Source organism: Nomascus leucogenys, chromosome 1a (assembly GCF_006542625.1).
Source record: "Nomascus leucogenys isolate Asia chromosome 1a, Asia_NLE_v1, whole genome shotgun sequence".
NCBI lineage: Eukaryota > Metazoa > Chordata > Mammalia > Primates > Hylobatidae > Nomascus > Nomascus leucogenys.
This window is the reverse complement of record NC_044381.1, coordinates 36,615,525-36,687,613: the sequence shown is the minus strand read 5'-3', so window position 1 is coordinate 36,687,613 and position 72,089 is coordinate 36,615,525. Positions and strand designations below refer to the sequence as shown.

Genomic DNA, 72,089 nt, shown 5'->3' with positions numbered 1-72,089 from the left:
GCTTTAGAAAGAAACTGGAATTTTAACTTCATTTTGTATCTTGCTTAAGTAGCAGGCTCACTAAAATTAGAGAAAGTCCAATAACTCTCCCCCTTTCCCTTGAGAAATCTTTAAATTTCGATTCTGGAGCAAAAACTTTCAGCATTAAATATTTCAGAGGCTCCATTCACAGCTTTCAGATAAATAGGAGTGTTCAGATGGACTGTTTTAATAAAAATCTTTGAGCAAGTGAGTTATGGCAAGAGAAACTCAGCCTCTTTCTGTATAAACTTAATAGGGAAGGGCCGGGGTGTGAAAAAGAAGACTGTATGCAAACCATTGGTAATTTTTATTTTTTATTTTGGGGACTGTACTATCCTGTTCAGGAAGACGTGTGAACTTGGTTCAGTCCAAATGGGGATTTGTATAAATCAGTGCTCTCCATTAGAAATATGGTGCAAGCCACATATGTAATTTTAAATTTTCTAGTAGCCACATTAATAAAGTAAAAAGAAACAGGTGAGGTTAATTTGAATGATAACCCAACGTATCAAAAATATTATGATTTCAACATATAATCAATGTAAAAATTGAGATGTTTTACTCTCCTTTCACATGAAGGCTTTACAATTTGGAGTGTGTTTTACACTTACAGCTTCTCTAAATGTGGACTAGTCACCTGCTAGGTCTTCAGTAGCAACACTGTATTGCGCAGTGCAGGTCTAGGTGCTGGCCCTTCCTGGCTTTGGTGGTGGTACCTGGAAGCACTTGAGGGCTGACCCTGCCACCCGTGGGCCCAAATTCCAGACCCAGCCTTGTGACCTTGGAAGAGTGAAGGTATTGGGCCGCCCTCCTCTCCCTAAGAATCTTTGCAAGTATGGAGTTCAAGTGTTCTCCTCTATTCAGCTAGACAAGCTGGCTGTCCCAGGTGCAGAGATCAGGATGACTTGCCTGGTTGGGAAGAATGGGAAAGTAAGAGTCCTCCACCCAGGAGTTTTGTTCTGGGCTGCGGAAGAGCCCAGGCGCAGGACTGGGGCTGGAGAAGGCTGGTTTTTGCACCTAGTTATGCCAGAGTTGAGGTTTTCCCTGTTTCCTAATTAGCAAGTCCAGTGCCTTGACAGCACCATTAATCTTAAGCCAGTCCCTTCTCCTCTCGGGTCGTCATTTGTGAAATGGGAATTTGTGACTGCTACCTCAGATAATTTTCCTGAAGTTAAACGAGAGGAGAGGTGAAAGGCGCTTTGTGAACTGTAAAGCGCAGGCGATAGCAGGGCTGAAAGGCTTTAAATAAGCGCTGCCTTGTAACAAAGCCTCCTGGAGTGTCGCGATAAAGCCCCGGGAAGGAGAAAGACAGGGTGGGAAAGAGCGGGCGTTTTCGTCCCCCATTCTACTTGTTAACTTGCGGGACAGGTAAGATTGTGCCAAAGGCGAGGGTCAGGACCAGGAGAGAGAGGAGGCTGCGGGGAGGGACCTGGGTGTGTGCTTCAGGAGACCCAAGGGACACGGAGACCCGCGAGGGGTGGGATCAAGGCATTGAAGACAGAGCGACAGCCCTTCTCGGCGTCCTGCCGGCCGACGACACCAAGAGCTCGCGCACCGCCCGGGCCGGGTGGGAATGGGCGCCGCGCAGGGGAGCGAGTACCTCGGAAACAGTGCGCGCCGCCCGGGGCCTCACCCACAGCGGGGTCGCAGGCGGCCCCCTTAGCCCGCGTGACTGTGGGATCCTGAGAACATTCCGCTGTATGTCTTGGAACCTTCTAACCCTAGGAATTTGCAAACCCCTCCCAGCCCCTCATCTGGGGACTGGAGGTGCCTTTCTTTTTTACTTTTTTCTTCTTCATTTTATGAACACAGAAAAATCGTTTGTCCCTCTCCGGGCCCTGCACCCGCCAGCGTCGTGTGCAGGCGTCCCCAGGCTGTGGATAATTAGACGCTTTCTTCCCTAATTGCCCAAGGCTCGTTAGAATTCGCCCTAGAGCTGTGTCGTGTATTTTCTTTCAAATTAACTTTGCTTGCAATTAAGCTTAGGGAACCAGCAACAAAAGCAGACTTGGCCCGAGGTCGTTCACCGCGAAAATGGATTAGAGAACCTTCTTCCCAGATTTAAGGGGAAAGATTCCTGCGGCCAACGCTTTGGGAGAAGTGCTCCGACCGCAGAGGCGACGACGGGGGAGCAGGAAGCTGCTCACGGTAGTCGGCGTTGGCGGCAGCGGTAGCCTTCCTCATCTGGGCGATGTGGGCTCTGAGAAGAGTAAGGATAACGTCCTCGAAATGACTTCCGTACAGTTTGAGCCCAACTGCACACCCATGACTTGGAGCTGCCCTGTGGAGTTAAAATTTACCAAACACATTCATGGACATAATCTCATTTACTAAGAACTTTGTGAGAATTTTCTTTTACTAAATTTTTTCTTATTACAAAATCAGTACGTGTTCATTGTTTTAAAAGAAATAACAGGTAAGAAAATAAAGAGGGAGGGAAATAACAGCAAAAAAAAAAAAAAGGCTGTGGGGGGGGACCCATAAAGAATGCGCAGTTAACGCTTAAGTTTATATCTTTTCTGGAGTTTGTTTTTGCTTTTGTCTTTTCCCCTATACAGGAGGCCTGAGTCTTGACTTTGTCACTAAATTGCTCTGAGGTCTTGAACAAATTCCTTCTGGCATGGAGTGGGCCTGTTTCTCCACCTATAAAACTGGGTGCAGGTCCCCTTTTACCCTTTCACATTTTCTAACACCTCTTCTTTTGGTCACTTGAATACAAGATGCACTTCTGCAAGGGCCAGGAGCAAGGCCTGGGGGCAAAGGGCGGCAAGCCCTCCCTGTTGGTTTACACAAGAGATGGAGGTCAGCTGCAAGGACATTCCCTGGGAGCTTGCTAGAAATACTGGTTGTTTGGCCTCACCCCAGACCTCCTAGACCAGAACCTGCCTTTCTATAAGACCCTTAGGTGATTCCTATGCCCTGGGCAAAGAGGAAGAACTTTGAAAAAAATGTGTTATTGAGATTAGAGATGCCCGAATAACTTCTAGAAGCCTCCTGTTTCTGGCCCGGAACCCCAGCTAGCACTCCAGTACTGTCTTGTGGCTCTGACTGCAGACAGCAGAGAGGGCAGGGTGGCAAGGGGACAGAGCTGGGGTGAAGTGCTTCATCTCCTCCTTTGAGTACTTTCTGAGTCTTGGAATCCTAGCCCTTAGACTGCACCTCATCTCCTGTTTCCAGCTGTATAGGTGACTGTGACAATGACATTCAACAAGAGTATATCTGAAAACATCTTGAAAGCTGGGGTGACAGAGCCAGGGCAGGAAGCCACGTCCTGACTCCGGGCTGAGGCACTGTAGGGACCTTGGGTTCGAGCTCTATACCCTCCCTTAGCAACAGTCAATTGCCTGAGTATAGAATAAACTTTGCCTCTGACCCCTCAGCTCCAGCCCCAAGTCTGAGGTAGTTAAGGGTCTAGGAGAAAAATTAAGCTTTCTGTTCAGAACACAATGGCCAACTGGAAGGGGTCCCTGTCTCCAAGTCAGTCTGGGCCGAGGGATCCTCTAGTGGAAAGCCTAAGGTCCTCAGTGCCCTAAGGAACCCTCCCCTGCCTCGAACACATATGAGCTTGGCTTTCTGTGTGTGCTCAGCCTATTCCTGAGGGTAGACATGACAAGATAGCTGGGGGAATATGTCCCTGATGAAAAGCAGTTCAGACAGGGGCATGTACCATGAAGGATGGGGCAGGGGCCCAGATTGGGAAAGCATGAAAGCATGTTCCTAGGATCACATGGCACCACACGGGGAGAACCAGGACTTTCATCTCATTGCTTGTGTAAGTTCCCAATAGGAATAAATAGGAATATTGTGTGTGTGTGTGGAGCCTCCATAGAGCCAAAGAAGGGGCATGTGACTTGCCCAAGATATGACAGCTGTTAAGTGTCCAAGCTGGACTAGAACCTATGCCTCCCCCAATGGAGACTGCATTTGATTATTATCTTAATGAAGGTAATATGGAAGTAAAAGTAATCTGGTGAGGATGTGAAGGTAGGGGCTAAGGAATGGGGATGGACTGCAACTTGAGGAATGGACTTACCTGTTAAATAAGTAGCTTAGAACTACCTCGAGAGAAAGTAGTGCAGTTAGTGCTCCTCAGGCCAAACTAAGCAGTGAACAAAATTTTAAATGGGATGGACAGGCAGAGTAGGGGTGAGATGGAATGCCCTTAATGAGTTCTGCTCTCCTGCCCCTGCCCTCTCTTCAGCATCTCCTCTCCCTGACTGAGGCCAAAGCCAGCCTTTGCAGGGCTCCTGGCATGGTCCTCAATGCTTGGCCTCAAAAGAGGAATGCTGTCTGCTCTCTGTGGAGTTCCCGAACCCCTCTGCTAGCCCCACACTCTCTAAGAGCGGAAGCTCGGATTTCCAGCTCAGCCCAGAAGGGTTAACCAGGAAGCACCTAGTCAGAGACCCAGGGAACAGCTGTCAGCCCCTCCCAGGGTGAGGAAGAGATTGGGAAGCCAGAATCAGGGTGGATCTCAGCCATGGGGCAGAGCACCGGTTTATCTCGCTATCTGAGAACCTGGAGAAGCTTCTCAAGTGGGGGTGGTCAGGGCAGAGCCCCAGTCATGGTTTCTCAGGCATGGAGGTGCTCTGCAACCAGACCATAAATTTTGAGAGCCACCACCTCCCAGGACTCAACTCCCGCCTCTGCTCACGGCCCTGGCCCCAGCAGCCAGCCAGGGCCTCCCAAGAGTACTCCTGCCTCCATTCTGTCCCTGCTGCCAGCTTACCTCCCTGAAGCTGAGCTCCAGTCCTGTGGAGAAGGCTCCCTGCTGTCTGCAGTAGAATGCTTCAGCGCCTCACCTGGCACTAGGGACCCTCGGTCATCCTTATGTCAACCTTCTTGCCAGCCACATCTCCCATAGCTGCCTTCCCACACCCCCAGTCTGCAGCCAACACACCATTTGCTGTTCCCTGACACTCCCATGTGTTCCTGTCATCATGAATTTGCCCTGACCATTCCCTCTCCAGGAACCACCTAACCCCATGCCACACCTCCACGGCCGCCAGCCCTGTAGGACCCTATTATCTCTCCCGGATCACAGTGCCAGCCCCTAACAGGACCCCCTGCTTCCTCCCCTGCTCCCTTGGCAGTTTTCTCTACAGCAGCCAATGTGTGACCCAGCTCAAAGCCCAGCCAGACCATGTCACTCTCTCACGGAGGCCCAGACCTCAGGACCAGGGAGTGCAATTAGGAACATGGCGTTTCCACGAGCAGTCCTGTGAAGGGTTTCTCACAGTATGAAAAAAACTACATTTAATATGAATGTTTTCAAAAATTTCCACTCCCACATCATAACACATTCTTTTTTTTTTTTTTTTTTTTTTTTTTTTTTGAGATGGAGTTTTACTCTTGTTGCCCAGGTTGGAGTGCAATGGCACGATCTCGGCTCACTGCAACCTCCGCCTCCCAGGTTCAAGCAATTCTCCTGCCTCAGCCTCCCGAGTAGCTGAGATTACAGGCATGCACCACTATGCCTGGCTAATTTTCTATTTTTAGTAGAGACGGGGTTTCTCCATGTTGAGGCTGGTCTCGAACTCCTGACCTCAGGTGATCTGCCCACCTCAGCCTCCCAAAGTTCTAGGATTACAGGCGTGAGCCACCGCGCCTGGCCAACACATTCTTTTATCCCAAATTTTTATCAAAACCTCAAACAACTATTCAACCTTGTGTGAAGTGGGGTCTGCCTTCATTTTCCCTGCACCGATGCTCATAAAGAAAGGTGTCCTCTCCTGGGGACTGTGCTCAGGGCTTTTGATGGCAAGGCTGCGGGTGGACGATGTTGAGGACAACTGTCCAGCGGGGAACTCCAGACAAGCATAAAACAATCCACCCTCTTTCTGGCATATAAATATCGGCTTATTTTGAGAAGAAAGTGTGCCAGACACTGCTAGTTTTCTACCCACCCATTTTCTTCGCTTCTTCTTTTCTCACAAGACCCTGATTTTGTTCAGGTTTCAGTTGGTTGTGTCTTATCCCTTGGCGGTGAATCTTGACTTGCATAAGGTAAGCGCAGTCACTATCCTATCACTCTTGTCAGAGATTGATTTGGCAACAGGTACAGGATACTTTCTGGGCCAATGAGATGTTCAGGAAAGTCTGCTGTGGACTTCTGGAACACATTTATTTGGTCTTAACAAAAAATAGGGGAGGGCATGGTGGTGCATGCCTGTAATCCCAGCTACTCAGGAGGCTGAGGCAGGAGAATCACCTAAACCCGGGAGGCAGAGGTTGCCGTAAGCCGAGATCGTACCACTGCACTCCAGCCTGGGCGACAGAGCCAGACTCTGTCTCAAAAACAACAATGACAATAACAACAACAACAACAACAAACAAATGTATCCTAACTGATACAGAAAGTGACCATGACAGGGCAGGGGAAAACTGATTCTTGATGTATTCCCTTTGAGACTTCTCTTGGCTTCTTATAAATAAATGTGCACCTAACAGACTATCTAGCCCTACCCCTTGTTTTATGGAAGAGAAACCAGAGAAAGTAACTTTCCATGGTAACAGTGAGTTATCATTGTAGACCCTAGTTCAGGGCCCTTCCACAGCTCCAGGGGCTCAGCAGGAACAAAACTAATAATAATCCCAACATTTTCTAAAAGCCACTTTGTTCAGGGAGTACCAGCCATTTTCACAGGTGTTAGCTCTTTGGATCCTCACAGTTCCCCTGGGAAGCAGCAGGTTTCAAATGCACCCTTTTCAGGAAAGGAAACTAAGGTCCAAGAAAAGGGGGTACTGAGCTCAAGTCATGTGACCGTTGCACACAGGAGGGACCAACCCTCAACCCCGGTGTAACAAGTCCTCAGTAAAATGAACCAGAAATCTGAGGCCCCTTCCTCCCTGGATGTGGGAATCAGGAGGCTGGGAGAATCACCTGTTAGTGTTGACTGGAGCTTGGGAATCCTCTGGCTTCGAGCCTCTGAGTAGGGTGAATTCTCCATATGCCCCTGGCTTATCTCCATAGGGCATGTAAGGCTTAAAGATAGTGTCTTTGAGTGTGTGGGTCCAGTTGCTTCGGATCCAACAAAGTAGGATGGTTAGTGATCAAGCTGAAGGGAACTGGCATTTGCTAAAAACAAGCCCTGCCATTGTGGGACTCCTGTCACCCCACCCAGAACCCTCCCAGCTTCAGCCAGGGTTGGTTCCACCAAGGTGAAAGCTGCAGGAGCAGGCCTGTAGTTTACAGAACACCTGGGAGAGGCTGTGGGTAGCTGGGTAATTTCCAAATTAATTGCAGGAGAAAACTAACAAAACAATCTGCAGGCTAAGCATCCTGGGAGCTCACCCATGAGACTGACAGCCTGGAATCCAGCAAGTACAATGCCGCCGACCACAGACAGGAGGGCCCTTCCTCCTTTGGGGGAGGAGGGCTGACTTCCAACAAGGACCCGTCTGGGCCTGCAGCTGGGCCAAGAGGAAAGCAAAACTCTAGAACCAAAACAGCCTTTCCACCCAAAACCAAACTACAATAAACATAAGCAGCTTTCCCGGAACTGCAAGTTTGGCTAGACCAGAGAATGATCCCCTGATGGAAGACTTGTTTTCTCAGCAAGGGACTTTTGGGCCTCATTTTGAAAATTTCTTCCTAAATTCAGCCTCAGGAAACTAAGGCTGCTCCCACTGACCCCTGCAGACTACACACAGGCATGAAATGAGCCTGAAGCCTCTGCTGTACTCTTTTATTTTTTGAGATGGAGTCTCACACTATGGTCCAGGCTGGAGTGCAGTGGTGTGACCTAGGCTCACTGCAACCTACACCTTCTGAGTTCAAGCGATTCTCCTGTCTCAGCTTCCTAAGTAGCTGGGATTACAAGCGCCCACAGTTACACTTGGCTAATTTTTGTATTTTTAGTAGAGATGGGGTTTTGCCATGTTGGCCAGGCTGATCTTGAACTCCTGACCTCAGGTGATCTGCCCACCTCAGCCTCTCAAAGTGCTGGGATTACAGGCATGAGCCATGGCCTGCTGTACTCTTCATAACCGTCAAATCTTACCTTTGTTGATACTTTGCAGCTTCCCAAGAGGCTGTCTGCCTTCATGAGAAAAGCACTGGTTTAAGTCCTGGCTTTGATATCTGAGAAGTCTTAGTGCCCCCGAAAATCCCCTACGGAGGTAGTGACTATGGACTAGGAAACAGTGGGAGCAGAGTTGAAGCCAGGCAGTCTGGGTCCAGAGCTTCTTAGTAGGCGCTTGCCACTGTGCCCAGCTCTATATTTAATCTTTTGAGAAACCACCAAACTTTCCCATAGTGACTGCACCATTTTGCATTCTTGCCAACAATGCACGAGGATTCCAGTTTCTCCACATTCTTACCAGCACTTGTTATTTTCTGGGGTTTTGTTTGTTTGTTTCTGTTTTCTTATAACCATCCTGGTAAGTGTGCAGAGGTATCTCATTGTGGTTATGATTTGCATTTCCCTAGTGACTAATAATGTTGAGCATTTTTTCATGTGCTTAGTGGCCATTTGTATATTTTCTTTGGAAAAATGTCTATTCAAGTCCTTTGCCCATTTTTGAATTAGGTTGTTTTATTATTACTGAGTTTTAGATGCTCTTTATGTATTTTGAATATTAATTCCTTATCAGGTATATGCTTTACAAATATTTTCTCTCATTTACTAGGTCATCTTTTTCACTTTTTGATAGTATTCTTTGATGCACAGAAGTTCTTAACCTTGGTAAAGTTCAATTTTTCTTTTTTGTTTGTTTTCTACTCTTTTACTGTTATACCCATGAAGTCATTGTCAAATCCAATGTCATGAAGATTTTCCCAAATTTTTCATCTAAAAGTCTTATAGCTTTAGCTCTTCAGTTTAGGTCTTTGATTCATTTTGGGTTCTTTTTTGTATATGGTGTAAAGGACCAAGTTCATTCTTCCACATGATATATCTGCTTGTCTCAACACCATTTACTGAAAACATTGTCCTTTCCCTTATGGCATCCTTGAGCAAATCAATTAACTATATACATGAAGGTTTATTTCTGGGATCTTTGTCCTATTTTACTGGTGTATATGTCTGTCCTTATGCCAGTACTGTTTTTTTTTTTTTCCTTTTCTTACAGACAGGGTCTTGCTCTATTTCCCAGGCTGCAGTGTGGTGGCACAATCATAGTTCACTGCAGCCTCAAACTCCTGAGCTCAAGGGATCTTCCTGCCACGGGCTCCTGAGTAGCTAGGACTACAGGTACACACCACCATACCCATTTTTTGTTGTTGTTTTTGTCTTCTATTTTTGTAGAGATAGGGTCTCACTATATTGAAAGATCAGGCTGGTCTCAAACTCCTGGCTTCAAGTGATCCTCCCACATCAGCCTTCCAAAATCCTTGAATTACAGACTTGAGCCACCACGCCTGGACTGCCAGTATTGTTTTAATTGCTGTAGCATTGTAGTAAGTTTCAAAGTTGGGTAGTGTGAAGCTTTCAAGTTTATTTCTCTTTTTCAAGATTTGTTTTGGCTATTCAAAATGCAGTTTCATGTGGATGTAAGGATCGCCTTTTCTGGTTCTGTTGGAATTTTTATTGCATGAATCTGTAGATCACTTTGGGTAGAATAGACATCTTAACAATATTGTCTTTCTATCCATGATCAGGGATGTTTTTCCATTTATTTGTGCCTTTAATTTTTTTCAGCAATGTTTCAGTCTATGTCTTTCACTTCCTTGGTTAGATGTATTCCTATTCTTTCATTCGTTTAGCTGCTAATGTATTTCATTCTTTTAGCTGCTATTGTAGATGGAATTACTTTTCTAATTTCCTTCTTACAGCTGATTTTCTGTGTTGATATTGTATTTTGCAACTTTGTTGAATTTGTTTAATAGCTCTAGTAACCTTGTGGATTCTTTGGGATTTTCTACATATAAGATCATGTCATCTGTGAATAGAGATAGTTTTACCTCTTCCTTTCCAATTTGGGTGCCTTTTATTTCTTTTTCTTTTCTGATAGCTCTGGCTAGAATTTCCAGTACAATGTTGGACAGCATAAAGCAAGCATTCTTCTCTTGTTCCTGTTATTAGGAAGAAAGCTTTCAGTTTTTCACCACTGAGTATGATGTTAACTGTGAACTTTTAAATAAATACCTCTTATCATTTCGAGGAATTTTCTCTCTATTCCTAGTTTTCTGAGAGTTTTTCATCATGAAAGGATGTTGGATTTTGTCAAATAATGCAACATCCTTTTCTGCATTGAGATGATCATGCAGTTTCTTCCCCTCTTCATTGTATAAAAGTGATGAATTGATTAACGGATTGATTTTCTTATGTTGAACCATCCTTGCATTCCTGAGATAAATCTCACTTGGTCATGTTGAAAATCCTTTTACTTTGCTCTAGGATTTTATCTATTAATATTTTGTTGAGAATTTTTGCATCTATATTCAAAAGGAATATTTGTAATTTTCTTGTAATGTCTATATAGCTTTGGTATCAGAGAAATATTGCCCTCATGGAATGAATTAGGAAGTGTTCCCTCTTCTTCAATTTTATGGAAGAGTTTGGTAAGAATTGGTTTTAATTCTTCTTTAAATAGTTGATAGAATTCACCAGTGAAGCCATCTGATACCAGACTTATCTTTGTTGGGAGGTTTTTAATCACTGATTCAATCTCTTTACTTGTTAGAGATCTGTTGAGATTTTTCTATTTCTTCCTGAGTCAGTTTAAGTAATTTGTGTATTTCAAGAAGTTTGTCCATTTCTTCTAGGTTGTCTAATGCATTGGCATACAACTGCTCATAGTATTCTCTTATAATCTTTTTTTTAATCTCTGTGAGGTTGGTGGTAATGTCTCCACTTTCATTTCTGCATTTAGTTATTTATGGACCATCTTTATTTTCTCTTTGTCAGTCTAGCTAAAGGTTTGTTCATTATGTTGATCTTTTTAAAGATCCAACTTTTGGTTACATTGATTTTTCTCTACTGTTTTACTATTCTCTATTTTTTAACCTCCACTTTAACCTTGATTATTTCCTTTCTTCTACTAGTTTTGGGTTTAGTTTGCTCTACTTTTAGTGAAAGTAAAATTTGGGCTGGGCATGGTGGCTCACGCCTGTAGTCCAGCACTTTGGGAGGCCGAGGCATGTGGATCATCTGAGGTCAGGAGTTCAAGACCAGCCTGGCCGACATGATGAAACCCCATCTCTACTAAAAATAAAAAAAATTAGCTGGGCATGGTGGTGGGCACCTGTAATTCAAGCTGCTCAGGAGGCTGAGGCAGGAGAATTGCTTGAACCCAGGAGGTAGAGGTTGCAGTAAGCCAAGATCACACCATTACATTCCAGCCTGGGTGACAAGAGCAAAACTCCATCAAAAAGAAAGAAAGAAAGAAAGAAAGAAAGAAAGAAAGAAAGAAAGAAAGAAAGAAAGAAAGAAAGAAAGAAAGAAAGGAAGGAAGGAAGGAAGGAAGGAAGGAAGGAAGGAAGGAAGGAAGGAAGGAAGGAAGGAAAGAAAAAAAAAGAAAAGTAAAATTTGGTGGAAAATTAGGTTAGTGACTTGGGCTCTTTCTCTTTAATGCAGTCACTTACAGATATAATTTTTCCTTCTAAGCACTGTTTTCACTGCATTCCATAAGTTTGGGTATGCTGTATATTCATTTTCATTTGTCTCCAAGTATTTTCTAATATCCCTAATACCTAAATAAGTGATTTCTTTTTTGACCCATTGGTTAAGAATGAGTTTTTAAATTTCTACAGATTCATGAATTTTCTGTGGGTTTTTTTGGAGGGTTTGTTTGTTTGTTTGTTTTGAGACAGGGTCTCACTCTGTCAGCCAGGCTGGAGTGCAGTGGTGTGATCTCAACTCACTGCAACCTCCACCTCCTGGGCTCAACTAATGCTCATGCCTCAGCCTTCCAACTGGCTGGGATTACAGGGTTGGGCCACCATGTCTGGCTAATTTTTGTATTGTTAGTAGAGATGGGGTTTCACCATGTTGACCAGGCTGGTCTTGAACTCCTGACCTCAAGTGATCCACCCACCTTGATCTCCCAAAGTGCTCGGATTACAGGCACGAGCCACAATGCCCAGCCCTGGTTTTCTTTTATTGATTTCTAACTTCATCCTGTTTTGGTCAGAGCAGATACTTTGTATGATATCTATTTGTTAAAATCTATTAAGACTTGTTTTGTGGTCTAATATATGGTCTATCCCAGAGAATGTGCCATGTGCACCTGAGAAAAATATGTATTTTACTGTTAGGAAGAGTTATGTGTATATGCCTGTTAGGACTAGTAAATTAATTTTTGTATATGGTATGAGGTAGGGGTTCAAATTCATTCTTTTGCATGTGGATATCCATTGTCATGGCACAATTTGTTGAGGAGACTGTTTTTCCCATGGAATGCTCTTGGTACCCTTGTCAAAAATCAATTAGTCATAGGTGTATGGGTTTATTTCTGGACTCTCTATTCTATTCCATTGATCTATATATCTATCCTTATGCCAGTGTCACTTCAGTAAAGTTTTCAAGTTTTCTTAAAAAAAAAACAACAGCAAATTCAACCCACTTTCTTCTGGCCTTTAAGTCCAACATTATAACTAGAATAAACTGCTCCCAAAAGGATGTGAATAACACACCTTACAACCTGGACTGAGGTTTTCATCATTACACTCATGACTTCTGCTCCAATATGTGTTTGAACACTGTTTGAGTGAAAGGCAGTGTTTCTTAACATTCCCTTCTTCTGCATATCCAGAACAAATAATACAAAGGGAATCTAGAAACTACCTAACCCCATAGCCAGATCATTCTGACAATGCTATAGAAAAATTAGGTAGGATATGCCATATTATAAAGTAGGGCCATGAGTTCAAAAAACAAATGACACATGGACTAGCTGGGGAAGCCACAATAGGTAACAGCATGTGTTTAAAAGGCTTAGCCAATGCTAAGCTCTCTGTGAGTCAGGAATGTCATGAGGCTTCCATAATAATAAACTTCATTTGTAGCAGCATTAAAAGAAATAGAGTGCCCAGAGTGAGGAGGCAATGGTCATACCTGACTTTGCCCTGCTCAGGGTGTCTGAATTGCCCATGAGCTTCACACTTTTTGATGGGCATTGATTAACTGGACTATGTCATAGAAGACAAACGGAATGGGGCAGTGGCTGCAACCTGTGTCCCAGGAGGAGGAATTAGGTGAATTAGGCTTGTGTAGCCTGAAGAAAGCCAGTCTGGGGTACATTTCCGTTTCTTGAAGTGTCTAAGGAATTTCCAGAGTGGAGAAGGCAGGAGAGGGAGCATAGATAGGATCAATGCTGTGTAGCATCAGATTTCAGCTAATAAAAGGAAGAAGTTTCAGATAATTGGAGGCAGCCAAGGGTGAAGCTAGCTGCCTCAGGCAGTAACAAGCTCTTCATTCTGGAGTGGTGTCCAAACAGAGTTGAAAAAGCAGTCAGTGGGGATGTTGTAAGGGAATTCATTCGCTGGGTGGGGGTTGGGTCCAAATGACTTTTTTTTTTTTTTTTTTTTTTTTGCAAGGGTCTTGCTCTGTCCCCCAGGCTGGAGTGTGATTCTCCTGTCTCAGTCTCCCAAGTAACTGAGATTACAGGCACGCACCGCCACACTTGGCTAATCTTTGTATTTTTAGTAGAGACAGGGTTTCACCATTTGGCCAGGCTGGTCTCGAACTCCTGACCTCAAGTGATCCACCCACCTCGGCCTCCCAAAGTGCCAGGATTACAGGCGTGAGCCACCGCGCTCAGCCCCCAAATGACTTTTGAAGACTCTTACAGCCCCAAGTCTCTAGGATAACAGGCACCCACTGAAGACTCATTCACATACCCATTTCTTAATTCTACACCCATCCTCTAACAGGCATTCAAGTGGCACTCCAAAGGAAAAAGGCATTGCAGGCTTTCTACAGCACTATCAATCAGGGTTCTTTGGTTGCAAGTAAAAAAAAAAAAAATACAACTCTGAATAATTAAACAGTAATAGGAACATATTAGAAGGCATGAGACAGTTCACAAAACTCAAGGGAGAGCCGAAAAATCAGGCCTTAAAGAGGACACAATCCAAAACAGTAGCTAATACATAGGCTCCAGGAACTAATAGATGAGTTGTGAGTCCACTGTCAAGGTGAAGTTGTCACTTACTGAGCCACTGAGCTCACAATTCAGCTTCCAGGGACACCATGGGGAGTATGTGATATCTCCAATATCACATACTTCCGTTGACTAGTAGCGGATGAAGCACATTGACCAACAGACAGTTCAATCATGACCAAATCCAATAAAGAAGTCTTCCAGAAAGCAAATGCAAATCAGGAAGATGTAGAAGAAAGGGATCCTGGGCTGGCACCATAAAGGATTTGCGCCTTGCTTTTTTCAGGTTAAGACAGCAGGGACTTGCCAAGGAGACTCTAAAGTCTGTTCCTCCAACCTTTCCCATTGCAGTGAGAGCAATAATTTCCCTGACCCTATAAAAGGCATGCAAAGTGTATCCAGGTCAAGAGCTTGGGTAACATCGACACTTTGAAATGTGGGGACAGGTATCTTGGTGGAAAAAGCACTGAGACTTCTGTTTCCATCAGCAAAGAAGACTAAACACCAAGGGAAACAACTAAAATATCTGAATAAAATATCCCTTAAAATGCATTGCTGAGTAGGCAATTTTTTTAAATTTTTTTAAAATCCACAGAGGCCCAAAATGAAATGAAATCAGGAATTCTTAGAAATGAGCAAGCTGTAATTGCCCTCAGGGTAGCTGCCAATCCTGGAGGCTCAGCACTGTTTTGCAGGCTTTTTGAGGTACAATAGACAAGAAATACGCATCGAGGGCCAGTTCAAGGTAGAGAACACACAAGAAGACTATACAAAACTTGGGATTTCCAAAGGTCTACATACTCAGAGTAGGGGCGAATGAATATAAGCATATTTTCTTTTTGCCTTGTATATCCCAGACTTGGAGGTGAAAATGACCCAAAAATGCCACAGGGGACAAAACAAATTGCCCCCAAAAGCCTCCTCTAGCCAAATAAGCAGAACAGGAGAAGCCTAGCAAGATGGAAAACTTTTAGACAATAACTGCTCCCCTCTAGCCAAACACCACAGAAAACTGTGACCCCACGTGTAACCACACCAAAAAGGTCAAGTAAGGAGCCTAGGTGCAACTTCATGCCACTGTGATAGGCTGAATGATGGTCCTCAAAGATATCCAGGCTCTCTGAGACTATAAAAATTCTAGAAGATAACACTGGAAAAACCCTTCTAGACATTGGCTTAGGTAAGGATTTCATGACCAAGAATCCAAAAGCAAATGCAATAAAAACAAAGATAAATAGGTGAGACTTAATTAAACTAAAGAGCTTTTGCACAGCAATAGGAACAGTCAGCAGAGTAAACAGACAACCCACAGAGTGGAAGAAATCTTCACAATCTGTACATCTGACAAAGGACTAGTATCCAAAACATACAACAAATTCAAACAAATTAGCAAGAAGAAAACAAACAATCTCATCAAAAAGTGGGCTAAAGACATGAATAGATAATTCTCAAAAGAAGACTGCAAATGGCCAACAAACATATAAAAATTCTCAACATTACTAATGATCAGGGAAATGCAAATCAAAACCGCAATGCAATACCACCTTACTCCCACAAGAATGACCACACTCAAAAAATAATAGATGTTGGTGTAGATAGAGTGAAAAGGGAAAATATACTTCTGCACTGCTGGTGGGAATGTAAACTAGAACAATCACTATGGAAAACAGTGTGGAGATTCCTTAAAGAACTAAAAGTAGAACTACTATTTCATTCAGCTATTCCACTGTTGGGTATAAACCCAGAGGAAAAGAAGTCACTATACAAAAAAGATACTTGCACATGCATGTTTATAGCAGCACAATTTGCAATTGCAAAAATGTGGAACCAGCCCAAATGCCCATCAATCAACAAGTGGATAAAGAAACTGTGATATATATATATATATATATATATATATTCCATACGATGGAATATATATATATATATTTTTTCCATACGATGGAATATATATATATATTTTTTTCCATACGATGGAATATATATATATTTTTTTCATACGATGGAATATATATATATTTTTTTTTCATACGATGGAATATATATATATATATTTCTTCCATACGGTGGAATATATATATATATATTTCTTCCATACGGTGGAATATATATATATATATTTCTTCCATACGGTGGAATATATATATATATTTCTTCCATACGTGGAATATATATATATATTTCTTCCATACGTGGAATATATATATATATATTTCTTCCATACGATGGAATATATATATATATATATTTCTTCCATACGATGGAATATATATATATATATATTTCTTCCATACGATGGAATATATATATATATTTTTTTCCATACGTGGAATATATATATATTTTTTTTCCATACGATGGAATATATATATATATTTTTTTTCCATACGATGGAATATATATATATATTTTTTTCCATACGATGGAATATATATATATATAAAATATATATATATATTTTTTCCATACGATGGAATATATATATATATATAATATATATATATATTTTTTCCATACGATGGAATATATATATATATATTTTTTTATAATATATATTATATATTTTTTTCCATACGATGGAATATATATATATATATTTTTTCCATACGATGGAATATATATATATTTTTTTTTTTTATTATTTTTTTCCATACGATGGAATATATATATATATTTTTTCCATACGATGGAATATATATATATATATTTTTTCCATACGATGGAATATATATATATATATTTTTTCCATACGATGGAATATATATATATATATTTATATGATGGAATATATATATATATTTTTTCCATACGATGGAATATATATATATATTTTTTTTTCCATACGATGGAATATATATATATTATTTTTTCCATACGATGGAATATATATATATGTATTTTTTTCCATATGATGGAATATATATATATGTATTTTTTCCATATGATGGAATATATATATGTATTTTTTCCATATGATGGAATATATATATATGTATTTTTTCCATATGATGGAACATATATATATGTATTTTTTCCATATGATGGAACATATATATATATATGTTCCATATGATGGAACATATATATATATATGTTCCATATGATGGAACATATATATATATATGTTCCATATGATGGAATATATATATATATGTTCCATATGATGGAATATATATATATGTTCCATATGATGGAACATATATATATATATGATGGAATACTACTCAGCCATAAAAAGGAATGAATTAATTAATTTTCCATATGATGGAATATATATATATACATTTTCCATATGATGGAATATATATACATAATTCCATATGATGGAATATATATATATATATATGATGGAATACTACTCAGCCATAAAAAGGAATGAATTAATGGCATTTGCAGCAACCTTGATGGGATTGGAGACTATTGTTCTAAGTGAAGCAACTCAGAAATGGAAAACCAAACATCATATGTTCTCACTCATAAGTGGGAGCTAAGCTATGAGGATGTAAAGGCATACGAATGATACAATGGACTTTGGGGACTCTGGGGGAAAGAATGGAAAGGAGGTGAGGGATAAACGACTACACATTAGGTTCAGTGTATACTGCTCGGGTGGTGGATGCACCAAAGTCTCACAAATCACCACTAAAGAACTTACGCATATAACCAAATACCACCTGTTCCCCAAAAACCTATAGAAATAAAAAATGAAAAACAAACACAACTGAATGCTCCTCCACCAAAAATAAAATGAAATTTAAAATATGGAGCCATGCCAAAAAAAAAAAAAAAAAAAAAAGGTTTCCAGGTCCTAATCCCTGGAACCTGTGAATGTTACTTTGTGGCAAAAGGGCCTTAACAAATGTGATTGAGAATTTTTTAATGGAGAGATTACACTGGATTATTTAGGTAGACATTAATGTCATCACAAATGTTCTTATAAGAGGAAAGTGGAGGCCAGGCACATGTCCATAATCCCAGCATTTTGGAAAGCCAAGGAGGGAGGATCAGTTGAAGCCAGGAGTTCGAGACCAGCCTAAGCAACAAAGCAAGACCCTGTCTCTATTTAAAAAAACAACTTTTTTTAATTGGCCAGGTGTGGTGGTGCATGGCTGTAGTCCCAGCTACTTGGGAGGCTGAGGTAGAAGGATTTCTTGAGCCCAGGATTTCGAGGCTGCAGTGCTCAATGATTGAGCCACTGCACTCCAGCCCAGGCAACAGAACAAGACCTGTCTCTAAAATTTAAAAAATAATAATAATTTAAAAAGAAAGAAGCAGAAGATTTAATACCCCCAAAATCAAAATGTCATGATGAAAGCAAGAGATTGCAGTGATGTGGCCGTGAACAAAGGAAAATTTACAACCTCTGGAAGATGGAAGAGACAAGGAACAGATTCTCCCCTGGGACTTCCAGAATGGCAAGAACTAACCTTTCTGACACCTTGATTTTAGCCCAGTGAAACTGATTTTGTGCTTCTGACCTCCAGAACTACGAGAGAATAAATATGTGAGGGGTTTTTGTTTTTGTGTTTGTTTGTTTGTTTTTGAGACAGGGTCTCACTGTTACCCAGGCTGGAGTACAGTGGCTCAGTCATGGCTCACTGCAGCCTCAGTCTCCTGGACCCAAGCAGTCTTTCCACCTCAGCTTTCTGAGAAGCTGGGACCAGAGGCAAGTGCCACTACACCCGGCTATTTAAAAAAAAAAAAAATAGAGACAGGGTCACCCTATGTTGCCCAGGCTGGTTTCAAACTCCTGGCCACAAGCGATTTCCTCACCCTGGCCTCCCAAAGTGCTGTGGTTACAGGTGTGAGCCACTGTACCCAGCCAATGTGTTGTTTTAAGCCACCAAGTTTGTGGTAATTTGTTTTAGCAGATATAGAAAACTAATATAGATATCCATAAGAAACTCACTTCAAATGTAACAATATAAGCAAGTTGAAAATAAAATATGTACAATGCAAACATTAATTGAAAGAAAACAGGAGGGCTATATTAATATCTAATAAAGTAGACTTCAGAAGTAAAGAAAATAACAGGAACAGAGAGAGACGTTACATAATGTTAAAAGGGTAAACTAACCAAGAACACATAGCAACCCTAAATGTGTATGCACCAAAAAGCAGCTACAAAATATGTAAGGCAAAAATTGATAGAACTGAAAGGAGAAAAAGACAAACTCGCAATAGTAATTGGAGACTTGAACACCCATCTGTCAACAATTGATAGAACAACTAGAAAGAAAATCAGCAAGGATATAGAACTCAACAGTAGTAACAACAAGATCTAACCAACATTTATAGAACACTCCACCTAAAAGCAGAATACATATGCTTTTCAAGTGCCTATGAAACAAGTATCAGGATAGACCATATCCTGGTCCATTAAAAGAAAATCAAAGGGAATTGAAATCTTACAGAGTGAGTTCTCCAAAGTCTTCAGAACTTCTCTGAGACAGATAACAAGAACATCTCTACACACTTAGAAATTTCTAATTAATCCATGGGTCAAAGAGAAAGTTTCAGAAATATTAGAAAGGGAAAAGCATGAAAGTGAATGAAAATAAAGATATATCAAAATTTACAGGACATAGCTAAAGCAGTCTTGAGCGGGAAATTTGTAGCATTAAAGGCATACGTCAGAAAAGAAGAAAAATCTCAAATCAATAACCTAAACTCCCGCTTTGACTTAGTCCGTTTTGTGCTGCTGTAACAGAATACCTGAGACTGGGTTATTTATAATGAACAGAAATTTATTAGCTCATGGTTCTGGAAGCTGTGAAGTCCAAGATTGAGGGGCCAGCATGGGTGAGGGCATCCGTGCTGTGTCATCTCATGGTAGAAGGGCAAAGAGAGAGCAAGAGTGGGCTGAACTCATCCTTTTATAAGGAACCCATTCCCGAGATAACAGCATGAATGATCATAAGGGCAGTGGCTTGACCCAAACACTTCCCATTAGGCCCTACCTTTTAGAACGGCTGCACTGGGGATCAAGTTTTCAATACATGAACTTTATGGGACACATTTAAACCATAACACACCTCAAGAAGGTGGAAAAAGAAAAAAAAATCCCAAGGCAAATAGAAGGAAAGAAATAATCAAAAGCAGAAATCAATGTAACTGAAAAAAGGAAAACAATACAGAAAATACAATATTTCTTCCTTTCCAATCTATATGCTCTTATTTCCTTTTCTTGTCTTTTTGCACTGGCTAGATCATTCAGCACTATGTCAAATAAGTGCGGTGAGAGTGGATATCCTTGCCTAGATCTTGATCTTACTGGAAAACATTCAGTCTTTCACCATTAAGTATAATGTTAGCTGGAGGTTTTTGGTGGATATTCTTTTTTTAATTTTTTAAATTAATTTTTAAATTTAATTTTTAATTTTAAATTAATTTTTTAATTCTAGTACCTTTAATTCTTGCCTTTACATAAATTTTATAATAATCTTTTCTACGTTAACAAAAGTTATTGTTGGGATTTTAATAGAAATTATGTTAAACCTTGTATATCAATTTGGGCACTTTATAGTTTTCAGCATACATTTCCTGGTACAAGTTTTGTTAGATTTATACCTAAGGATTTTTTTATTTGAGTGATTACAAATGGTATTATATTTTTAATTTTGATGTCCACATATCCATTGCGAATATATATACATATAATCAATTTTAATGTTTATGTTGTATTCTATGACCTTCCTGGACTCCCTTATTAATTCTAGAAGTTCTAGGCATTATTTGCCCAATTTCAAGACTTGTTTTATAAATAGCTGCAGTAATAAAGACTGTGGTATCAGACAAAAACATAGATCACTAAAACAGAATAAAGAACCCAAAAACTGACTCACACAAATATACCCAACTGATTTGGAAAAGATGCAAAATCACCTCAATGGAGGAAAGATAGCATTTTCCACAAATGGTGCTAAACAATTATACATCCACAGGTTAAAAAAAAAACTCAAAAAATTTTAACTAAGTCTCACACTTTATATAAAAATTAACTTAAATGGATCATGAACTTAAATGTAAAATGTAAGATTATAAAGCTGTTAGAAAAAAATAGAAGAACACCTTTGGGATGTAAGGATAGGCAAAGAGTTCTTAAACTTAGCACCAAAAGTGCAATCCATAAAAGGAAAAGTTGCTAAATTTGACTTCAGTAAATTTTAAAACATTCGTCTTTGAAAAATCATTTTAAGAGAAAGAAAAGACATGCTACAGACTGACAAAGAATATTTGCAAACCACACATTTGACAAAAGATTTATATCTTGAATATGCAGACAACTCTCGAAACTGAACAGTCAGAAAACAAACAATCCAAGTAGAAAATGGACAAAAAACACAGAGACATTTCACCAAACAGGATATACAGATGACAAATAAGCACATAAAAAGATGTTCAACATCATTAGCCATTAAGGATGGGCAAATTAAAACCACAATGAGATATCACTGAACACCTATAAGAATGGCTAAAATAAAAAATACTGGCAAAGAATCAGAAAAACTCGATCACTCATACACTCTGGTAAACAAGGTAGCAGTTTCATCTTTCCTTCCTTCCTTCCTTCCTTCCTTCCTTCCTTCCTTCCTTCCTTCCTTCTCTCTCTCTCTCTCTCTCTCTCTTTCTTTGTGAGTCAGTATCTCACTCTGTCATCCAGGGTGAAGGCAATCATAGCTCACTGCAACCTTGAACTCCCAGGCTCAAGAGATCCTCTCCCCTCCGTCTCCTGAGTAGCTGGGACTACAAGCACCTGCCACCACATCCAGCTTAATTTTTTTTTTTTTTGAGAGATGAGGTCTCACTGTGTTGCCCTAATTTTCTTTTTGTTTTTGTGGAGACAGGGTCTTTCTATGTTGCCCAGCCTGGTTGTCAACGCCTGGACTCAAGTGATCCTCTTGCCTCAGACTCAAGAGTTACTGGGATTACAGGTGTAAGCTAGCACACTGGGCTGACAGTTCCTTCTAAAGCAAAACATGCAACGACCATACAATTCATTAGTTGCACACTTGAGCATTTATTCCAGAGAAATGAAGACTTATGTTCACACTAAACTTGTACATGAATGTTTATAGAAGCTTTATTTACATAGCAACAAATAATACTGGGAATAAACAGATGTCCTTCAACAGGTTAAATATGGAACATCAGTGGTTAAACTGTGGTACATCCATATCATGAAATACTACTCAGCAATTAAAAGGAATGAATTGTTGATATATACAAGACTTACCTGTAATCTTCAGGGAATTATGCTGAGTGGAAAAAGCCTATTTCAATATATAACATTTATATATCATTGGTGAAATGAAAAAATTATAGAAATGGAGAACAACTTAGTGATTGCCCAGAGTTAAGGAGTCGGTGTGGGTGGGAGGGAAGTGGCTGTGAACATAAAAAGGCAATATGAGTGGTGCTGGACATGTTCCAATATTGATCTATGTAAGTATATCCTGGTTGTGATACTATACTATTGTTTTACAAGATGCTACCCTTGGGTGAAACCAGGTAAAGGATACACAGGATCTCCATGTATTATTTCTTACAATGCATGTGAATCTCTGAGCATAAAAAAGAAAATCACTGAATACATGCCTTATGATCTCATTCATTAAAAATGCAAAATGGATAAAACTAAATCAAATCTTTCTTGTTTAGGGATTCATACCTCTAGGAGTGATGTTAGAAATACTTTCAACTAGTTTGAAAGATTCGTCATCCAACGCTCCCTAACAGCAATTAGGTTTACTTCTCTTTGAGGGGGGAATAATCCAGGAGTTATTAAGAAATTATTCTAGGCAGACAGACAGTAAGGGTAAAGGTTCTCGGTGGAAATTTTCCTGTAATAAGAAACAACCCCCAAACCATCTATTTTCTAACAGAAAAGGTGGCTAGAAGGGCCCGGCAGGCAAGCTTTGATATGCAAATGTTGGCCATTAGAAACTGGGTTCACTCAGTTATGGCGATTCCTGCCATCTTCTCCTTGTCGCCACCTGTGCCAAGTGTGATGGCCACCTCCAGATAACACCATGTGTTCAGAACATCATGGCGACCCATATTTGCATATTAAAGGGCTAAGGTGGGAAGGCCAGGTTGTTCATGGGCTACATGAATGACACACCTGGTCAAACCAATCCCCTGGGCCCTATGCAAACCAGACACTGCCTCCTCCAGCCTCCCTATATAATGGACTGCCTTTGTGCTGCACACAGCGTTTCTCTTTGTTCCAAGTCCTCCTTCCTTGTCTTTGTATGAGGGAGCTGGTCTCTTTTTTCTTCCTTCTTTCTTGCCTATTAAACTTTTTGCTCCTTAAAACCAAAAAAAAGAAAAAAATACTTTTTGACTAGTTCAGCACATGCACCAACCAGTCGGAGTGGACACCCAGCCAATCGGAACAAATGTCAGCTGTCAACAACAGGAAACACTGTACTGTACCTGACTTAGTGCAAAGGGGCCTGGGAAATGGAGTTGCTGGCTGAGCAATTGTTGTGCAGTGATGACTCACACTGTGGCACCACATGCACCCATCCTGGTGGACAGCTAGCTGGCCCTGCCTCAAATCACATAAGGTACCACAAGCTTCCATCTCAGGTGTCTGCTTTCAATTCCTGCATGTCCCCTCCACCGCACCCTATCATTGAGGCCAGCTAGTCCACCCAAGCCATTTCAATGGCAGCGAATGACACACCTCCAATGTGGTTAAGGAGGGGCAGGTGAGGGAAACTCTCGTCTACAATGGATTCTCAAGTCAGCACACCCACCCCAGCCTTCCCGCTCTTTGCTATTAGACAAGTGACGAAACTAAGAGAGGAAAAAGGCCCTCCTTGGGATTAGCCAGCAAGTCAGGAGTAGTCCAGGACTCTGGCTGCCTGCACAAGGCTGGCAGCAGCGGGACATGTCAGCCCACCTTTCATGGAAGCAGCCCAGGGAATTAGTCCCAATGCCAACGCCCAGCTCTGGAGTTCCTGACACCTTTTCTTGGATCTAGGCCCTTTCAAAAGGAGCATTTCAAATAAGAGCCATCAACACTTACAGAGGGTGGGTCTTAATCCATAGAGAATCATTAGCTTCACCCAAGTGATGGGCCATCCATCAGCACCTCCCCTTCTTCCACCAATTATCTATCTGCTAATTATCCGGGATTAAGAATTGACACGGAGCGACATGGTCATTAACCACATATTTGCACAGCTTATTCATGTTAGTTGGGCTGCTCCATCTCACTGAGTCTAACTGGACATGCCCACAATGCTGCACAACACATTTACATCGACCTGGCTCTCAGCAGCCAATAAAGGACTACAGGATGTGTTTGGTTCCAAAGGGACTTGGCTCTCGGCAGAAGCTTGTTTGCAGGCACACTGGGTGTCTTGGCTTTCTAGCACTGTGGACTACAGCTTAACTCAGAGCATACATTCACTCATTTCTCAAACATTTGTTAGCTCAAGCACTGTACCAGGCACAGCACTGGCCCCAGGAGGGTCTACAAAGATGAACCAGGCACCATTTCTGACACCTCGAGGAGGTTTACCTTCTGCCCTCCATGATGTGACCCTGTCTAGCAGGCCACCTCCTTCCCACCTGGGGCATGTGTGCCATCTATCAGCCCACTCCACATTCTCTGTGCAGGTCTCTGTGCTTTTCCTTCAGCCTGGAATTCTTCTGTCCATCTGGCTCTGTCTGAAGACGCCACCTCCTCTGTGAGGCCTCTCCTGATTTCTGAGACCACACAAATCTCTCCCTGGGCTGCGTTTTCATGGCATGCTGCCTTCAGTCAAGGGAACACATGCAAGCAGAGAGAGCTCAGAGCTGTGTGAGAGAGAAAAGCAGCATGTGTGGTCTCAGAAATCAGAAGAGGCCTCATGGAGGAGGTGGCATCTTCAGACAGAGCCAGGTGGACAGAGGGATTCAGGCTGAAGGAGTAGCACAGAGATCAGCAAGGAGAATCGTCTAGTGCATGGCACACATAGTACCAGTGGGAAGGGTGTAGCCTGGCAGACAGGGTCACATCATGGAGATCTATGAGTGTTCTGTTAGGGTCTGGAAGTTTCTCCTCTGGGTGTGAGGAACCATGGAAGAGATTTTGTTTTTTCAGTGTGTATGCATAGGTGGATGTGTTTTAGTAAACTTTTTATTGAAATGTAACATGTGTATAGAAAAGTACAAAATTTTTCACAAACTGACCACATCTACATAATAGCACTCAGATTAAAACAACAACAACAAATTATTACTAAAACTCCAGAGACCCCCTCTGGCCTCTTTCGGGAACTACTTACATACAAGAAAAATAACCATCCTAACATCATAAACTAGTTTTCGCTATTTTCTTGTGTGTGGCTTTTTTCACTCCACATATGTTTGCAAGACTCCCCCATGTTGTTAGACATAAATGCACTTTGTTCTTGCTCATTGCTGGTTAATATCCCATTGTATGGATGCACTGCAATTGTTGATGAGCTTTGTGCAGTTTCCAGTTTGGGGCTGTAAACCTTCCTGTACATGCCTTTACATGCTCCTCTGGGGGTAAATCTGTTGCATGCATATCTAGGAGTGGAATTGCTGGGTCGTGGGCTATGCGTATATCTACTTGAGTAGATACTACTAGTTTCCCAAAGTTGTTCTACCCATGTACATGCCCACCAGGAATGCACAGGAGTTCTCATTGCTCTGTATTCTTGTCAACACTTGGTATTGTCAGTCTTTTTGTGTTTTACGCTTTTTTTTTTTTTTTTTTTTTGGAGGGGAATGACCACCTGGTGGAGGTGGAGTCCCACTTGGGTTGAAGTATACTCACTCTGGCAGGAATGAAATCAGTGGCAATAGAGCTAGAATGAAAAAGGCCAATAAAAAGAGACACCATAGAAGTGGAATATACGGGACTTGCACACAAGGTAGAAATGAGCTTAAGAGGGAGACGGAGGAAGGTTTCTGTATGGGGTGGCTGGCTGGATGAGGGACTTCAGATTTGAAGCCAGGAGAAAACATCCCAATTTAAGACACATCATGTTTGAAATGTAGGACAATGAGACAAAGATGTCCAATAAACTGTTTGCTATATGAGTCTGCTGCTTAGGGATGAGGTCAAGGCTGTAGACAGAGTTAGGAGTTATCACAGAGATGGGGGCTGAGGCTGGGGTGTGGCTGAGATTTCTCAGGGGGTTGTGTGCAATGAAAGAGACAAGGGCTGAAGACCAGACGCCTGGCTTAGGGGATGAGCGGAGGAAGAAGAACAAGAGACAACATCGCTTCCTTCTGAAATGCTGGCAGGGGCTGTGAAGCGTGAGTCAGACACTTCTAGCCCCAGCAGCAGCCTCAACAGCCTGGGTCCATCTCACCAGCCACACAGTTTTCTCCTGAATGAACTTGCATCACTAACCTCAGAAGCTGTGTTGCGAAATCCGCATCAGATTGCATACCTCTGGTGGCGTCCTAGGGACAATGGGCACTAAAGACTCATAGCATCCTGGGGTTGGAGTCCTCCTCTCCGCCTCCACAACATCCCTGCCAATCAGTTATCCAGCACCCCAAGCAGGGAACTCATAACTTCCCACGGCATCCCATTTCCTTGTTGAGCAAGTGAAGATCTAAGAAAACCTTTTCTTACAAATGCAATCACACGATCCTGAAAGTCAAAGAAAAAGATAACACTATAATTTAATGGTAATGATCCAGGATAGAGTGAAATGCAAGGACTCTGCATCCTAGAAAATCTATTTCTATTAATGTACCCATCAGCATCTTCTTGCTGTGGTTGGGGTCATGGTGTTTGACTCCCCACAGGAAGCTGCAGTGATTTCATTACCATTTGCACACTGGTTGGGAATGTGCTCATCCGCTGCAGGCATTCCTCTGGCTTCATCAAGCAGTGAGTACAAGGGCCCTGGAATCTGGCCAGTCTCTCAGGACTGAAGCAGTGCATGCTACAGCACAAATCTACCAGGCTGGACACGTGGGAAGAATGAGCGGCTGTTAGATGAGAGCGAGCTCACTGCAAGCAAAGAGGGCAGAATGCCATTCTGTTCAACATTTTTTTCTGTGTGTTTAGCAGCATGTGGTCCTGTGTGGGTCTCTGGAGAAGAAGAAAGAAGATGGATCTAAGAAACGGTTCTCACCCGGCTGGGTGCAGTGGCTCACGCCTGTAATCCCAGCACTTTGGGAGGCCGAGGCAGGTGGATCACAAGGTCAGAAGTTCGAGACCAGCCTGGCTAGCACAGTGAAACCTCATCTCTACTAAAAAATACAAAAATTAGCCAGGCGTGGTGGCGGGCGCCTATAGTCCCAGCTACTCAAGAGGCTGAAGCAGGAGAATCACTTGAACCAGGAAGGTGGCTGCAGTGAGCCGAGATCACACCACTGCACTCCAGCCTGGGCAACAGAGCAGGACTCCGTCTCAAAAAAAAAAAAAAAAAAAAAAAGAAAAGAAAAAGAAAAAAGAAAAGAAGAAAGGGCTCCCACCTTGGGGAGATTGGTGGCAGAGGCAGAGACAGGCATGCAAAAGGAAGATGTAGCTGAAACTTTTTTTTTTTTTTTTTTTTTTTTGAGACGGAGTCTTGCCCTGTCGCTCAGGCTGGAATGCAATGGCACAATCTCAGCTCACTGCAACCTCCGCCTCCCGAGTTCAAGCGATTCTCCTGCCTCAGCCTCCTGAGTAGCTGAGATTACACCATTCCCGGCTAATTTTTGTATTTTTTAGTAGAGATGGGGTTTCACCATGTTGGCCAGGCTGGTCTTGAACTCCTGACCTCAGGTGATCCACCTGCCTCGGCCTCCCAAAGTGCTGGGATTACAGGTGTGAGCCACTGCACCCAGCCCTTTTGCTTTATTTTTATAAATTAATTTGGCTGTGGTTTTTTTTTATAAGGTAATATTTATAAAGTGTTTTTACAATAAAATAGTATTGGCTGGGCACAGTGGCTCACACCTGTAATCCCAGCACTTTGGGAGGCCAACGCAGGTGGATCACATGAGGCCAGGAGATCGAGACCAGCCTGGCCAACATGGTGAAACCCTGTCTCTACTAAAAATACAAAAATTAGCCGGGCGTGGTGGTGCATGCCTGTAATCCCAGCTACTTGGTAGGCTGAGGCACGAGAATCGCTTGAACTCAGGGGACAGAGGCTGCAGTGAGTCAAGATTGCACCACTGCACTCCAGCCTGGGTGACAAAGTGAGACCCTGTCTCAAGAAAAACAAAGAAACAAACAGATAAAAATAAAATAGCATTAAAAGGATTTTTTTTTTAAACAAAAGCCAGTGGTCCCTTGGCCTAGCCTGCTCTACCTCTGAGTCCTATTCTCAGGAGGTAGCAGCTTCCAACTCTTTAAGCTTCCTCTTATGTTGGTTACCTGCATATTTCTAAGTCATAAGCTATGTCAGAGACTAACAGCCCTCCACAATCCATGTTCTGTTTTTCCTGGGTGTACAGCTAGATCTCATTCTTCAGCTCCTGCTCCTGTCTCCTCTTCCCCCTTCCAGGCCCCCAGCCCTGAAGTTAGAGGCAACTGAGCTCTAGCCAATGAAATGTGAGCAGAAGTGCTACTGCCACTTCTAAGCCTGGTCCCTAAAACCACCATGTTCTCCCATGTACTCCTCTATGATCTTTCTTCTTCCTCTTCTTCTTCTCCTTCTCCTTCTTCTTCTTCTTCCTTTTTTTTCTTTTTTGAGGGAGTCTCATTCTGCCGCTCGGGCTAGAGTGCAGTGGCGCAATCTCAGTTCACTGCAACCTCCATCTCACAGGTTCAAGCAATTATCCTGCCTCAGCCTCCTGAGTAACTGGGACTACAGGCAAACGCCACGATGCCCGGCTAATTTTTTGTATTTTAGTAGAGACGGGGTTTCACCGTGTTATCCAGGCTGGTCTTGAACTCCTGAGCTCAGGCAATCCGCCCACCTTGGCCTCCCAAAGTGTTAGGATTACAGGTGTGAGCCACCGTGCCCAGCCTATGATCTTTCTTCTTACGGCTGCCTGGAATGGAGATGATGTCCTGGCAGGCTCCGGAAGCCACATACGAAAGATGAAAGAGCATTCATTAGGCTGGGTACAGTGGCTCATGCCTGTAATCCCAGCACTTTGGGAGGCCAAGATGGGCAGACTGCTGGAGCTCAGGAGTTCGAGACCAGTTGAGGCAATGTGGTGAAGCCCCATCTCTACTAAAAATACAAAAATTAGCCGAGCGTGGTGGCACATGCCTATAATCCCAACTACTCAGGAGGCTGAGACACAAGAGCATGCCACTGCACTCCAGCCTAGGTGACAGAGTGAGACTCCATCTCAAAAAAAAAAAAAAAAAAAGAAGAAGAAAAAAAAACCATTCATCAGCCAGTGTCTGAATGAGAGAAAGAAGGAAGACTGACCTACCAGTCTGCTTCTACCTGCCCAGTACCATTACGAAAAAAGAACTCTATTATATTTGAGTCAGTATGCATATTGGCATCTATTTGTTATAGCAATTAGACCCCCCTATTATATATCCATATATTGATTATCAAGTAGGAAATGCACTAGTAATAGAAACCTGAAGATACAGTGTTATTTTCTCTGACGTCAAAAGGAGTTCAGAGTTAATATTGCAGTCTATGATGCCAAAAGGACCTGGCTCCTTACAGCTTTCTCTTTTATAGCTGTGATCTTCAGGGTGTGACCCTATACCTCTGTCTTAGTCTTTTCAATAGAGTTGCCAGAGCTCCAGCCATATGTCTGCAACTAGGGCAGGAGGAAGTAGAGGGATGAAAAGGCACAAAAGAAAAGTGCTAGTTGAGTCAACCTTTTTTTTTTTTTTTTTAATATATCATAGCTCACTGCAGCTTGACCTTTCCGGGCTCAAGAGATCTTCCCATTTCTGCCTGTCAAGTGGCTGTAGCTAGGACTACAGTGATGCACCACCACGCTGGACAGTTTTGTTTTTTTGTTTTTTTTTTTCATAAAGACAGAGTCTTGCTACACTGCCCAGGCTGGTTTTGAACTCCCAAGCTGAAGCTATTCCTCTGCCTCTGCCTCCCAAAGTGCTGGGATTACAGGCATGAGCCACTGCACCTGGACAACCCGCTTGACTGCTTACATCTCAACATCGCTGCCAGGGACCTCTCCTTACATTTCAATGGCTACAATTGTGTCAAAAGGCCACCCCCACTGCAGAAAAGATGGGCAGATTTTTAATTTTTAGCTGAATGCTCAGCTCCCTCAAGTAAAATCAGTGTTCTGTTAGTAAATAAGAGGAAAAGGATATTATATAGGTTACAGTAGTTGTTATCTGTAATTGCAATCTCAAATTTTTTTAATTGTAGAAGATGTGTTTTTTTGTTTGTTTGTTTGATTGATTGATTGATTTTTTTCTGAGATAGAGTTTCACTCTTGTTGCCCAGGCTGGAGTGCTGTGGTGCAATCTCAGCTCACTGCAACTTCCACCTCCCGGGTTCAAGCAATTCTCCTGCCTCAGCCTCCTGAGTAGCTGGGATTACAGGTGCCCACCACCACACTCGGCTAATTTTTTTGTATTTTTAGTAGAGACGGGATTTCACAATGTTGACCAGGCTGGTCTCAAACTCCTGACCTCAGGTGATCCACCTGCCTCGGCCTCCCAAAGTGCTGGGATTACAGGCGTGAGCCACTGGCCTGGCAAAGATGTGTTTTGAGTTCCAACTGAAAAAGATAAAGATTTGCCTCTCTACCCACTTCTCTCTAGTTTATTCCTACCACTGTCTACCAAAATAGTTACATCTACATCATAGCTGTCCAGTGTTTACTATATGAACATATTATGATGCATAAAGCTTATTTTCTAATAAACCAAGCAATAAATATGTTACATTTCTTATATAATTTTTGTTTTTCTTAAGTTTATCTACCTCCTCTCAATATTTATAGCCTAACTAATGCACCTTGCATATCTGAAAATGAATTTTTCTACCTTCATACTTCATTGATATCTTCATTGGGTATTAAATTGTAGGTTGGAAATAATTCTCACTCTGAATCTTGATGGCATGGCTCCATTGCCTTCTAGAAATGATGCCATTATTCTTTCTAATCCTTTCTGCAACCCATTTTTCTCTGTAAGATTATAGGATTTTCTCTGTTTCTTTGTGCTCTGTAATTTCACAGTGATGTATCTTAATATAAGGCTTTTCTCATTTGTTGTATGGGGTACTTGATAGGACCTTTCATTTTTGAGATTCATACCCTACAATTCTAGGACATTTCCTATATTACTTCCTTAACACATCTCTCCTCATCACATCTCCTGTTCTCTCTGGGTCTCTTAATAGTTGAATGTACAATCCCTTATAATAATCACCGAATTTTCTATTCTCTCATATTGTCCATCTCATTGCCTTTTGTTTCTACTTTTGATACTGTGGGCTTTATGATAATACCTGGTCACCTAGTCTTATTGTCAATATTGTGCATGGGTTTGAGGATTTGCTATTAAGTTGTTCTCAAAATTCTGCATTTATCACTATCTTCCCAGAATGTATCCCTTATTCTTAAAACATAGCATTACTTGATATATAATTTCAATTCAACAAACATTTGCCTTTAGCATTGTGAAAAGGACTTTATTTTCTTGTGAGTCCATAAATGTATTTTAAATTATTTTGCTCTAATTTATCTACCATTTGGGTTTTTGCAGTGGGAGAGCTAAACTACTGGAAATAAAAATTTCATATAATTTGTTTGCTAAATGGGATTCTGTATCAGGCTTACTTGCAAATTTTATATGAAGTCTCTGCCAAACACTGTTTTTTTCTTATTTTTAGAATTAATTTTCATTTTTTATCAGAATAATGCAACTGCATTGTTTTAAAAGTCAATTATGAGCTGCTCTGCCTATGGAGTAGCCATTATTTTATTCCTTTACTTCCTTTTAATAAACTGGCTTTCACTTTTTTAAAAAAAAAGTCAATTATGAATAATCAAAAAATGAAATTGGGCTGAGCACGGTGGCTCACACCTGTAATCCTAGCACTTTGGGTGGCCAAGGCGAGAGGATTGCTTGAGCCCAGGAGTTTGACACCAGCCTGCGCTATATGGTGAGACTGTATCTACAAATTTTTTTTAAAATTAGCCAGGTATGGTGGCATGCACCTGTGGTCCCAGCAATTTGGAAGGCTGAGGCAGAAAGATTGCTTGAGCCCAGGAGAAGGTTAAGGATGCAGTGGGCTGTGTTGATGCCACTGCACTCCAGCATAGGTGACAAAGAGGCCCTGTCTCAAAAAATAAAAATAAAAAATAAAAAAAACACACAAAAAAAGACTACAAAATGACAGCAATAAAAACCATTCCATTTATCTATATGTCTATCCTTATGCCTTACTGGCATAATCAATAGTCATTAATTTTCAACAAGTGTGCCTTCAGCGGAAATCAATAGTCATTGATTTTCAACAAGTGTGCGTTAAATGGAAAAAGAATTGCCTTTTCAACAAATAGTGCTGAGACAACTGAATATCCACATGCAAAAGAATGAATTCAGATCCCTACCACACACCATATGCTAAAATTTACTCAAAATGGAATAAAGACCTTAATGTTTATAGCCAATGTTACAAAACTTATAAAAGAAAACACAGATGTATATCTTTGTGATGTTGGATTATTCAACAGTTTCTTAGATATAATACCAAAAACAAAGCACAGTAACAAAAGAAAAAATAGATAACTGGACTTTATCAAAACTAAAAACTTTGCATGTGAAAGGACACTGTCAAGAAAGTAGAAAGACAAAGAATGAGAGGAAATATGTGCAAATCATGTATCTGATAAAGGTCTAATAGCCAGAATATACATATTTTTAAACTCTCACAACTCAACAATAAAAAAATTTGAAAATTAGTAAAGTAGTTGAATAGACATTTCTCCAAAGAAGATATACAAATGGCCAATAAGCAAATGAAAAGATGTTCATTATTAGTCTTTAGGAAACTAGAAGTCAAAACCACAATGAGAATTTGGAATCTTTGTGCATTGTTGTAGTAATGTAAAATGGTACAGCCACTGTGGAAAACTGTTTGGCAATTTCTCAAAAAGCTCACCATAAAACTAGCAAATGATCCAGCAATTCTATTCCTAGGTATACACCCAAGAGAAATGAAAGCATATGTACATACAATAACTTGTACATGAATGTTCATAGCAGCATTAATCATAATAGCCAAAAAGTGAAAACAGCCCAAATGTCCATCAACTGATAAATGCATAAACGAAATGTGGTATATCTAGATGATGGAATATCATTTAGCCATAAAAAGGAATGAAGCACTGATACATATTACAACATGAAAAAAAATTGAAAACATTAAGTGAAAGAAACCAGACACGAAAGGCCACATATAATCTAATTCCATTTATATGAAATATCCAAAGTAGCCAAATCCACAGAGAAAGAAAGATTAGTAGTTATTAGGGACTTAGGGGGAGAGTGAAGTAAGAAGTGACTGATAATGGGTACACAGGATTTCCTCAAGGAATTATGAAATGTTCTGGAATTAGATAGTGGTGATGATTGTAGAACTCTGAAACTATCCTAAAAAACACCTAATTGTACACTTCAGGCCAGGCACAGTGGCTCACACCTAAATCTCTGTGCTTTGGGAGGCCTAGGTGGGAGGATTGCTTGAAGCCAAGAGTTCAAGACTAGCTTGAGCAACATAATGAGATCCTGTCTCTACAGTTTTTAAACATTAGTCAGTGTGGTGGTACACACCTGCAGTCCCAGCTACTTGGGAAGCTTAAGTGGTAGGATTGCTTGAGCCCAGGATTTTGAGGCTGCAGTAAGCTATGATTGCACTACTGCACCCCAGCTTGGGCAACAGAGTGAGACCCCGTTTCTTAAAAAAATAAGCCATCAAAGTGTACCAAAATGGTGAATTTTATGGTATGTGAATTTTATCTCAATTTTTTTTTTTTGAGACAGAGTCTTGCTCTGTCATCCAGGCTTGAGTGCAGTGGCACAATCTCGGCTCACTGCAACCTCTGCCTCTGGGGCTCAAGCAATTCTCCTACCTCAGCCTCCCAAGTAGCTGGGATTACAGGCATGTGCCACCATGCCCAGCTAATTTTTGTATTTTTAGTAAGGACAGGGTTTCACCATGTCATCCATATCATTGTCTTTCACCTCCATATTTTGTCCCACTAGAAGATTTTCAGGGACAATAACACACATGGAGCTGTCCTCTCCTATGATGACAATGCCTTCTTCTAGAATGCCTCTTGAAGGATCTACCTGAGGCTATTTTACTTCTTTTTATGTAAGTAGAAAGAGTATGCTCTAAAATAATGATTAAAAGTATAGTATAATAAATACATAAACCAGTAACATAGTTGTTTGTTATTGCTGTTGTTATTTTTTAAGTTGAAACAGAGTCTGGCTCTGTTGCCCAGGCTGGAGTGCAGTGGTGGGATCTTGGCTCACTGCAACCTCCACCTCCCAGGCTGAAGCCATCCTCCCACCTCAGCTTCCCAAGTACCTGGGACTACAGGCACACATCACCACGACTGGCTAATTTTTGTATTTCTTATAGAGATGAGTTTTCACCATGTTGCCCAGGCTGGTTTCAAACTCAAGCCATCTCCCGTCTCAGCCTTTTGAAGTGCTGGGATTACAGACATGAGCCATTGTAACCAGCCAATAGTCATTTACTATCAAGTATTATGTACTGTACATCGTGTATACACTATACTTTTATAAGACCGGCAGCGCAGTAGGTTTGTTTATACCAGCATCACCCCAAACACATGAGTAGTGCATTGTGCTATGATGATACAACGGCTGGATCTTGCTAGGTGATAGGAATTTTTCAGCTCCATTATAATCTCATGGGACCACCATCATATACTGCAGCCCATTATTGACCTAAACATCCTTAGGTTATGACTGTACTTGGGTTAAACATGATAATTACTGTAATTGGTTGACTATTCTAAGAATAATAATTATAGATAAATACAAACATGCATGCAATATAATGGATATGATTAATGTTTATTTTTAAAAGTTGTTTCAGTTTATTCAGCTAGTAAATATACATATATCTTGTTTTATTTAATATACTGATACTTTGTGTTTCAAAGCGATAGACATAAGCTTTAGATTTAGTAGTCATTTGTATTTTTATATAACAGCATATATCTAGATTCACATGTATAAAAGGATATCAGTAAATCCTTTATTATACATCATTATGTAATGCTTATGTAAAATTACTCAAATATTTTATGCCCACATTAGTAAAGTTTCTTTTGTGTCACCAAAATATTTTTTTAACTCTTGGTGCTTTCTAACATACTTAGTTAAGTTCCTAATAATCATTGCTCCTAGGCCGGGCACAGTGGCTCAGCACGTGGGTGGGGACGATTGCTTGAGCCCAGAAGTTCAAGACCAGCTGGGCAACATAAGGAGACCTTGTCTCTACCAAAAAAAAAATAAAATAAAAAATACAAAAATTAGCCAGGGATGGTGGTGCATGCCTGCAGTCCCAGCTACTCAGGAGACTAAGGTGGGAGAATCACTTGAGCCCAGGAAGCGAAGGTTGCAGTGAGCTGAGATTGTGTCGCTACACTCCAGCCTGGGTGACAGAGCTAGACCCTGCCTCAAAAAAAAAAAAAAATTGTTCATTATTGCCATGTGTTACAATGTCACCTGCCTTATTTTTAAATACAGGTTTTACACAGGCAAACCTTGCTTTATTGAACTTCACTCTATTGTGCTTTGCAGGTATTTCATTTTTTACAAATTGGAGGTTTGTGGCAACCCTGCATCAAGCAAGTCTATCAGTGCCCATTTTTCAACAGCATATGCTCACTTCATGTCTCTGTGCCAGCATTTTTTAGCAATAAAGTATTTTTTACTTTTGCGGATACATACTAGGTGTACATATTTATGGGCTACATGAGATATTTTGATATGGGCATGCAACATGAAATAAGCACATTGTGAAGAATGGGGTATCCATCCCCTCAAGCATTTACCCATTGAGTTGCAAACAAACCAATTACACTCTAAGTTATTTTAAAATGTACAGCTATTATTAACTATATAGTCACCCTATTCTGCTATCAAATAGTAGGTCAGATTTATTCTTTTGAACATTTTTAATAAAGTATTTTAAATTATAGTTTTTTTAGACATAATGCTATTGCACACCAACTTCTTTTTTTTTTTTTTTTTTTTTTTTGAGACAGAGTCTTGCTCTGTCGCCCAGGCTGGGCGCCATCTTGGCTCACTGCAAGCTCCGCCTCCCGGGTTCATGCCATTCTCCTGCCTCAGCCTCTCCGAGTAGCTGGGACTACAGGCGCCCGCCACCACGCCCGGCAAGTTTTTTGTATTTTTAGTAGAGACGGGGTTTCACCGTGGTCTCGATCTCCTGACCTCGTGATCCGCCCGCCTCGGCCTCCCAAAGTGCTGGGATTACAAGCGTGAGCCACCGCGCCCGGCCTGCACACCAACTTTTATGTGCACTGGGAAACCAAAAAACTTATTTGATTTGCTTTATTGAAATATTTGCTTTATTACAGTGGTTTGGAATCAAACCTATAATATTTCCAAAGTATGCCGGTATCTTGTCTCCTCTAACTACACACACACACACACACATAGAGAGAGAGAGAGAGAAAGAGAGAAAGACTTGCTCTGTCGCCCAGGCTGGAGTGCAGTGGCACGATCTCGGCTCCCCACAACCTGCACTTCCCAGGTTCAAGCGATCCTCCTGCCTCAGCCCCCCCAAATAGCTTGGATTACAGGCATGCATCACCACACCCGGCTCATTTTTAGTGTTTTTAGTAGAGGTGGGGTTTCTCCATGTTGGCTAGGCTGGTCTTGAACTCCTGACCTCAAGTGATCTGACTGCCTCGGACTCCCAAAGTGCTGGGATTACAGGCGTGAGTCACTACGCCCGGCCATCTTCTAACCATCTTTTCTTGACTTTTGCCTTTCCCAAATCCAGGTTTCATATTCAAAACAACAAAATTGTTAAGATGTTTTCATATCTAAACAACATTTGGGTGTTCTAAAGTAACCACCAGGTAACACAATGGTTTGCTCCTATACTACCTATGAAAGGAATGACAAAAGGAATAATTAGGTTTGTATAGAATATTGTGCATTATAGTCATAACTGCTATGAGAACTCCCAAATCAGGGTGGTGTGCAGGTTAGGGCAGAGTTTTGGGAGAGGTGAACTGTTCTGTACAAAAAGGAGAAGAATCATAATGCTGGGTGGGGGGGAGGGACCTGGGAGAGGGGAGTGAGCAGCAAGCAGGGTGGGGCACCACCTGAATGAAGGACAGAAGGTGAGAGCCCTTAGGGGCACAGCAGCACAAAAGACTTTGGGAGAAAAGGAATAAGAGGGAATTTTTAAGTTGTTTGTCATGGTGTGTGCTATGGGCCTCCTTCCCTCCTGTCACTCTTACACTGTCTTTAGAAAAGTCATTCTTTTTTTGTGAAAGGGGATTCTCCAGGGAGTCTTGAAGGATGCAGGGATGAATTGTTTGCTTGTTTCTGAGATGGAGTCTTGCTCTGTCACTCAGGCTGGAGTGCAGTGGTGTGATCTCGCCTCACTGCAACCTTCACCTCTTGGGTTCAAGTGATTCTCATGCCCCAGCCTCCTGAGTAGCTGGGGTTACAGGCATGTGCCACCAGGCCTGGCTAATTTTTGTATTTTTAGTAGAGACGGGGTTTCACCATGTTGGCCAGGCTGGTCTCTAACTCCTGACCTCAAGTGATCTGCTCACCTTGGCCTCCCAAACTGCTGGGATTATAGGCGTGAGCCACTGCACCTGGACTGCAAGGATGTTGATGCAAGGCAAAAATATATCATGAAGGGAAGCTGGAATGGAAGTCTCCAGGGTAAACTCCTGGAAATGAGCAAGACTTTCAAAAGCTGTGGAATTGAGGGGGTGTCAAGCTGAGATCTCAAGGGGTAATGGACCCAATTAATGTCTAGGTTCTAGGTGGGAGAAATAGGAAATAGCATAAGGGATATATCTGACATGATGATAAGATGGAGTTGGAGAATAGGAAGGCCCAGAGAAGGGTGGGGAGATACAGAAGGAGCTGGAGGGTTAAGGGTCTTCTGGACTAAATAGTGGGGGTGGGGGAGACTATGAGTTCACCTGGCACTCTTTGTTCTTCCCGTCCCACTCTAGAGAAACTGAAGGCCAGACTCCAGCAGAGATTGAATCTTTTTTTTTTTTGGGGGGGGTCTCTCTTCCCACTTTTCTAAATGAATTATTATGTTAGCCCAGAGACACAACTGAGATGGGAACTCTCAGGAAAAAAGAGAGCATCATCTCTATGGACATGGAGGGGTTACGGTTGAGACTAGGGCTTCTATCCAATACTCACAGACCATCTATCTAGATGTGGTAGAGGGGTTCAGGGAAAATTCCCAGCCAGGGATTGGATTATTAAGAGTTCAGAATAACCGAGGGGGAGCAGAGTCTTCGCCCTGTTTGTCAGACCCCTCCATTTAGGTGTGCTGGCCAAGCCTTTCCTCCGTTTTAGGGCTGATCTGGATAGCAATGCTGAGCCTCTGAAAGCTTCCAGTCAGAGGCTGGAGCCCTAGTGCTGTCCTTGTGGAGCCAAATCCCATCTCATGGAGCAAACCCTATTGGAGATTTTGTCTCCTTCCTCAAGAGAGGAATACACAGATAACCCTTTTCTAAGGTTTTCAAAAGAAGAAAATAGAAAAACACTTTTACCAAAGTTACAAATGAACAAAAAGGAAGTAACATAGAGCTCCACTCCTGCAGTGGAGAAAGACTATCCATGAGCATAGTCTGCCTAGAGAGGAGAGACAGCATTGGACCTCAGCCCTCCTTCCTTTCTTGTCTTTCAGCATCAATGCAGAGAAAAGAGGAGCAGCAAAGAGGGTGCTTTTCCAGGTTAGCGTCTTAGTCCGTTTGGGCTGCAATAACAGAATACCATAGGCCCATAGACTAGGTGGCTTAAATTGATCTCTCACAGTTCTGAAGGGTGCGAAGGCCAAAATCAGGGCACTGGCAGATTCAGTATCCGGTGAGGCCCACTATGTCCTCACATGGTAAAACAGACAACGGGGTTCTCAGGGGTCTCTTTTATTAGGCCACTAATTCCACTCATGAAGGCTCCTCCCCCACAATCTACTCACCTCCCCAAAGCCCCACTTCCTAATACTGTTGGGCCGGGGATTAGGATTTCAACACATGAACTGGGGGGATATAAACATTCAGTCAATAGTACAAGGTTCTGCCTGTTCAGCCCAGAACTCTCAAGGTCTAAACTTAATCTCTCCTTTCCCATGAGGACCCCAGTCCACAGCCTCTGAGGCCGTGTCAGCTGCTAGAGCCCATTACTCTCAGAAGACAAAGCCCCCAGCAGGGACACTCATAAAAAGGAATCCGAATCTGGAATGCTTAGGAGATTGCCTGCTCTGTCCATCCCCTGAAATGAAAGAATGATGGAGCCGGCCCATGGTCTCACCCACTAGATGGCGCTGTAAGGTGCAGTGGGAAGAGTAGCTGGAGGCGAACCTTTGAGGTTCAGATTTTGGACAAATATTTAACTTCCCTGAGGCTCAGATTCCTCCTTGAGATACACTTGGCCTGTATTCCCCACAACACAGGTATGTAGATCATACGGGATAACGTAAAAGAAAGCACTTTTAAGTACAACAGGTGGTGACATACTTGAGCCTGTGGACTGTTGTCACTGACCACTCCACCCTGTGTACCAGCGGCTGGAGCTGTCAGAGTCTAGTGTCTCAGGACCTTCCCCAGCCTTCTCTATGATCCCTTTGCTCCTACCTTCACCACGTGTGACCGAGTCCCCTGGTTTCCCAGCTGGGAGAGATTGCCAGAAAGGAGCTCATGTTGACACTGGACTTGCTGTTTGGAAAAACATGTATTGATTAATCTCCTCACCTTTCCTGCACCCCTTTTCCTGGCATGACCTGTGTGACTCCAGGGCCCTAGTGCTGCTGGGGTTGGCATGGGAGGGGAATCCCATAGGAAGGGAATGTGAAAGAAAGCCCCAGCATGAGGAATAGGGGAGTTCCACAATGCTCATGGTGTTGGAGAATGCAACTCCCACCAGGCCTGCTGGACCTTCTATCTATCCCCATTCTGTTTTTTTCGTTTTTGTTTTTTGTTTTTGTTTTTGTTTAGAGTCTTGCTCTGTCACCCAGGCTGGAGTGCAGTGGTGCAATCTCACCTCACTGCAACCCTTTACCTCCTGGGTTCAAGCGATTCTCATGCCTCAGCCTCCTGAGTAGCTGGGATTACAGGCACCTGCCACCACACCTAGCTAATTTTTGTATTTTTTGTAGTGACAGGGTCACCATGTTTGCCAGGCTGGTCTCAAACTCCTGACCTCAAGCAATCCTTCTGCCTTGGCCTCCCAAAGTGCTGAGATTACAGGTGTGAGCCATCATGCCCAGCCCCCATTCTGCTTCTGGCTGAAGCTTCTATCTCCTGACTTTTGCAGCCATCTGGGCAGGCTTCCTGATGAGGGCAGCTTGTACCAAGATGACTCCTGCTGGGAGGGTCAAGGTTGATTGACCACACAAGCTGAACTTCTGCTGTTTATGGGGGTTGGGGAAGATGCTCCTCCTTCTGGGTCCCCTTTAACTTCCACAGCTCCTCTGCCTGGGCCCTCCCTCCCTCAGAGGCCTGTCTCTAGGGGACTCTGCCAGCAGGTATTAAGACGGTAGCTTGTCTTCCTCAGCCCTGATATCCAGGAGCTCTAGAGATACAAGTCACAAAGAGAGTGCATTTCCAGGTTAGGGAGGAGAGAAATGCAGGAGGGATTTTTCCCAAACAATGGGAAAAATCAACTGAAATCTTCTAGGTCTACTTTACAGTCAATGTCTTGCTGACATGCAAAACATCACAGGCTCCCAACCCTTGTGAAATACTGGACAAGTCAGTCTGGACAGTCCTCAGCAGCTCCCAGATCCCAATGGCAGAACCATTTGCAACAGGAATGGAGCCAGCTTTTCTGGGGTCTGCCCTCTGCACAGCGAGTTCCTGGAGGCTACAGTCCTGGTCTCTGGTAGTTGATCCCCACTAGATTTTCCATTTGTCTTATTCAGTGCTCTCCTAATGGCCTCCAGCCTAATTTAGGCCAAAGAATCTGCATTGCATCCCCCGCCCCGTCCCAATCCTAGCCCTGCTTCAGGCCCACCTTCACTCCTCTCCCCCATTCTAACTCTCACCCCAGATTAGGGCCTGTGGTGTATCTTTCCCTAGAGCCCAGAAAGAGGTACAGTCTCTCATCCCAAGGGAAATTCAATACCTGAATTGGCACTGGTTGCAAAAGCAAGTAGAATATTTGTGGCATTTACTCTTTTTTTTGGTCCAAAGATCTCAGGAAACCTTGAATCCTTCGGCTCTCAACATTCCTCAGGATAGCGTGGCCTCTCAGACCCGAGCATCCATCTCCATCCTTGCTGGAGAATGTCCCGTCAGCAGCAGGATCTGGGGGCAAGAGGAGCACCACCATTGAAAGAGCCTCATCCAACACCAGCCCCACCTGGCACAGATACAGCCTGAGAACAAATTCTCATCCAAAGGGCAAGCGTGAACCCATACACTCCTCTGTGGTAAGGGTCAAAGCAGCAAGGAAAGATCTAAGCAAGATGGCACCAAAGTGCCCGGAAGCTTCCTATGAGAGGGCCAGCAAAGTTGCAGTAGGGAATGACAGGCAGAGTATGGAGCCCAACTTGAGGAAAGATAAAAAGAAAAAACAATGTGTTCTGGTGCTTAAAAAGCTACCCCATGAGGAGCCTAGGGTCTGACTTTTAGAAGGAAACAAGAAATGGCTTAAAGTGTCACTCAGGGAATGACTCATCCAGGGGTCCAAGAGAGAACCTAGACCAGAGCCATCGGAAAACACCCTAAACATTCACTTGGACAAGAAGCTGGGTGAATGTCCCAGGCTGGAGACCATGGGCATGGTTCATGAATGTTGCCAACTATATACCGCCCCCTCCTGGGAAGTCCTGTATCTTTCTGGAAACTGAAACCTTGGCACCCTCAATGAATCAGAATACTGCCTGAATACCTCTTGGAAGCTTTCCTTTCTTGATTCAAGTGCAACATAGGCACTAGAAGCCCAGGTGGCATGGTTTTGAGTGTGGCAGAGGTAGAGGTATAACTTACCTCTCAAGGTTGTTGAATCCATAAAACGTAAGGTAACAGAGGCCCAATCATGGCTCCTTCCCAAGTCCACCTTTCTCCCTCAGCCCCCCATGTTTCCATGATGGCTAAGCTGAGGTTGTTTAGATCCTTGAAAGAAACCGTTAGATAAGCTGAAGCCAGGTGACAAGAGGATCACAAAAAAATTCAGTCCTCACCCCAGAGATTCCTTCCCTGCTTCCTCAGCTATAAGCAGGAAGTCCACAAGGTCCTGAGATTTGGTCACAGAGGACCATGAGTCCAAGAAGGAAAGCAGGCAAACTTTTAAGCTCCTTTTACCATCTTCTCGGACAAATCATGTCAGAGTGAGACCGTTAGGGGGACAAGAGAGGCAGTCCAAAGTCACTTCAAGTCAGACAATGGCAGGACATACCCAATGGATGAGAGTGGAGTTATGTCCCAACAAACTCTGGCCATAGAGGAGCAGTACCTAGAGGCAGAGGACAGAGGGCAGAGGGCCTGAAGGGGCTCAGCACAGGGAACAGCATCTTCTCAGAGTTTTCACTTTAGGAAAAAGATGTTGGAGATTTAGGGATTCCTTCAAGAGCCAAAGATGTCAAGGAGATAGGAAGTCCAAGGAGACTCCAACTCCTAAGCCACACCCAGAAGATGTCCTGAAAGCCAGTGAGCCAGGAGATATCCAGAAGCTAAATGGCCATCCGAGTGGTCAAGGGCTCCAGTGACGAAGAAATGCCCCGTCACCAACAGTGCTGGTGCCCAAGATCTGGAATGTCTAAGCCTTAAAGATGAGTTGAGGCTCAAATTGGAGGTAAAATTGCCAAGCCAGCCTCAGGTTTCCCAATGACGTGCCCCTTGCCTCAAATAGCCTAGCTACTCCATTCCCTTATTGAGTGAGTTTTAATAGTTTGTGTCTTTCAAGGAATTGGTCTATTTCATCTAAGATATTCAATTTATGAGCATAGAGTTGTGTGTAGTATTCCCTTAATATCTTTTTAATATCTGTAAGGTCTGTAGTAATGTCATCTTTTTCATTCCTGATATTAGTAATCTGTCTTCTCTCTTTTTTTTTTCCTTGGCCAATCTGGCTAGAAGTTTATCAATTTTATTAATCCTTTTAAATAACCAGCTTTTCATTTCACTAATATTCCTCTGTTTTTCTGTTTTCAATTTCATTGAGTTCTGCTACAATAAATCATTTAATTTCTGTTTTGTAACGTTTCTCTGGATGCTTTCAAAATAGTTTTCATTACCTCTCATTTCCAGTAGATTAATAATAATGTGGACATTGTTTTCTTTGAATTTATCATATTTCAGATTTGTGGAGTTTCTTTTTTTTTTTTTTTTTTTTGAGACAGTGCCTTGCTCTTTCACCCAGGCAGGAGTGCAGTGGTGCAATCACGGCTCACTGCAGTCTCAACCTCCCAGGCTCAAGTAATCCTTTCACCTCAGCCTCCCAAGTAGCTGAGACATGCCAGCAGGCCTCGCTTTTTTTTTTTTTTTTTTTTTTTTTTCAAAGACACCAGGATCTCCCTATGTTGGCCAGACTCGTCTCAAACTCCTGGGCTCAAGTGATCCACCACCCTTGTTCTCCAAAGTGCTGGGATTACAGGTGTGTGCCTGGCCTTGCTGAGTTTCTTAAATCTATGTATTTTTCACCAAATTTGTGAAGTGTTTAGCCATTATTTCATCAATTTTTATTTCTGCAATCAATCTTTTTCACCTCTCCTTCAGGAATACAATGGCATGCATATGCATGACCTTTAATATTGTCCCATAAATTACTGATGCTCTGTTCATTTTTTAAGTGTTTTTCCTCTATGTTCTTCAGATTGGATAATTTCAATTTATCTATTGCAAGTTACTGACTCACTAACTCTTTTCTCTGTCACTTTCACTTTGATATCAAGCCTATTAAAATGAATTTTTATTTTAGATATTGTAGTGTTTACTTCTAAAATTCCACTGGGTTCTTTTTTTGTAGTTTCTGTTTCTCTCCTGAGAACTTCTATCTTTCCATTCATTTCAGGAGTGTTCACCTTTAGTTCTTATAGGATAGCTGTAACAACTGCTTTAAAGTCTTTGATAATTCCAACAACTGAGTCGTCTCGGGATTGGCATCTATTGGTTGTCTTTTCCATTGATAATAGTTTAAATTTTCCTAGTATTTTTTGAGTGATTTTGGATTATAGCTTAGACATTTTGAATACGGTCATATGTCATTTAATGACAGACATACATTCTGATAAATGCCTCATCAAACACTTTTGTCATTGTGCAAACACCACAGAGTGTACTTACACAAAACCGATGATATAGCGTACTACGCATCTAGGCTACGTGGTGTATCTTATTGCTGTTAGGCTACAAACCTGTATAGCATGTTACTGTACTGAATACTGCATGCAATTGTAACACAGTGGTATTTGTGTACCTAAATATATTTGAACAGAGAAAAGAAACAGTAAAACTATGATATTATGATCTCGAGGGACCACTGTTGTATATGCAGCCCATTTTTGACCAAAACCTTGTTATATAGTACATGACTGTGTTATGCTGTGAGATGCTGGATCCTATTAAAGTCCTCTGGAGAACACTGATTTTTTTTTTAACCTAACAATTCTTTCCAGTTATGTTTAGACCACAAATTATGACTCACCTTCTGTGGGCAGAGGTTCCAAAGTCAGTTCAGTTTTCAAAGCCATCCCGTCTCAGCCTTCCATTTAACATCACTTGCTTTCCCTTGGCCCATTAGTTTTAAGCATTAATTATTTATGTCATCCCACTATATTTTTGAAGGTATTTTCATATGTGACCTTGTATCTTGGCAAAGATCAGATATTAGGCAAAGAACTAAGAAATACAAATCTCCATCTCCAGTATGATGAGGAGGTCCCTGCCTTGAGGTCCCTGAGCACCCTGGATAACCTGCCTATCCCCTCTTGGACTCATATCCTACCTTGGTTCTGTCAGTTCTCTTGTATCTCAACTCCTCCCCTAATCCCAGCAGAGCCTAAACTCCCAAGTCTGTTGACAACTCTACTGCACCCGCAACATAGGCTCTGCTCCATCAGTTGCCAACATCTCAGCCTGGCCTTTCTCCTAGGTCTGCCCACCTCTGCATCAGTACAGTCACCTTATCCAGAGGGGCACAGCCAATCTTGGACTCCAAGCCTCTCCTTTACTGTTGATTCAAGTGACTGAGCTCAGACTTCCCATTCTGACAGCGGCAAGGTCCAGTGGTAGGGAGAGCAATTCCTACCACTCATAGCCTAGCTCACTACATGCAAGTAGAAAGTGAACCAGTGGCTGGAGCTGATGAGTGAGTGGATCTGCAGGCAGAGACTCCAGATTGGATGAACCACACAGTTTTGGCAAGCATTGGGTCAAGGAGCTCTCTGGTGGCTCAGCCCTGCCAGCAACATCATCCACATGGGCGTCTGTCTTCTGCCTGGAGGCACAGCGCCTTATCCATAAACCTGTGTCTGGAAGAAGAGAAAACATCAGTGCACCCTCAGGGACAAAGCTGCCCAGGCTTAGCCAGTTTGCCTGTTCCAAATTGGCTCAGCTCCACAGCCAATGTATGACCTGGGTGGTTTTTGGTATTCTGATCCATATGTTATGCTCTAGGAAAAAGTAAAAATGCCTCTAACCATATTTACTAAATGGAAGACAGGGAGGATATATAGTTATCTATTTAAATATATATGTCTTATTTATTTATTTATTTATTGAGATGGAGTCTCGCTCTGTCACCCAGGCTAGAGTGCAGTGCGCAATCTCGGCTCACTGCAAACTCTGCTTCCCAGGTTCAAGCAATTCTCCTGCCTCAGAATCCCGAGTAGCTGGGATTATAGGCATGTGCCACCATGCCTGGCTATTTTTTGTATTTTTAGTAGAGACAGGGTTTCACCATGTTGGCCAGGCTGGTCTCAAACTCCTGATCTCAAGTGATCCACCTGCCTCAGTCTCCCAAAGTGCTGGGATTATAGGTGTGAGCCACTGTGCCCGGTCTAACTTATTTATTAAGATGCACTAACATACCCAATCCATTCCAGTTTGAGTTCTGGACATTTTACTTGCCTCATGTTCCACATATAAAAATAATGCATGCTTGTGATTGGACAGAAAATTCATAAGGTACTGAAGAAAATAAAGCAAAAACTCCCCTTCTGCAGTGAGTCCCCAGAGAACCCGCTCCAAGGTAACCATTGTTAGCATATTTTTGTTTATGCTTCCAGAAATTTTCCACAGATGTGCAAACATGGGTTGTATAACCTCCTTTTTACATATATGAATGGGATATTATAATACATACTTGCCATTTATATCCTATTCAAATATTTTCTCACATGGCTACATAAAATCCTTTAAAAATAAAAACAGTCTCTTAGAAGCATGTGATATCCCAAAAATGTAACCTTTCTGTATGTAATAACCTTTCTGGAACTCAATATAACCTTTCTGTAAATAACCATTCTGGAACTCAAAACGAGTTTCAGAGAAATAATGTTCTAAATCAAGGAGTGGGATCAGGGGTTTTTCTTTAAAAGGCCAGACTGTGAGTATGTTCAGCTTTACCCACCAATCTCTGTCATGTCTTCTTCTCTGGGTTTTTTGTTTTGTTTTGTTTTGTTTACAATCCTTTAATAAGACCAATCTTAGATCTCAGGTAGTGCCAAAACAGGCTGTGGGCCAGATTTGGCCTTTGGACTATCATTTGCTGACCCCTCTTCTAAATGATGGTTAGGCCCACAGCTTAGCTCCCAGAAGCACAATTAATCCATAATATTACTGAGATACCAAATAAGATAATATATTTTAAACTGCATTGTAAAGTCTACACTAATATGAAGAATTAAGTAGTTTTTCAGTGTTTAGCATGTGGATAACTTTTTAAAACAAAAGTTAACATGGAATTTAAAAATGTTTTTTATATCTTGAATTGGATGAAGAGTTAGATATATTAGCGAAGAATCTCAGAATTTTCAAGCTATCTACAAGGCAGAAGATAACATTGTATTACCTCTAATCCTACTTTAAAAAAATTTTTTAAAATTTTTTTTAGCTATGGGGTCTTGTTCTGTTGCCTAGACTGGAGGACAGTGGCATGATCATAACTCACTGCAGCCTCGAACTCCTGGGCTCAAGCAATCCTTCTGCCTCAGCCTCCTGAGTAACTGGGACTATAGGCACACACCAGCAGGCTTGGCTTCCTACCCTTTTGTCAACACAACATAAACACACATTAACTCAAATGTGATTCTTGTGGTGTGAGTTCATATGCCAAGTGCCCCCCTCCACTGAAAAACAGAGAGTATATCACTGAGTTTTTGCACTGCGGGCATTGAAAAGGCTCTTCCTCCATTTGCTGTTCACAGCCACGTGCACTGGCCTAAACCTTGAACCTTCTGTGAATTGCATCTGCTGGAACCTACAAAGGCAGAGAAAGGGCAGAAAGGATAAGAATAGGGTAAATGCTGGAGAGTCATTTTATGACTTACCTAGATCAGGAAACTAAATTTTTTGTTTTTGTCTAAGATAGGGTCTTTGTCGCCCAGGCTGAAGTGCTGTGCCATGATCTCGGCTCACTGTAGCCCTGACTTCCTGGGCTCAGGTGATCCTCCTACCTCAGCCCCCCACCCCCCTGCGTAGCCGGGACCACAGGCATGAGCCACCACACCCCGTTTTTTAATTTTGTGCTTATATATATACATTTGTATACATACTTGTATACCAAAAAAAATTTTTTTTTAGAGACGGGCTTTTGACGTGTTACCCAGACTGCTCCCAAACTCCTGGGCTCAAACGATCTGCCACCCTCAGCAGCCCAAAGTGCTAGGATTAGAAGCATGAGCTGCTGTGCCCCAGCAGGAAACGTATTTTTTACAAGGTAAACATCCCTATTATATATTTAATTGAGCTTTAAAACTTATGACTTGCCCCTTCTCCATCATGGAGGTAGGGCTTGCTAAAGCCAGGCACGGTGGCTCACGCCTGTAATCCCAGCACTTTAGGAGTCCGAGGCAGGCAGACCGCTTGAGGCCAGGAGTTCAGGACCAGCCTGGGCAACACGGCAAAACCCTGTCTCTATCAAAAATACAAAAACTACAAAAACTAGCTGGGCATGGTGGCGTGCGCCTGTAGCCCCATTACTCAAGAGGCTGAGGTGAAAAGACAGTTTGAGCCCAGGGGCAGAAGTTGTAGTGAGCTATGACTGAGCCACTGCACGCCAGCCTGGGCAACAGAGAGAGACTCTGTCTCAAAAAAAAGAAAGAAAAAATAATTAGCTGGGCATGGTGACAAGCAGTTACTCTGGAGGCTGAGGCAGGAGCATCACTTGAGCCTGGGAGGTCAAGGCTGCAGTGAGCCGTGATTGCACCACTACACTCCAGCCTCGGCAATAGAGAAAGACTGCCTCAAAAAACAAAACAAAACAACAAAAACAGAAGCCATTCATACATTGAATTTTAGGGACCCCCTAGATCCCCTTGAAATCCGCTTATCTAGCCAGGTAAGCCAGAACAGAGTGGTAGAGAAAGGCTATCAATGAAGAGAAGCACAATAAAAATATTACCTAGGTTTATAGGTCATTGAAGAATTCAGAAGACACTTTCCCAAGCATTATCCTTGCAACAACTCTGTAAGGTCACAGAGCTGGAGGCAGGGTGCAGCGACTTGCCTGAGGTCCCGAGCTAGCCCATGGCAGGGCAGAAAGTGCTTGAAGTTTCTGAGGCCAAGCCCAGTGCTCTTCGCATTTCCCATCTTGCTTCCCAGGAGGTTCCATGCAGATCCTGTGGGAATGGGCGTTTCTGCCCTTACTCCCCTGTGCATTCTTCATGAGTGGTTGGATTTCCATGGACTTCACTCTGCCAGAGTCCTGTGCTGAATCATATGGAACTGCTGACCTTCCAATAAACCAGCATGACTTGCTAAGGCGTACAACCAGGCTGAGAAGGAAGCAGACTCAGGCCAGACCTGGTGGGTTGGAATCCTAGCCATGCAGCTGACCAGCTTGAGCACGTTACTTAACCTCCACCCTATGTACGAAAAGCGCATAGTCCAGTTCCAAGGACATGATAAAGTTCAGTAAGTGATGCAGACTTTCATTTTTATTGAGTCTTCTGCTTTCTCTGGGACCATAGCATTTTAAAAACCCTACCAGTAAGAGGTTGATTCACGTCAACTTCATTTTCTTCTCTCCAAGAAAAAAAGTCACAAACACAGAAGCAAAGTCAATGCCTTGTCCGTGTGTGTTCATGGACTTAATGAGTCACCTGGTTGTGCACAGATCCACATGCTGGAATAATCAATCCCACTCCTGAAGCCAAGCTTACAATTTAAGAAAAAATTAATAAATGTCACTCATCTTTCTAATCTCTTCTCACGTGACTGACAAGCATCAGTCAGCATTGTTTGTACAAGTTACTGTTCTTTAAAGCTGGGGCAGGTGGGCCAAACGCCAAAATTACCTAAACAGCTTGAACTCCTGGCGTTTTCAAACTCCAAGCCAGTGAAGGGGGAATAAAATCTGCTATCAAGGGCTCCCCCTACAGGCACCAAAAAGCAAAGGCTAAAAATTAGGGTGGGTGCCATTTACGCCTAGTAGGGAACTGTTTCCTTTCTTCTTTTGAAAAAGTTTCTAAGGCAGTCCTGAAACCATAACTTTACTTGTTGACATAATCCCTTTTCCAAAACTCTGGCCAAAGAGTCTTAAAAATCTAAAAGGTCAAGAATCAAACAACCTCTTCCTCTTGATGTACTCACCTCCCACCTATAAAGGACCTCCCAAATGTGATTTTGATATAAATAGGACACAAAACGACTCTAGAGCTGTAACACTATTTTTGATAGTCATAATTATGGCACTTTTGAGTTTTCTTCCATCTCATTTTAGGATTAGTGTATATTTGTGTGTACATGCGTGTGTGTGTGGGCACGCACCAAAACAACTTCAATTCCGGACATAAAATCAATGACAGTTTTTAAACCACTTGATGGAAGGTTTGAGGGAATGTTTATCATTTATTTATTTTGTGCTACAAATCAGGTATATTTAATTCTCTGGGTTCGTGGAATAAGCTTGGATGGTTGCCTGTTCTCAAAGGCTTAAAAAAAAGCTTGGATGGATAAATAAGTTTCCAAGACATAAAGGAACAGACAGCTTGTTTCAAATTTGTGCTTCTATTTCTCTCTGACGGATGGAAGTTCACCAACCAGAGATGCACATTTCCTCACAAAGGACACAGGAAGTTGCGCCCACAGAGACAAATGCTCATATGGAGACTCAAGAAGGACTGGGGTTCAGAAGAGGCTTGAGATCATGTTATCAGACACGGCTGAAGAAAAAGGGGTGCTCAGCCTAGGGAAGACCAAGGGGTGGTATGACAGGCTAACTTGGGAGGGCAACCAAACTGTGTGGTCTCTCTAGTGGGGCAGAGCTGTCGGAGGACAGAGTGGATCTCACGCTCAGGAAGAACATTTTAATAATGAGCACTGTCCATAAAGAATAAGCTGCACAGGTCAGGGGTGTATACCTCATCTCTGAAGGTGTTTAGGCAGGGCCTGGAAAGGCCAAATGGTGGGAACATTGAAGAGACTCAGGAACTGGCAGAAAACTGAGCCAGATTATATTTAACATCCTTTTTATTATTATTATTATTATTTTTGAGACAGGGTCTCTGTCGCCCAGGCTGGAGTGCAGTGGCATGATCTCAGCTCACTGCAACCTCCGCCTCCTGGGGTCAAGTGATTCTCCCGCCATGGCCTCCCGAGTAGCTGAGATTACAGGCATGTGCCATTACTGCCCAGCTAATTTTTGTATTTTAAGTAGAGGTAGGGTTTCACCATGTTGGCCAGGCTGATCACGAACTCCTGACCTCAAATGATCCACCTGCCTCGGCCTCCCATAGTGCTGGGATTACAGGCATGAGCCACTGCGCCCAGCCTAAAATCCTTCTTAGCTCTAAAATCCTGAGACTGTATAATAAAACCCCAAACAACTTACTAGTCCTCTTGTTATAAGGCCGGTTGGTTACCATCCCCCAGAGTCATTGTTAACATATTAAACAAAACATTTTGTGCTTCAAGCCCTGATTAAGCTTCAAAATAACTTTTCAAAAGAAAAGACAACAAAATCAAACTAAAGTGTAGGCTATACCAGTGTCAACTTCCTACCTTTAATGTTTACTATAGTTATGTAAGATGGAACCACTGGAAGAAGTTAAATGAAAAGCTGGGTGAAGGGTACATGGGAACTCTACTATTTCTGCAATTTCCTGTGAGCCTCTGATTATTTCAAAATAAAAAGCTTTAAAAAATCAAATTAGCCCAGGCACAGTGGCTCATGCCTGTAATCCCAGCACTTCGGGAGGCTGAGGACGGAGGGTTGCTTGGTGCCAGGAGTTCAAGACCAGCCTGGGCAATGAGGCAAGACCCTTGTCTCTACAAAAAATTTTAAAAATAGTGGGGCATGGCGGCATAAGCCTGTAGACCCAGCTACTCAGGAAGCTGAGGTGGGAGGATCCCTTGAGCCTGGGAGGTTAAGGCTGCAGTGAGCTATGATCAGGCTACTGCACTCCAGCCTGGGCAAAAGCATGAGACTCATCTCTAAAAAGAAATCAAAAACCAAAAATCAAATTAAAGATACCTCCCCAAGAAGTTCTAAGTAACATCAAAGGCAATTACAAATCAGTTTGGTTTAGGAGTACAGTGTCATCAGCCACAAATGACTCTGCACAAGTATCCACAGGCAGTAGGGCTCATTTCAAAACTATTCAAGACTATTCCAATCAGCTCATTTCAATCAGCTATTAAGATTTACAATCATGATTAGGAAAGCATGTATCATGTTGACAGGTGTCTAATTTGGTTATGTTGATCATAAATCCTCAGTTATCTGGGATCACATCATTAAAATCACCTATAGGCAATACATTCTTACAACTGCTTCCTATGTGGTACTACAGAGGACCCATGTATAATTACTGTATTTCTAAAACTATAATACAATAATTTATTTATGTCTTACTTCTTCCATTAACCATGACTGCAACAAGAACTACATCTTGTCATCTTATTTTATCACCAAAACCTAACCTATAGGTTCTCAATAAATAGTTGCAGAGTGAGTATATTAAAAAACAGTAATTATAGGCCAGGCACGGTGGCTCACACCTGTAATCCCAGCACTTTGGGAGGCCGAGGTGGGCGGATCACGAGGTCAGGAGTTCGAGACCAGCCTGACCAACATGGTCTCTACTAAAAATACAAAAATTAGCCAGGCGTGGTGGCGCACGCCTGTAATCCCAGCTACTCAGGAGGCTGAGGCAGGAGAATTGCTTGAACCTGGGAGGCAGAGATTGCAGTGAGCCAAGATCACGCCACTGCACTCCAGCCTGGGCGAAACAGCAAGACTCCATCTCAAAACAAAAACAAAAACAAAAAAACAGTAACAATTTTCTTGAACTTCTGGCGGTGATTTCCTTTTCTGATACAAAGACATCCAAAGAAATCTCAGAGAGTCTCTATTTTAGAATCAGTATTAAATATATATACATATATATATGTGTGTGTGACTATGTCACAAAGTCTCTGAAACACAGAAATTTAATCTCAAAAACTATCTCTACTTGTTTTTTATTTGTTAGTTTCCTAAGATATAGGTTTGATCTGGAATCAAATAGAAAGGTCAGGCTTTTCCAGACAGACAGGAAAACCAATATGAATTACTGAATAGATCCCCTCAACTAGAACGTCTCTGCTGGAATGACCTTTGTTTAATTTTATCAAGTGCACCAAGAACAGCTTCTTTCAGAAATTATCGAGACAGCATCACCTTTCGATTCTTTAGTATCGACAGATCAAAAAGCATTTGGTGATTTCTCTGTATTTTATATCTCTTTGTTAAGTTTATTAATGTATACATTTTTCAAATAAACATTTTGAACAGCCCAAATCAACCAAAGCCATGAGATCACAAAGTGTTGCTTCTCGACACAACATTAGCTTGTTCAGAAAATCCAAAAGCCACATCCAAAGATCAATGATGCTACCTTAAAGATATGAGGGAGGCTCCTTAAGACCGTAGAGACACCAAGGACTCCACAGGGCCAGTCATATAAACAGGCTCAGAAGCCGGCTTGATCCTCAGCACCTCTGCAAAGCCATCACCAAACCAACAAGTGACATGCGCTGTGTCTACAGTAAAGTAGAAAAGGCGGTCCTGGCAAAGCTTCCGGCGGTACACAGACCGAGGATCCGCTGACAGCACAGCCTCAATGGCACGCTTTGCTTCCTCTGCTGACTGAAAATATTTAAATGACGCCTGACCAACATCTGCAATGAAAAAAACACAACTTAATGAGCACTATCATGCAGGTTGAATTTAATTACAACAAACTTCAATATGGAATTTGGTTGGTTCCTTAAAGATCACTTGACATGGACAGGGTTTGGAAAACTATTTGATCATTACGGAGACTGTCACCTTCGAGAGGTGTTTATTGTCATTAGGTTTAACTTGTACACCCCCAAACCATGGTAGTATTTTTCCTTAGTCTCCTAAGGCAGGTGAGCTTTTGTTTTCTGTCAGCCAAAATGTCACTTTTCTGACATCCAAAATGTCACTTTTCTATACTCAATGTAGACTTTAATTCCTTATCATTTTCTTCTCAGAACAGAGACAAGGAAATGCATGACAGTCCCAGCATCCTCAGAAAGCCACAAGAAAGAGAACTAAACCCATACACACCCAGAACACCAGCTACAGGCAAGAGAGGCTGCACCAGAAAGCTGGTATCACAGCCCCACAGTTACCAGTAACGTCCCTTTGCTTTGGGACTCTCTCACATCCGTGTCCCTAAGAAACAGCAAAACTTCCTATGTTTGTAGGATTTTTAATGTATTTTATTTTTTAATACAGTATGTATAAAACATAAATTTAGAAACTAACTGTGACCTAGTTTTTCATAACTACAACATCACATACATCCAAATGCCCCTTCCAGGAAGGTACAGATCTTAAAAACACTGTCCCTGCTCAAAATATCATCTGTGGTAGCAGTGGATCTTTATCCCTCTTGGAATGGATTTGATTTCCACAAGCAGCCAAAAATCACTGTGGGCCATATCTAATAAGCAGGTTGGGTAAATAAAGCCATGAAGTACAATTTTTAGTCAAAACTCAATTATACGGGCTGGGCACAGTGGCTCACATCTGTAATCCCAGCACTTTGGGTGGCCAAGGCAGGAGGATCACAAAGTCAGAAATTCAAGATCAGCCTGACCAACATGGTGAAACCCCATCTCTACTAAAAATACAAAAAAAAAAAAGTTAGCCAGGTATGGTGGCGCACGCATGTAATCCCAGCTACTCAGGAGGCAGGAGGATCACTTGAACCTGGGAGGTGGAGGTTGCAGCGAGCCAAGATCGCACCACTGCACTCCAGCCTGGGTGACAGAAAGAGACTGTATCTCAAAAAAAAAAAAAAAAAAATCAATTATATGGCAATAAGGTTCCTTTACTGCATGGCTCATAGAAAATGGCTCTGAAGGCCACTCAAAAATGAGGAGAGCTCATCACACTCCCCTGTGACAGCATTTCTGGGAGAGGCTCCAGGCCTCTGCTTGGCTGTTCATCTGGCATGGGTGCCTTCCCCCAATTTCCTGCCTACTCATCCTGCCAGGCTCAGCTCAAGCACCGTTTCCTCCCACACTCCCTCCCAGACACAAGTCAGGATTCTCCTCTCAGAGTGCCCACAGCACTCTGCCCAGACCTTTACTCCAGCACCAAACTTCCTCCCATTTCAACACTTTTAACCTCTTCTAGACCCAGAGCTTCCTGAAGTCACTTTTTATTTCTGCAACAGCTCTGAATTTTGCTGTTTGCTATCAATCAGTTCCTGTTTTGTAGTTACACTGCATAATTTCTCATTTTAATCATTTTTTTAATCAGTAAGGCATATTTCAAACATCTGACACATACGGCACTGCAGTTTAAAAAACAAAACTTTCCAGGCCGGGTGTGGTGGCTCATGCCAGTAATCCCAGCTACTCAGGAGGTTGAGGCCGGAGAATCGCTTGAACCCGGGAGGTGGCGGTTGCGGTGAGCTGAGATTGCATCACTACACTCCAGCCTGGGTGACAGAGTGAGACTCCATCTCAAAAAAAAAAAAGAAAAGAAAGAAAAGAAAAAGAAAAAAGAAAAGAAAGAAAAACAAAACTTTCCATAGTAGGTTGCATTCGACAATAACCACAGAACAAGTGGTAAACATAAACATAAAGTGTCTAGAAGGCAGGACTGTTTTGTTCCACCATAAAATCCTTTTACAACTGACCAGCCTCCTCCCATCAACTGTATATAGTGATGTAATGATTTCTATCAACAAAACTTTTAAAAATAAAGAGATCAATTTTAAAATCAAAAGCTTTGTTTAAAAGTAAAGCCTTAGGAGTGAACGAGAAGCACAACCCTCAAGTGGCATCACCACTCATGACCACGAGACTGCCGTGTCCAGAAGTACAGGGGGTGCCCTGCAAACGGCGCTTGGCTGAGGTTGGCATATTGGTGCTAAAACCAGTTCCTGGGCCCTGGCAGGTGGCTGCCTCCACCCAGAGGAAGGGGTGGCTTTTCCTTTGCAAAAGGCAACAGTGTGGGCTGGCTGTGGCTCTGACAGGAAGAAATGGGGAAATCTCAGAGTCAGTTGGCATGTGTCTCCAGTTCCAACTTTTAGACTTCTTTTTCCCATCAGAAGAACCTCGTCAGGTTGGATTATTAAAGCCAAATACCCGCCTAGCCTCTTCATTCTCTCTCTGCTAGTAAAGCAGGGGAAAATCTAGTATCTTTGGCTGTGCAAGCCTTTATTTTTTGGATATAGAATGAAAGTCTTCATTGTCTCAATAAGGAACTCCAGCTTGCCTTTGCATGTCACTGAAGTGTGACATCCCAGAAATCACACAGGTAGTGATCTGACCCCAGAGATGGTCCCCTGCTCTCTGGGGATATGGACATCAAGTTCCTCTGCCTTTTACTTCTCCCAAGATCAAAACTCAAGTCCTTAGAATGGCCTATAAAACCCTTAGGTGACCTCGTCCCTTTTCTAGTACTTCTTTGACCTCATATCCTTCCACTCAGCCCTCCTCAGTCCACTCTGGCCACGTGACCTCAAACGTGCCATGTACCCTCCACCTTGCAGCTGTGCACTGGCTGTCCCTCAGGCCAGCATGTCCTTTCTCTGGACAGACTGGCTCATGTCTTCACCTCTTTGACCTTTGCTCATATGTGTCTTTCTCAGTGAGGCCCACTGGAGCCACCTATTTAAAATTGCAACAGGCTAGGTGCAGTGGCTCACACCTGTAATCCCTGCACTTTGGGAGGCTGAGACAGAGGATCCCCTGAGTCCAAGAGTTCAAGACAAGTCTGGGCAACAAAATGAGACCCCATCTCTTTAAAAAAAATCAAAATAGGTTGGGCACGGTGGCTCACACCTGTAATCTGGGCACTTTGGGAGGCCAAGGCGGGTGGATCACAAGGTCAGGAAATCGAGACCATCCTGCCTAACATGGTGAAACCCCATCTCTACTAAAAATACAAAAAATTAGCTGTGTGTGGTGGTGGGCACCTGTAGTCCCAGCTACTCGGGAGGCTGAGGCAGGAGAATGGCGTGAACCCAGGAGATGGAGCTTGCAGTGAGCTGAGATCGAGCCACTGCACTCCAGCCTGGGCGACAGTGAGACTCCGTCTCAAAAAAAAAAAAAAAAATCAAAATATTAGCCAGGTGTTGTGGTGCACACCTGTAGTCCCAGATACACAGAAGGCTGAGGTGGGAGGACTGCTTGAGCCCGGGAGGTTGAGGCTGCAGTAAGCCATGTTCTTGCCACTGCACTGCAGCGTGGGTGACACAGTGAGACCCTGTCTCAAAAATAAAATAAAATAGTAACAACACCCCAAGCCTGCTGTATTCTCAAATTTTTCAGTAACTCTTATCACCTTCTAATATTATATAATGTTGAATATGTTTGGTCTAATAACTTGATTGCTTATTATACTTTTAGTTTGTCTCTCTCCTCCCCATTAGAATGCAAGCTCCATGACAGCAGGGGTTTTTTACGTCTGTTTTGTTCACTGATGTATTCCAAGAACCTAGACCAATGTCTGACACCTAGCAGAAGCTCAGTAAACAACTGCGGAATGAATAAATGAACTTCCCTCTTTATATGGCTATGCTGGCTCCTTACTGAGTTGTAACACAAAGAACAGCTTTTTGCAATCTGACATGTCCTTGGCAACCAGCTTCTTCTTTTTGATGGAGTCTCACTCTGTCACCCAGGCTGGAGTACAGTGGCACCATCTCGGCTCACTGTAACCTCTGCCTCCTAGGTTCAAGCAATTCTCCTGCCTGAGTCTCCCGAGTAGCTGAAATTACAGGCGCCTGCCACCACAACTGGCTTTTTGTATTTTTAATAGAGATGGGGTTTCATCATGTTGGCCAGGCTGGTCTTGAACTCCTGACCTCAAGTGATCCACCCACCTCGGCCTCCCAAAGTGCTGGGATTACAGGAGTGAGCCACCATGCCCAGCCTGAAACTAGTTACTTCTTACTGGTATCACTGTATCCACATCTTAACAGCCCCTTCCTTCATCCTAGGCTACTGCTTGGGATCTGCTGTGGGCTGGGGAAACAAGATAACATTTGTTAAGAACCATGTGTTAAAGTAAGCAGCTCCACGTAAGAGCCCTGTGGCCTCTCTTCTGCAGCAAAGTGTATGCCTCTAGCAGTGGGACTTTGTTGGGGCAAGTTCTGTGCTAAGAGACTCTTCCCCTCTGACTCTGGGCTCCTAGAGTCCTCTGTGCCAGAGGCTGAGCTATCAGCTACCTGATAGTCAGAATACAATGCAACATTTCTCTAGTCAGACAGTAAAACAAGTAGGAAAACTTTATGTACATAAGTACAGAACAAGCACAATTTAGTTTCTGAATGATGTTTGAAGACTCTAAGAACTACTATAGCAAGTAGACAAGGGGCTGTAAGTCACAGGCCACCTCTGAGGCAGCCGCCACTCTCTGCCAATGCTTTACTGACAGCCTGGAACTAACTGTGCTGACCACAAAATTGTCCAACAAAAGTCATCATATGATGGTGCTGCAAAAATATTATTTTACCTGTTTCCTAAAAACCAGTCATACTGACAAACACTTCATGTAACTGCCCTCATAAATACCAAACTTGGCTAAATCTCAGAGTAAAAGTTCATCTCTCATTCAGAATGAAGAAACTGAAGATACCCGGTTCACCTTGTGAACTGAGCTGCCCAAGGTCCATCTCGGCATGAGGAGTAAACCGCACTTTTAAAGTGGCCACAGGAGCCTCTGTCACCCAGGCAGGAACCACGCTGTGGGCAGCTCCATCAGCCCTTCCAGCAGGGCAGTGAGAGGCCATGGGCTGTGTCTCTGCCCTGCTTCCTTGCAAGACTGCTGCTCCTTCCACTCTCTCTAGCTTCTTGTCTGTACCTTTCTCTGAAAAGCTCTTCTCCGGGCAATATGGGCCAATTTGTTCTTCTGCCACTCTGGAACTCTGATCATGTCTTGATTCCAACCCAAAATCCGCTGCTATCTCCCTGTGCATAGGAAATGCTTGCTGAATTTTGGCTGTGTCACTGTGTGTCAGGTAATTTTCTTCTGAAGTTCTGTCTTCAGGACATTTAGGTTTCTTCTTAGTGCTATGGTGGGGTTGTGGCTCATCACACCCTGAGAGCTGTCGCTGGTCACAGCTGTCAGTCTTGCTGTCAGACTGGGACACAGTGTTTGGTGTATGTTGGTTATTCTGTAAATTAAAGTCTGCTAAAGGCTCCATCACATTTTGCGGTGAGTCATACTCAGCTATGTAGGGCTTGATGTCTAGTACGGGTGTGCCATGTATCATGTCAATTCCAGAAAGGTATATAGCTCCACCTATGACATAAAAAAGTGAAAAATGAAGAACAGTGCAAACACTTGGAGAATACAATCACATCCCAGAATCCTCTAACACTGTCTGCTTATGCCTCACTACACTTACTCATAATTCTCTCACATAGACCTGGTGCCAACACACACCCTTCTTGCTACCTGGTAGCCTATCCTCTTCTCTACCTATCAAACTCCTACTTGCTCTTTGAGGCCCTCAAAAGTACACCTTTTACAAAGCCTTTCTGGCTCCTCCAGACAAAAGCATTCTTTCCTACAGTCCCCATAGAGAAGCCTGTGCACAAACCTCTGCTAGAGTCCTTTCCCCATGGTAGGGTAGTGACCTGCTTAGTGTCTTTATCCCTAGACGCAGGTAGGCTGGGGCCAACTCATCTTTGTATCACTGGTGCTTCTGTTCCAGGGATATAGTAGTCCTCAGTATATCTCTGTGGGACCAATGAAGGTTCTTACTGTGGCAAATAGATCCAAAAGTGGCCCTGTGACTTGCACCTCCTGAAGTTCATGCCCTTATATAATCCTTCCCCTTGAGTGTGACTGGCTTCTAACCAACAGAATACGGAAAAAGAGGTATGATGTCCCTCCAGCGACTATGCTTTTCGTTAGCACTGCTGCTGGCTGGAAGACTCACTCGAGAGACTCTCCTTGAAGGCTTGCTGAAATAGGCAGCCATGCTAGGAAGCCCACGTAGCAAGGAACTGCAAGGTCCACATAGCCTTTAGACACTGAGGGCAGCCTCCAGCCAACAACCAGCAAGAATCTGGGGCCCCCAGTCCTACTACAATGGCAAAGAAATCAATGTGGCCAACAGTCTGAGTGAGCTTGAAGCAGATTCTTCCATGGTCAAGCCTCCAGATAAGACCTCACCTCAGCTGACAACTTAATTGCAATCTAGTGAGACCTAAGAAGATGACCTAGTTAAGCTGTGCCCATCCTTCCAACCCACAGATACATAATAATGTTTCAAACACATAATAAATGTGTGTTGTTTAAACTGATGATTCTGTGGTAATTTGTTACACAACAATAGAAATCTAATACATCCATCAAGACTCAAAAGATTAAGCAGCACATAAGTCAGCATTACCAAATACTAAAGACAAGTCTCCAGCTGTCCCACTGGACAGTTGCTGTCCAGTTACTGCTACAAGTAGTCATCTACTAACCTTACTCTTGGAAAATAGGCCAAATGAGAACAGAAAAACTGCATGCAGTCACATTTGATTCCGTCTCCATTTAAGAAAAACGTAACTAATACAGGACCCTGATTTCTGAAACATGCTTATTATGAATGAGCTGGAACTCTGGAAAGATGATTCTGGACTTGCTAGATGATGAATTATGCCTAACAATATCTGTAGGAAAAAGAAAGGCACTGTAGCATAAGTAAGACTTCAAAGGATTTAGGGTTAGATGACCACCTGACTGGATGCTATCAGACAGATTATCTAACCTTAAAGAGCCCTAGTTTCCTCACCTATGAGATGAGGATTGCTACTTTGTCAAACCCACAAAGCCACTGTGAGATAAGGTACATGAACACTTACTAACTGTAAAGCACTGCACAAACACTAGTTGCCATAAAGCTTATATATTAATGTCTACAGTGCTACTGTGTTTCCCTTTTAACCTTTCTGACTTGACCTCCCCAATTGAAACATTAAGTTCTTTAGGGCATGGATTTCTATTTTTATCTGATTTGTTTATCACTATAGCTCTAGCACCTAGGACAATGTCTGGCACATATTCAGTGCTAGAAAATATGTCCCTGAATAATCACAAAATCCTCTAGTACTTGCTATCCAAGTCTGTTAGCCATTACAAATTGATAAAATTCAAGGTGGATCAGCTACTGAATTTTTCTGGGAAAACTAAGGCCCAGTTGAGTACAATCCAGCGGGAGAGTTCAAGTTCTTGGAAAGAACAAGCAAAATAACTGCTCTCATCTATTTAGTGTCCAATAGCCTGAAAAAGTAGTTTTAGAACTTTTCTCTTACAAGATTCTCAAAATATTCTGTGGAATCACAGGCGAAGCAGGTCCTTCTCCTTTGCCCACTTCACAACCAGCAGGCTGAAGCCTGGAATGGTCTCTTGACTCCTAGTTTACCTGCCATTTCATCTGCTGCCTCTATAACAAATGCATCTGTTAGGTCAGAATGGAATGCTTTCCATAAATGCGTAACTAGGTTATATATGAACACACAGTTAAAACTAGTTAGTTTAAAACTTCTACAATCTGACCAATGTTTGTCCTTGTAGTGTGATTCATCCCAGACTCCTGCCACATAGCACAGTTGACATCAGTACTGCAGCCATGATGTCTGTCCATTTCCCCAAGACTGCAAGGAAGGAATGATATACCACCAGTCTATGTGTTTTCCATATGTGCATGTACAATGAGTTATTGTGTGTTAAACTGGAAAGTGTCCATTTATTTTTAATCATTTTGTATTTACTGCATTCCAAGTCAGAGAAACTTTGGTTACTAATTTAATGATTATGAAATTTGTATTATTTCTAAATAATTTAATAGTTTTGGATATATGCAATAATATAAACAAACCTGAGCATCCTATGAGAGTTTATTTCAACATTTTTCAATGCTAACATTCTTTTAATCATTGTATTTTCTTCAATGTCTGCTGATTCTCAGGAGTTAACATCATTGGTACTCGTCTGAATAAACAGCCAGTGGTGAATGCTGTGTTTATTTTATAAGGCTTTTTTGGGTAAGGAAAAAGGTAAAAGTAGAAATGAAATGGGTTACCTTCTACCTTTTCCAGCTTGGCCAGGGTCAGTCCTATTGCATTGGGACGATGAGGGCTCCTTGTGGAAAAAACTCCAGTCTTTGCACCGTTCAGCCTAGGAGGCTGCACTTTTGCCTTACAGCTCAAATGACCATTTTTGTGAAAAACAAACAAAATCCTATAGAAAACAAAACAAAACAAACCACAGAATAAGAAAAGAGCACAAGTTATTTTACCACAATGATCTGATGGGAAAAAAATGCAATCTCCCACAAATTAACAGAAATCATGTTTTAAATAGTATTAACCTGTAATCTGGTAGGAAGAAAATAACACCATCCCCTTTCCTTAAACGAAGAGACAGAATCTCATCTCCACATCCTTTGCAGCTAACACAACAACTGGCACACAGTGGGAACTTGAGACGTTTATCAAGTGCCCAATAAACAATATTTACTAAGTGTCTGAGGTGTGCCAGGTAGTACAGTAAAACATTTTTACACTCATTTCATACAATCTTCCTAACTATCTTAAGTAATATAATTTATCCCCCATTTTTGGGATGAGGAAATTGAAGTTCAGAAATGTTAAATAACTTTACCAGACCTTCCTTTTTTTTTCATTTGGCATGACTAGACCTTCCTAAATAAGATACAAAACCAAGAAGCCAAGAAGAAAAACTAACAGATTTGAACTCATGAAATCATTACATTTATGTACTACAAAATGTCAGCCTAAGAGAAAACGTTTGCTACATACATAATGGACCACAGGTTAATATCTGTGGCACACAAATTGTTCCTACAAATTACTAAGGACAACCCAATATAAGACACTATGCAAAGAACATGAATAAGTAATTCACAAAAAAATGACAAGTAGCTAAGAACCATATGAAAAGATGTTGAGCTTCACTAATAATTAGAAATTTCTAAATTTAGAAATTAAACTAAAAAACCAAAATACTCTTTTTCCCCATCAGGCAAAAGTGTAAAAAACTGATAACATATTGTGTTGGGAAGGGTGTAAGAAAAAGGTCATTTGCATATATTATTGAAGTATACATTGGTTAATTTTAGAGGCTAATTTGGAAGTAGTTCTCCAAAATTCTAAATATGCTTACCTTCTAACCCAATATATCCACTTCTGACATCCTGTTCATAAAAATACACAAGTGGCCAAGAATGTGTCTAAGGGGGTTTGTCACAGTTATTATAATAACAACATAGCCCTCCATTAACAAGAGTGTGTATATTACAAAATATACATCTATATTTTCTTTTTTTTTTTGAGACGGAGTCTCGCCCTGTTGCCCAGGCTAGAGTGCAGTGGCGTGATCTCGGCTCACTGCAAGCTCCACCTCCCAGGTTCATGCCATTCTCCTGCCTCAGCCTCCGGAGTAGCTGGGAATACAGGTGCCCGCCACCACGCCCAGCTAATTTTTTTTTGTATTTTTAGTAGAGACGGGGTTTCACTGTGTTAGCCAGGATGGTCTCGATCTCCTGACCTCGTGATCCGCCTGCCGCGGTCTCCCAAAGTGCTGGGATTACAGGTGTGAGCCACCACGCCCGGCTACATCTATATTTTCTAATAATAGCTATTAAAGCAAAAAAAAAAGAGTGAATCTACTGTCATGAAAGCTCTTCATGGTATATACTGTTATATGAAGAAAACATACTTTTTTTAAAAAAGCAAATACCCACTCTGTATGTGTATATTTGTTTCTATGTGTATTTGAAGAAGAAAACATTAAATGGTCTGGCAGGATCTACACCATGCTGTTAACAGTAATAATCTCTGATGAGTGGTTGGGGTTGGGGAGAGAGGGGAGGAAAATAGGAGGGATAAGGAAAAATCTCTGTATATACTTCTGAACCCATTTTTTACATCATCAATGTTTTTAACTTAAATAATTCAATCAGGATCATAATACAAACTAGGTCAGAACATACATTTTCTAAATCTACTCTTGTCCCCAAAATAACATGAAAAATAAACTATTTCAGAATAAACGCTTAATTTTTAGGTCTCTACCAATAAAAATAGACCCATTCAGACTGCTGATGTTGGGGTGAGGAAGAATGAACACAGAATTTGAAATGACAACAAACAATGCTAGTATAACACAGGCCGTAATATAGGTAACACTTAAAATATCCAGATTTCTACAGTGTCTTGTCTTTTAGGAGTATACTTAATTCTACATGAGTCTAGAGTAGGATCTGCAAACTTTTTCTGTAAAAGGTCAGAGGGTAATATTTTAGGACATGCAGGCCAACCAGTCACTATAGAGACTATTCAACTTTGCTGCTATAGCACAAAGGCAGCCACAAACAATACTTAAACAAATGGACATGACTTTGTTCCCATAAAAATAATTTACAAAAATGGGCCATAGTTTACTGACCCCTGGTCTAGAGGGTAGAATAATGACCGAGGGGCAGAGTCAAGGAGGTCTATAATTTCCACTCAACAGAAGGCGTTCATCACCATTAGAACCAACTGCAAATGGAACACGCCACCTCAGTGGATCCCAAGCTTCCCTGAGGATATCTAAATGACACAGATAATCGTATGCACAAATACAGTACAAAATTCCATACAACAGGCTGGTCCAAAGGTAGTGAGTTATCTCAATTGATTGTTCACAGTCAGTTACAGATTGAACTTTTTGTTCTACTTTTCCCCCCTTCTCACTACTGCACTTGTCTCAAAAAATAAAAACATTAAAAAATCCATGCAAAAGATGAGAGTTCCAGCCTGGGTAACATGGTGAAACCCCATCTCTACCAAAAATACAAAAAAGAATTAGCCAGGCACAGTGGCATACACCTGGGGTCCCAGCTACTCAGGAGCCTGAGGTGGGAGGATACCTTGAGCCCAGGAGGCAGAGGTTACAGTGCGCTGCTACTGCGCCACTGTACTCCAACCTGGGTGACAGAGACCCCCACTCAAAAACAAAACAAAACAGAAAGATGAGGGTGGTCTGGATGGCAGACTCCAAGGTTGCCTTCAACTGCAGTACTTTATTCGGGCGCAAGTTCTGGCCCAAAATCCTATATCTAACTATAAAACAACTTACCAAACATGAGAAAACTGTTCTAGGCCCATCAGGGAATGTTCAGGATTATTAAAGATCCTCTTTCTAATCCTCAAACAGGCTCGAGAATAGCTACAAATGGATGGCTGTCTTGGAGTACCATTCTTGGCCGAGAAACAAGATTCCAAGTAGCCGATTGGCTCAGTTAAAAGATTCCCTACAGGAGAAAATTAGGTAAAAAATTATTAGTCAAAAGGTCAAACCAAGTTGTAAGAAAACATGTTTTCTCTAATGCATTGGTTTCATAGTTTTAAAATCTTAGTGTCGTGCAACTACAAAAATGATTTTTATAGTATTCATGAATACGTATAAGTATTCTCATCATTACATACACACACATACACATATATCGTTACATACATAGTAATATCCCTTTAGATATACTAGAAAGAATAATGGTCCAAGAAAGAAAGAATGAAAGGAAGGGGGCATTTTCAGAATACCTACTATGACCATAATTAAAATTCTATGCTACCAATACCAAGTCATGTGACTCTGGCCAGGGCTATGAGGGTATTTCTTTTTTTTTTGAGATGACATCTCAGGCTTGAGACATCCCAGGCTCAAGCAACTCTCGTGCCCAGGCTGGAGTGCAGTGGCCCGATCTCGGCTCACTGCAACTTCCGCTTCCCGGGTTCAAGCATTTCTCCTGCCTCAGCCTCCCCAGTAGCTGGGATTACAGGCACCTGCCACCACGCTCAGCTTTTTTTTTTGTATTTTTAGTAGAGAAGGGGTTTCACCATGTTGGTCAGGCTGGTCTTGAACTCCTGACCTCGTGATCCGCCCACCTCGACCTCCCAAAGTGCTGGGATTATAGGCGTGAGCCATAGTGCTTGGCCTATGAGGGTATTTCTAATAGAGGAGAGACTGTACACAAAAGTAAATGAGAAATGTCATAGCATATGCAGGGAACAAGCTATTTTGATTGGCTGGAGTATGAAATAAGAGGCAGAGAATAGTGAAAGATGAGGAAACACTGGGTATACATAAGTAATATGTAATACATAAGTAAGGATATCTTCAATTGAAAGCAACAGAACATATGAAATAAACTAATTTAAGCAATAAAGAGAGCTTATAAGCTCATAGTGCTAAAATATCTAGAGGCAAGGTAAATTTCAAGTTAGGCTTGGTCCAGTAGCCTGCTGCCCCTCTAGAACGTAAGCTCCATGTGGGCAGTTTTTCTGTCTTGTTTATTGGTGCATTCTCATTGTCTAGTACACTGCCTGCAACGGAGTAGGTACTCAAAAAATTCATGTTGCATGGAAGAAAAGATTATATATGTCTAAACTGATTAACGTGGAAATTGAAAAAGTAAAATAATAATATGTATAATATAATCCCACTTATGGAAATTTCTTCTATATTTACCTCCTTAAACATGTACAGGTATGTTTGGAAAGCTATCTGGAAGGATATGCACCAAATGCTGTGTTTTGTTTTTTTTTGTTTGTTTGTTTGTTTTGAGAGAGAGTCTTGCTCTGTTGCCCAGACTGGAGTGCGGTGGCACGATCTCGGCTCACTGCAATCTCCACCTCCCAGGCTCAAGCGACTCTCGTGCCTCAGTCTCCCAAGTAGTTGGGATTATAGGCACGCATCACCATGCCCATCTAATTTTTTTTTTTTTTTTTTTTTTTTTGTAGAAAAGGGGTTTTACCATGTTGGCCAGGCTGGTCTCAAACTCCTGATCTCCAGCAATCTGCCCATCTCGGTCTCTCAAAGTGCTGTTATTACAGGTGTGAGCCACCACACCTGGCCAATGTTCACCAATTTTTTTAACAGTGGTTAATCTGGGTGGTGAGATTTTTTAATTACCTTTATATTTAACTTTGTAATTTCTGTAATATTTGAAATTTTTTCAATAATCACAAATTAGGCCAGGTGCAGTGGCTCACGCCTGTAATCCCAACACTTTGAGAGGCTGAGGCGGGCAGATCACCTGAGGTCAGGAGTTGGAGACCAGCCTGGCCAACATGGTGAAACCTCATCTCTACTAAAAGTACAAAAAAAAAAATAATTAGCCAGGCATGGTGGTGCATGCCTGGAGTCCCAGCTACTCAGGAAACTGAGTCAGGAGAAGCACTTGACCCTGGGAGGCGGAAGTTGCAGTGAGCCAAGATCACGCCACGGCACTCCAACCTAGGTGAGCGAGACTCCATCTCAAAAAAAAAAAAAAAAAAAATCACAATTTTTTAAAGTAACAACATATTTCAAAAGAAAAAAAAATGGCCAGACACTATCAATATAAATTTAAAGTCCAAGGTTTCCATGGCTACCATTTTGAATTTATTGATAACTTTTTCATTTTCACATTTCATGACAGCGTTATCAATTTCTGAGAGATGATATAAAGACACTTCAGACTTTCATTTTATTTCCTGCTTCCTTAAATCTACCCTACCAGCATAAGCAGTAACACTATAGGTCCGGGGCTGTCCCTCACAGTATCTTTCATTACTCTTCACTTTTAGAAGCTATATTATTTGATACATATAAATATTATATGCAACATACATGTAAGTTATACGGCATAATATGATAACAAAACCCCGTGTATACACCACCCATCCCAAAAACTAGAGCGTTACTAACGACTTGTTCTTTTTAGGTTGTTTTCCTTATCTCACACTCTTCTTTTCCCTCTGAGATAAACAGAAGCCTGAATTTGGTCTTCATCATTCACTTCCTTTTAGAGTATGATTTTGTTACATGTACATGCATGCCTAAACAGTATTTCATTGATTTTTGTCTTTAAGATCTATAAAAACTGGCACCAAATTGTAAGTTGTCTTCTCAGACTTGCTTTTTCTCTCTCAATATTACGAGGCTAAGATCCATCCATATATTCTGTATGTTTTTGACAACTTTAATTTTTGTCCAAGTATGCTTACAGGAATTGTTTTTCGTTTTTTTGTTTTTTCTTTTTCATCCTCATCCATGCTTCTATGGAACAGATATAGTAGACATCTTAAAAATGAAGAAACTGAGGCCAAACGACCTGGTATATCTTATGTCTGGAAGATAAATGGCCAAAAAAGACTCCTAACCCAGTCACAAAATCCCTGTGTCTTGTTTTCATTTGTTCAAGAAACATTTTCTGGCTGATACTCTGGGCACACTGCCCACGAGTTACCTCTGCTCCACAATGAGGAAAAAAAAAAAAAAGAGAAAGAAAGAAAGAAAAGAAAAAAGAAAAAGGAAAGAAAAGAAAGGAAAGGGAAAAAAGGGAAAGAAAGGAAAGAAAAGAAAGAGAGAAACACTATTTTCCAAGTGTCTACAATTGCCAGACACTGTGTTAAGTTTGGAGAAAAGATACAAACCAAGAACTCTTAACGACAGTGGAATTTAATGGTTGGGGAGACTCTCACACCATGCTTCAATATCACAGGAAATGTCCTGTCAGCAGTAACGTAATCAAAGACTTCCGCCCTTGACTCTTTGATTTGGGGCCTAGGAATTTATATTAGAGCTGATTTATCACTTCACGGAATCAGTCTATGCCTGTTTTTCACAGATTACACATATGATATGATAAACATAAGTGGCTGCCAATTAGATTTACTTCTATCCTCTTTGTGCATCTCCTTAAGAACATAAGCAAGACAACACTGGATTAGCAATGAACTGAAAGTATACTCAAGAGCTACTTTGTAAGAGTTCTTCTAACTCTGCTACTCTAAAATGTTTGGGACCACTCTCAAAATACCAAATATCCATATCCTAGTGCGTCTGAACTCTTCTAGGACATATTTATACATTCTCTGTGCCCTCCTGGGGATAATGCTATGAAATTATAAATGCTATTTGAAGCAAAGACCTGACACTGTTTGCCAAGGGGAATTCTGGTCTTCTTCTTCTTGCCTATCTCAAAACGACAACAACAAAAACTCAAAAGAATAGTAAACACCTACCATTTGGTAAGCACTGTGCTAAGGACTTGGGGTACAAATATGAATCAGTTCTCGTCCTCAAGGGTTTCCAGTACATTGACAGAGAAAGACAAGTAAATCAACAATTCTAGCTAGGTGCCTTTGCAGGGATAGAGATAAATAAGCACAGGTATGCCAAAAACCAGCACAAGAACCTCATGGAAATGGGGAGAAGTGGTTCCTCAAAGGAGCATGAGAGAATTAGGACTGCTTTCAGATGGAGAAAGGATAAAAACAACACAGGGCCACTACACTAGCTGTGTGACCATGGGAAAAACTAGCTTCTCTCTCTGAATCCGTTTTCTCATCTATAAAACAAGGATACTACCTACTTTGGAAAGCTGTAAGAGTACTAATAAAATATGGAAAGCATCCAGTAAAATAGAAGGTGCCCAGCAAGGAGTGCTTTTTAAAGTCCCTGCTCAGGCTTTTTCCTCATTTAAACATTACAACTGTATTAACTGTGTAATAAGTAAAAAGCCAGCAAGTAATCAATGTGGGGTTTTTTGTGTACAGGATTGTCTACACGTCTTGCTCTGAAAATAAGTTCAGGTCCTTTTCATTTCTGCCTGGACTATTAACTTACCCTTCTTAGGCTTTCAGTCCCCACTGCAAGTTCTTCCCCTTCTCAAAATACTCTAGACGAATCCTCAACACTCCTAGAGTTTCTTGTATTATGCTAACTCTTTAACTTTAAACTTTTCATATTCTCCCCTGTTAACAGACTTTGTATTTCTTAGTCTGGTACTCAAGGTTCTTCACAATCAGAATCCAAAGGTTCCCACCTCCCTGTTCCATCCAACACTTTAGACTTCCAGCTCCCCAAACCTATACTGTGTAGACTTCTGAGCCCTGGCTTCTGCGTTTTCCTTCCTGTCAAAATATTAGACCTGTAATCGGCGGTGGGAAACAATTTTTTTTAAATAAGCACATTTGGCCAGGTAATAGCACTTCCAAGAAATTTAACAAAGTTCAAACTTTAGAATATACACAAACATTTCAGCTTCAAGAGCTTTCTTTTAGAACAATGCAAACTGGCAGTAACTTAAATGCTCAGTAACAGGAAGCTGGTTACATAAATTAGAGCACATCTCTAAAACAAAGTGTTAAGCTGGTTGCAGTGGCTCATGCCTGTAATCCCAAAACTTTGGGAGGCTAAGGCAGGTGGATTGCTTAGGCCCAGGAGTTCGAGACCAGCCTGGGTAACACGGTGAGAGCTTGCCTCTACAAAAATTAATAATAACAAAACAAAGTGTCAATTTTTTTTTTTTTTTGAGATGGAGTCTCACTCTGTCGCCCAGGCTGAAGTGCAGTGGCACGATCTAGGCTCACTGCAAGCTCCGCCTCCCGGGTTCACGCCATTCTCCTGCCTCAGCCTCCCGAGTAGCTAGGACTACAGGCGCCCGCCACCACACCCGGCTAATTTTTTTGTATTTTTTAGTAGAGACGGGGTTTCACCGTGTTAGCCAGGATGGTCTTGATCTCCTGACCTCGTGATCCACCCGCCTCGGCCTCCCAAAGTGCTGGGATTACAGGCGTGAGCCACTGCGCCCGGCCCAAAGTGTTCAAATTAACATTAATTGCCCTGTTAAGATTTTTTTTAATTATTTTAACATTACTAAACAGTAAGGTCGTATAGTACCTCACTTTCCAAGTGTGTATACAAAAAAACAAGTATGGAAGGTAAACACCAAGATATTGACAATGGCTTTCTCTGGCAGGTTATTTTAATTTTCTTCCATTTGCTTTCTAGTTTCTAAAGCTAATATATTCCTCTATGAAGACGTGTGAGTTAAGAGAAACAAATTCATGCCTGTCTTTCTAGGCCCAATTTAAAACTATTTTCTTCCCCCGAAACTTTCCTCCTTCTCTCTCATTCCTACAGCGCAGGATGCCTCTCTATGGTATTTTTTAACTCCTAACCCGCCTAACACCACCTCCCATTCGCTATGGCAAGGAAACCCCTAAAAGGCCGCTACCCCGCACGTAGCTGCTCCAGCTACTGAGCCAAGACTACGGAGACAGTACAAGTCTTATAACAAAACGGAACAAGCCAGATGACGTCATCCCGCTCGCCAAAGCACATCACGTGGTCGCCGCAGCACGTGACCTGTGCCTTCGCCGTAGGTAGGAGAATGACGCACGTCAGTTCCAGATCGTGTGTTTCACACCCCTCTCGGCAACGAAGTCCGCTGCCTGGGCCTAAACCTCTCCAGAGTGTGGCACCGCCAGTCTTGGAAGTTACCTGTCTCCAGAGCCGGCTTCACGCAGCCGCACGGGGTCGCTGTAGGCCGGGGCCCCGGCTCCTCCAAGCTGCGCATGGCTACTGGTTGCTGAGGTGCCCACCCGACGCATCCAACTTCCGCTTCCGCTTTCCATGCCTGACGCATGCGCAGTGGCCTCGCCGGCTCTGTCCCGCGAACCCAGATGATTGCGCGTGCGCAGTGTGGCGTTGAGGGACGCTTTGAGGTCTCCATGGGGCGTCGAACCACTATCCTGGGCGTGTGCCCCTCCGGGACCCCAATCTCGTTTATCTTACGCAGAGCAGCTACAGTTGCCCGCCCTCCTAGGGTAGGCTGCGGCTCCGGGTTCCCGCGCTTTCTGAGAGGGAACACACCTCCATGAAGAACTCGCAACTATGTCTCTGTCGAAACATTATTAAGTAACCTATACATCCAGTATGACCCTAATTTTTAAAGGATGTGTACATGTAATTAACACAGAGCGGAAGGACTGGACGTTAAGAAATGTTAAGAATTCTCCTCTGGCACCTGTGGTCCCAGCTACCCAGGAGATTGAGGCGGGAGGATCGCTTGAGCCCAGGAGTTTGAGGCTGCAGTGAACAGTGATCGCGCCACTGCACTCTAGCCTGGGTGACCCCGTATCAAAAAAAAAAAAAAAATTATCCCTGGGTGGTAGGAAAACAGATGTGATTATCCTTTTTATGCTCCAATTTTTCCGTAATAGAAGTTATGCTTTGTCAGAAACAACCCCAAATAAGTCTTATTTCAAGTGTGGTGGATATTATAAAGGAGCCCTACTATGTGCTAGGGGTTAAGGAGTGGGAACTGTTTCTTGTGCTGCACACCTTACCAGAACTGAAGTGAGAATGGAATTGTAAGAGACAACATGTCATGTGCATTGTGGGG

At 42.1% G+C, this 72,089-nt stretch overlaps 2 protein-coding genes and 1 long non-coding RNA gene across 5 annotated transcripts in view; 1 reads left to right on the top strand and 2 right to left on the bottom strand.

Annotated features, from left to right (window-relative positions):
* FOXE1 (forkhead box E1) overlaps window positions 1-497 on the top strand; it is a 3,482-nt gene extending 2,985 nt beyond the window's left edge. Inside the window, exon 1 of the mRNA XM_030815020.1 lies at window positions 1-497. This exon is cut by the window's left edge and continues 2,985 nt beyond it. The gene's annotated coding sequence lies outside the window, so the exon portion shown is untranslated.
* A 24,683-nt stretch (window positions 498-25,180) lies between these two features.
* Window positions 25,181-50,881, bottom strand: LOC115830881. 2 transcript variants are annotated; one of them, XR_004026412.1, is made up of 4 exons: window positions 48,779-50,881; window positions 41,339-41,520; window positions 26,799-27,139; window positions 25,181-26,692 (listed from the first exon to the last, which is right to left on the bottom strand). It is a non-coding gene; the product is annotated as an uncharacterized LOC115830881 (long non-coding RNA). The 2 variants fall into 2 exon arrangements; XR_004026397.1 differs by having other exon boundaries at window positions 25,181-27,139.
* Window positions 50,882-53,036: 2,155 nt separating this feature from the next.
* Window positions 53,037-71,331, bottom strand: TRMO (tRNA methyltransferase O). Of its 2 annotated transcripts, XM_003260542.2 has the most exons (5): window positions 71,186-71,331; window positions 64,994-65,168; window positions 61,932-62,089; window positions 58,496-59,152; window positions 53,037-53,538 (listed from the first exon to the last, which is right to left on the bottom strand). In XM_003260542.2, exons 1-5 carry the CDS (start codon window positions 71,328-71,330, stop codon window positions 53,279-53,281), a joined length of 1,395 nt encoding a protein of 464 aa, XP_003260590.2. In that variant the 5' UTR covers window position 71,331; the 3' UTR covers window positions 53,037-53,278. The 2 variants fall into 2 exon arrangements, with proteins under 2 accessions (XP_003260590.2, XP_030651926.1); XM_030796066.1 differs by lacking the exon at window positions 64,994-65,168 and having other exon boundaries at window positions 71,186-71,289.
* Between the last annotated feature and the right edge of the window lie 758 nt (window positions 71,332-72,089).

Excerpts from the sequence above, each read along its gene's own strand:
- TRMO (XM_003260542.2), bottom strand. The coding sequence starts at position 71,330 with ATGCGTCAGGCATGGAAAGCGGAAGCGGAAGTTGGATGCGTCGGGTGG. Across the intron at positions 65,169-71,185 it reads GAAGCCGGCTCTGGAGACAG|GGAATCTTTTAACTGAGCCA; the intron begins GTAACTTCCAAG and ends TTTCTCCTGTAG. Across the intron at positions 62,090-64,993 it reads GAACAGTTTTCTCATGTTTG|GATTTTGTTTGTTTTTCACA; the intron begins GTAAGTTGTTTT and ends TGTTTTCTATAG.